Raw genomic sequence first — 72,089 nt, forward strand, 5'->3', positions numbered from 1 at the left:
CTGTTTTGATGTTACTTTGCCAGATTCTTCTGCTGGTAAAGGACAGTGCTGTTGTTGCAGAGGTCTTGGAACCTTACTGTTGGTTCAGAATCCCTGAAGGAGGATTTTGTTGTTCTATGTTTACAGAAATCCTGGAGGAGGGTCTTGCTGATGGTTTCAGGGGTCCTGAGACTGTTTTGCAGGCAGAGAGTGAATTGATGAGAATGCTGGCAATATATATTGTGGCTTTGTTAAAGTTTGTCTTCCCAGGAACAGAGATTGCTGAGATTGTGCCTTGTGTAAAGATGAAGAAAAAAACCTCTTCTTGGGTATTGAATGCTGTGATATCCTAACCTTTTTGTGGCTTAGGGGTAGATGGACTTTGTGCTCTGCACTACCCCTTTGAGAAGATACTTGGCGGTAATTGATGATTATTGTAATTCAGGTGTAATCCAGGGGTGGAGTTCTTTGATTTTTGTGCTTTGTGACTGACCAAATAGATGTACTTTGTTTATGATTAGAAACTAATCTCCAGTTGGATAGAGAGAAGACTTTGTGATTGACTAAATGAATGTATTGCCCAGGGTTGGAGTACTTGGACCTTCATACTTTGTGAATGAATTGAGGACTTACTAAATTATTGAGTTACACGTGGTGAATGCTGTATTTTGATTTTCTGTGAATGTCTTGCTTTAATCTGTCACTGAATAAATGGAGTTTGCTATGCTCATAATCCAAACCTGGAAATTGCTTGTGCTTGGAGTTACAATGAATAATAAAATACCTTATGGACTTGAAGATATTGTGGATGAAATCATGTTGCCCATAGATACATTTAACATCTGAAATATTTTTTCAATACAATTCATAAAGTCTGTTATATGGGTTTGTCTTTGGACTATAGGCAGCAGATTTTTGTAATGATAGTTTTTTTTTTGTATTTTTAAAGTTTATTTTTAGTTTTCCACATTCACTTCAATAAGTTTTAAATTTTCTCCCTGTCCCTCCACTCTTTCCTCCCCAAGACAGCATGCAGTCTGATATAGGCTCTACATATACATTCTTATTAAGCATATTTTCACATTATTCCTGTCATATAGAAGAATTAAAACAAATGGGAAGAACTGTGAGAAAGAAAAACAAAAACAAAACAAATGGAATGATAGTTTGCATTGTAATTTATAGGTACAAAGACTTTTATGCATATTACTTCAAGTTGATCCTCACAACAGGTAGATAGTAGAATTTTATTTACATCCCCATTTAGCAGATAAGGAAACCAAATTGCAGAGACATTAGATTGGCCAATGTCAACCTACAATTAAGCAGCAAAGTGAGTAGACTTACAAAATGAACTCAGACTTTTTAAGAGCTCTTTTGTTTTTGCCTTCATATATTGATCTGGATATTTGATTTAATTAGTGTAAGAAATTCCAAGTGAGGAAACTTTCTCTACCAATATAGATATGCAGTCTATTATTTTTTTTCTTTTTTAAAAATTTTATTTAGATACCAGAATAAAAATGCAGAATAGATAAAAGAAACAAAAAACATATCATAAACTTAAATATTAGAACTTAAATGCAAAGGCAGAAAAAGCATATTATGTACATAGCAGAACATGAGAGGATTCAAAATATGTAACAATAAATTTTCAATAAAGCTCATATGATAAATACTACATGTTGTATTGAGAACTGTCAATCTTTTCTTTGCTTCCTTGTAAGTTTTCTTTTGTTCTCTGCTGGGCACTTCTTTACTTTTTTCCCCTCCCCTCTTGCCAGAAGCCTACAATCAAGTGCAGATATATTTCTCTATGCTACACACACACACACACACACACACACACACACACACACACACACATACATACATATGCTTTCCCAAATGCATTCTACTCCTGGTCATTGTTTTTATATTTGTGCATATCTCTTGGTTCCTATAACTCCGACTTTTCCTACTTTACTGCTACCTACTACCTTGCCCTCCTATTAGTTGCCTACCCCCCTCCAAGGATCCCTCCTCTATTCTCCCATTCCCGTATATCTAAATACCCTTGTATAGGTCCATATAACCTATTCCCTCACCCTCCCCATAGAGATCTTTCACTTATCCTCACATTCCCATTGATGTAATTGACTCTCTCTATACCCACTTTTACCTATTCTCTCACACTCCTCCTCTAAATATCCCTCCCTTGTCCTCTCCTCCCTCCCTATCCCCTTATCATTTTATTTCTCCTGAATTTATAAGCCCTTTTTACTCACATATATATATATATATATATGTATGCATGTATGTATGTATTGTTCCCTCTTAAACTCATTCCTGATGAGAGTACTTTACCAGAACTGCCAGACTTCCTTCCCCATATAATTCTTCTGTATTGATTCTTCTTTTTCACCCAACTGGTATAAAACAATTATTCTTTTTAACTGTTCCTAAATGGTTTTACTTTTTAAATTCATATAATTCCCAGGTTTATTCCATTCTTTCTTATGAGCTACACAATTATTAATTAGAATCTTAAACAGAAGTTTTGCATTTTACATTTATAAAAACTAAACAATATGTCCTTATTAAATCCCTTGTATCAGTCTTTGGTATGTACCTTATGTTTCTCTTGGCTTTTGTATGTCAAATCTTGTATTAAGTTCAAGTTGTTTGTTTTTTTTTTTACAAAGACTCAAAAGTCTGACAGTTGATTAAATATGAATTTTTAAATTCAGGATTATTCTAAATTATGCTGGGTATGATATTTTCTGTTGGAGCACCAGTTCCTTCACTCTTCAATATGTAGTGTTCCAAGGCCTGAGATCCTTTAAGGTCGCTATTGCTAGGTCTTGTGTGATTCTAATTGAGGCACCATCATATTTAAATTGTTTTATTCTTGTTCTTTTAATATTTTGTCCTTGAACTGAGAGTTTCAGAATTTGACTATAATATTCTTACGTGTTTTCCTCATAGGATCTCTTTTGGGTGGTTATTAATTATTTTTTTTCTATCCCTGCTTTCCCCCTTGTTCTAATGCTTCAGAACAATTTTCTTTAATTATTTTTTGCATTACTGGATCAAGATTCCTCTTTTTTATCATAGTTTTCAATTGGTCTGATTACTTTTGTTTTCTCTTCTTGATCTATTCTCCAGGTCTGTTGTTTTTGTTATGTTTCACTTTCTCTCCTATTTTGTCATTATTCATATTTCATTTATTTCTTGATCTCTTATGTTGCTGACTTTGCCTTGTCCAATTCTAATTTTCAAGGCATAATTTTCTTCCTGAAGATTCTGGATTTCCTTTTTCTAGTTGGTTGACTTTTCTTTCATAATCTTCTAATTTTTCTCAGATTATTCTCTATCTTTGTGTCTTCCTGTCTCTCTCACACTGTCTCTCTCTGTGTCTCTCTTTCATTTTTACTCCATCTCTGTCATTTCATTTTTACAGTCTTTTTTAAGATCTTCTATGAATTTGTTTTGGCCAGGTGAACATTTGACATTACTCTTTGGGGGTTTCTTTACTTCAGTATCCTCCACTGAAGATGAATCCCTGTCTTCTCTATTCCAATAATAGCTTTCTATGGTTGGATTATTTCTCTTTTGTCTGTGCATTGTTTTGTGCTAATAGCTTATTTTTTGTAATCACCTCTAGCCCTAAGGTATAGGGCATGGTGCCTCTTGTATGAAATCTTCAGTTCTCCCCTATAGCTTGGAACTAAATTCAAACCTCCAACCTCCTGTAAGTGCCAACAGCTAGGGGCATTCTGCCTCACTGCCCCCCCCCCCCCAACTTTTTTCCAGCACAGCTAGGTCTGGCATTCCTTATCAGCAGAGGTTCCCTGAATCTTCCCAGGCTCAGCTGTCAAACTCCCCTCACTATCCTGGGAAGGTGGGGGTAAAAGTTTCTGTGGCTGGGACCCAAGAGAGTCTCTAAAACCAATTAACCCCAGGGCTTCTTGCTTGTTGTTAAAGCAGATCCTAAACTTCATAGGGTCCAAATCTAATTCTGGATTTTTTTTTCTGATCTTTTAAAATTGTCCCAGGAAGATCCCTGTTGGACCCCTATTCTTATTTATTTTTATTGGCACTTTGTTTGCCCTAATGTGTTGTTTTATCTCTTCTGTGGGTGAAAATCTGTGGAATTTTCTTACCTATTAAGCCATGTCCCAGAATCCTCTCTCCTGCAATCTGCTTCTTAAAGTTGTCCAGGGGCACTGAGAAATAATGCAACTCCCTGGAGCCATGCAGCTAGTATATATCAAAGGCAGAACTTGAACTCAGGTCTTTCTGACTCTGAAGCAACTTCTGTATTCACTATATTATTGGTATCAAGCTCAAATGGAAATGAGGCAACTAAATTATGACTGAGGAGTCACATATTAACTTAGAAACAAAAACTAACATCTATTTTTTATCATACTTTAAAATTTATTTTGTAAAAATTTCACAATTGCATTTTAATCTTGTTCCAGCTTGCACATGGGAGTCTTGTGGTCCTGTGTTTGACATCTCTGCACTATATGATAGCTACTTCTTTGCCAAACACTTAGCAGGCACTTAAGAAACCTTGTCAAATTGAATAGCATTCTGAATTCCAGTTCAGTGCTCTGACCACTATAACTTAGTGCCTATATTCTTAATCTTAGTGTCAAGGGAAAAAACAACTCCACACCTTGAATGAGATTTTGCATTGAAATTCATTTTCTTAAATCTAACAAAGCTACTTGGTACAGAACAAGAAAATAGTAATAATGTGAACTCCAATTTATATACCACCACCCAGGACAAAAATTAGTTGGGAAAGGAGTATGGAGAAATACTTTATTCGTGTTTTATTTTATTTCAGTGATTATTTTCTTATACATTTTCAGCTAAAACTGCCAGCTTAGCATCAGTAATTATGGCATGTATTAAAACCAATGAGGCTGTTAAGTACACAGTCAGATGTGTAGCTAATGCTCTAATATATCACTCTATCACTTTCCATTAGAACATGCAACATTAGTCACTGTTACTGCAGCATGCAGCCTTGATAAACACTTAATGCTAGAGAAGAAAATGTCAGAAATATTTCTTATTTAAAGAAAAATCTTGTGTATTGCTCATGCAGTTATTCTGGCTACACTTCATCTGATTTCGTTTGTTAAATTTGTATAAATCCTCTGCATAAAAGTATCCCTGCTGCAATTAGATTATAATTCTGTGCAACGGTTCTCCTAACATTAACCAGTACATTGAACAGCTGATGGCCTTAAGCCCCCCACCCTACTACTATAGAGAGATTGACCTATTAATTCCCCCAAATACTGGAGGCTCTTCTGTTGTCCATGGTTACATATGAAATTCAGTGGCAAGTATAACTTGTTGGTTGTGATCCTCTCAGTTGTGTCTCCATTCCATGGTTTTCTGGCTTGTAGGAGATCCACCAAAAGTCTGAGTTTAATTTCTTTTAGAATTTAACCAAAATTCATGATAGTGCTAAGTACATTTATCTCTATTAAATTAGTGAGGCAAAGTACAGCATCAAGTTGGAACCATTAATTTTTAACATGGAGTACTAACATCATTTGATCACATAAGTTTGCATCATTTACTCAGAGAAGAGAAGGAAGGGGACACTTTAAAACTCCTCTTAGACAATACATTTGTTTAATTAAGAAGAAATCAATGCCATTTCAAATAGTTCAGTGTTATAGGAAAATGTGTAGTTCTTTCAAGACGACAACAAAAAAGAGAGCATATGCTTTGTCATAAAAAATAGTAAAAATAAACATTGCATCATGGACAGGGTGACTTAAGACATGATTCCAAATTTTGTCTCTTACATAAACCAGCTAGGTGACTTTGGTCAAGCAATTCAACCTTTCAGTTGTCTAAGAAGCAGGGGGGAGTAGCAAGCATTTATTATTTAATATGTGCCAAACACTGTGCTAAGTGTCTTCCAGTTATAACCACCTTCAAAACTTAAAAAATGTTGTGAGGTAGGTGCTATTATTATTCCCATTTTACAATTTAGGAAATTGAGACAGATAGAGGTTAGTTAGTTACTTACCCAGGGTCATTGAGGTAGTAAGCATCTGAAGTTAAATTTGAACTCAGGCCTTGATGGACTTCAGACTCAATACTCTATACCATGCTTCACTTATATCAACTTAAAGTTATACATTAACTTAGAGCAACATTTGGAGGATATCAATTCAGAGAAATTATCAGTTTGAATTAGAGGTAATTTTTACATTGGGAGTTCACTATGCTAATGAAATCACAGGTCTACCCCCATCATAATGATGATGATAATTTTCTCAAAATTCAACGTCATCCGTATCATATTTGGAAGGCACGAGCAAAGAAATGGAATGATAGGAAGGGTGATTGAAATACTGTGAGGAGTTTATATGTATTGAGACCATGATAGTGGTTATAGAAGCCTGAAATGCTGACAAATTGGATTCTGTCAGTACCATAGATTGGGTTTCCATTTGAGTCAATATGATGCTACTGTGGCTAAAATTTCAAAGGAAAATCAGCTGAGCTTGTTGCACAGTTTCAGGCTGGCAGTATTCAAAACCTTTGTGATGATCAGCTTGACATGGAAGGCTAGCATATCAAGTGATGCTTCTTCCTGTTCTTGTGACACGGTAAGGAAAGATAAGTTGGAAAAAAATAGCAATGAATTGAAAACATGAAAACATTGACTATGTTCCAGTACTATATCAAATAACGACCAGAAATCTATCTAACCAGTTATAGGTAAAGGTTTCAAAGTGCTTATTAAAAATGATATCCTTAGCTCCAAGTCAAACAATAATGAATTGTTTAATATTGCAGAGTAATTACCAGAAATAACTCCATCCTTGAGCCAAGGCTGGATAAGATAATAGATAACACTGGAGGGTAGGTGAAATCTAGAAATCTAGATAGGTTGATGCTGAAAAAACAAAAGAAAAATCTTCTCTAAATGTATTTTCCAGAAAATACGATTCAAAAAAAGTGGATGACAGAACAATAACTATACCTAAAATAAAATAAAATTATAAAAATAATTTTGGGCACAGCTAGATTGCAATTATGCAATACACTTTTTTTTCCTTTTGATGAGGAACTGGAAGAGGAACTATACCCATATATATATATATATATATGTGTGTGTGTATATATATATATATATATATTTAAGTTAGGATTTGTCATAATATTACCAATCAGAAATTTTTCTTACAATATTTAAAAAAAATAATGTAGACACATCAGGTTTTGCTCTTGTATATAGTAGTTATTGCCATAATAAGTGCTGGAGACGATAAGTGGAACTATCAAATGATACTCTTAGGAAGAAGTGATAAATGCCCTCACACTAACAGTTGCTTGAGAGAGCTACATCTTTTAAGATTGTATTTTGCTTGACTGGATCAAGTACCTTTTTTGTAATTAAAAGAAAAACACTGAACCTTGTAGGACTCTATATTCTCTACATCTTTCAGGTAATTGTGAAATAATAAATATGTGTTCTATTGTTTTGTGTATCAGTCTCTAATAGATTTTTTTTAATAACTGAAAGAATAGATATGTAGGTTAGTAATTAATGTCCTCTGATTGTCTTGATGACCTTTGATCTAAGATTTGTTTCCATGCTTTTGGCAGATTCCACTCTTTCACCTCTTTTCAGATGTTGTCACCATTAGCACAGATTTCGGTTATATAAACTTGACTCCTTGTTCTTAGACAGCTGATTTTTCCTGTCTTTATTCTCTTTACTGATGTTTCTACTTCCTCTACAGTCACATCTAAGACATGGGTAGTAGTTTATGAATGTCATGGTTCCACTGTTCTTGATCAAGAAACAGTTTAATGTAATGAGTTCTAAAAATATCCTATTTTTAAATTTTGTTTGAGCTCCTTCCTTTCCATCCTCAAAAGAACTTGGAATGATGTTGCTTAGTTATTATCTTATTACATTTTCTTCAAAACATTTTTGCCTGTACTGATCCTTTCTTGAGAAACAACATTGATCAGAAATACTCCTATTAGTTCCCTGCTATAGGGAACTACAGCGTGAGGAAATTCCCTCTAACAAGGCAGGTAGTCAGACACCTTATGACAACTAAAATCTTAGAGAGTTTGCCTAGGGTATTGAGAGGTTCATTGACTCTCCTAGGGCCATTTAGACATAGCATGATTGTCTCAAATGAGAGGAGGAATTTCAGTTCACATCTTTGTGTTAGTTCTTTATCCACCACACTGTCTCTCATGAGATAATATTGGTTATAATTTCCCTCCTTCCTTCTTTACAAATGAGTCTATATTCTACTCTGCTCTTACTTTTGGCAATTATTTTCATGGTACTCTTTTTGAGAATACTTCCCTTTAGTACTGCATGAAAAAATTCTTCTTACTGCTTTTGAGTACATGATAAAACTATTTGAACCCATTCTTTTCTTTGCCTCTGCAAGAACTTGTGAGTCATTCTTCCATTCAACAGGAATGTTCTTCTTGTTTTGTCTATAACAAGTGCATCAAAATTGATAGGATTAATCTCCTCCAGTAATATCCCTACTTATTGAGAACAGATTAGAATCTCATATTTTGAGTAGCAATTGTAAGATTAAAGTTTATCAATGATCTAAAAATTGTGTGATTACTTGCATTCTCTATGCCTCCTTTCTCAACACTCTCACAATCCACACAAAAGCGGGAAGGATTCATTAGTATTTAGGAATCATCACTGTATATTATCTTGCTTTACATTCTCTTACTTTGATGTGCCCTATACTCTTACACCATGGACAACTGGTTGGCCTTCCAGGTATTTTTTTTTTAGTAATAATAACAATCATAATTAACATGATCGTTGCCATCATCACCATCTTTTTAGAGAAAGTTCATCAGAATAAGTCCTAGTGCAACTCTCTAGCTTGCTAAAAATGCTTTCCTGATAAAAAATATTTCAGTACAGCAGGCTATTGAACACACACACACACACACACACACACACACACACTTGCACAACTCAGACCTACCAACAAGATCTGAGAACTCAACACAACATCCTCTTCAGAATTTGTCATTTTCCAGTTTTGTCATCTTAGCCAATCTAACCAGTGAGATGTTGTACCTCAGAGTTGTTTTGATTTGCATTTCTCTAATCAATAGTGATTTAGAGCATTTTTTCATATGCTTATAGATAACTTTAATGTCTACCTCTGAAAACGGCCTGTTCATATCCTTTGACCATTTATCAATCAGGGAATGACTTGTATTCTTCTAGATTTTACTCATTTCTTTGTCTATTTTATAAATGAGGACTGAATCAGAGATATTGGTTGTAAGAAATCTTTCCCAATTTTTGAACTTCCCTCTTAATCCTGGTTATGTTGGCTTTGTTTGTACAGAAACTTTTCAATTTAATTTAATCAAAATTATCCATTTCCATTTCACACTGCTGTCTAACTCATGTTTTGTCATAAAATCTTCTCTTTTCCATAAATCTGACAGGTATATTATTCTTTGCTTTTCCAGATTGCTTACAGTACCACCCTTTATCCCTAGATCTTTCACCCATTTAGGCTTGATTTTGGTATAACGTGTTAGATAATGGTTTCAACCCAGTTTCTGTCATACTATATTCCAGTTTTCCCAGCAGTTTTTGTCAAATAGTGAGTTCTTATCACCAAAACCGGGGTGTTTGAGTTTATCAAACAGTAGATTATTATGGTCATTGACACATGTACCCAATCTATTCCATTAACCTACTACTCTATTCCTCAACCAGTACCAAGTAGTTTTGAAGACTGCTGCTTTATAATACATGTTAAAATCTGGTATGGCTAGGCCACCTTCCCTAGCACTTCTCGTTAATTCCCTTGATGTTCTGGACCTTTTGTTCTTCCAAATGAATTGTGCTGCTATATTTTCTAGCTCTACAAAGTAACTTTTTGGTAGATGAATTGATATAACACTAAATATGTAACTTAATTTAGGTAAAATTTTCATTTTTATTATATTAGCTTAACCCAGCTATGAGCAATTGATTTTTTTTTTCCAGTTAGTTAGATCTGACTTCATTTGTGTGAAAAGTGTTTTGTAGTTTCATTCATATAGGTCCTGGGTTTGTTCTGGCAGGTAGATTCCCAAATATTTCATCATGTGTACAGTAACTTTAAATGGAATTTCTATTTCTATCTCTTGCTGTTGGATTTCATTAGAAATATATAGTAATGCTGAGTATTTATGTGGGTTTATTTTGTATACTGCAACTTTGCCAAATTTATTTATTATAGCAAGTAGTTTTTTACTTGATTCTCTAGGATTCTCTAAGTATATCATCATATCACCTGCAAAGAGTGATAGCTTAGTCTCTTCTTTGCCTAATTTGATTCCTTCAATTTCTTTTTCTTCTCTAATTTCTACTGTTAACATTTCTAGTACCAGACTGAATAAGAGGGGTGATAGTGGCCAACTTTGTTTCACCCCTTATCTTATTGGCAAAATTTCTAGTTTATCCCCATTGCATATAATACTTGATGATGGCTGTAAATAAATACTATCTATTATTTTAAGTAAAACTCCACTTATTCCAATACTTTTTAATGGTTTTATTAGTAATGGATGTTGTGTTTTGTCAAAAGCCTTTTCTGCATCTATTGAGATAATAATATAGTTTCTGGTAGTTTTATTGTTGATATGATCAATTATACTGGTGGTTTTCCTAATATTGAACAATCCTTGCATTCCTGGAATAAATCTCACTTGATCTAAGTGTATTGTTCTTGTGATAAGTTGCTTTAGTCTTTTTGCTAATATTTTATTTAAAATTTTTGCATCTATAATCATGAGTTAAATTGGTCTATGATTTTCTTTCTCAGTTTTTTTTTTCTTTCTGATTTAGGTATCAGTGTTATATTTGTGTCATAAAAAGAATTTGGGAAGACTCCTTCACCAATTTTCCTAAAGGGTTAGTAGAGAATTGGAATCAATTGTTCTTTAAATGTTTCTTAGAACTCACTAGTAAATCCATCTGGCCCTGGAGATTTTTTTCTAGGGAGTTCATTGATATCTTGTTTAACTTCTTTTTGTGAAATGGGGTTATTTAAATAATCTACTTCCTCTTCAGTTAATCTGGGCAACATATATTTTTGTAAATATTCATCCATTTCATTAAGATTGTCAAATATATGTGCATGGTTAATTTTTGTGTATGTGCCATGTACCACTGAGAAGAAGGTAAGTTCCTTTTTATCCCCATTCTTTTTTCTCCAGAGATATATCATCTCTACCCTTTCTAAAATTCTATTTGCTTCCTTATCTTCTTTGTTGTTTATTCTGAGGTTAGATTTATTAAGTTCAGAGAAGGGGAGATTGAGGTCACCCACTAGTATAGTTTTGCTACGTATTTCTTTCTTTAATTCCCTTGACCTCTCCTCTAGGAATTTGGATGCTATACCACTTGATGCATATATGTTATGATATTGCTTCATTCTTCATGGTGTCTTTTATCAGGTTATAGTTTCCTTCCTTATCTCCTTTAATTAGATCCATTTTTGGTATGGCTTTATCTGAGATAAGGATTGCCACCCCTACTTTTTTAACTTTAGCTGAAGCACAATATATTCTACTCCAGCCTTTTACCTTTACTCTGTGTGTATACCCTTGTTTCAAATGTGTCTCTTGTAGACAGAATATTGTAGGATTTTAGTTTTTAATCCATTCTGTTATTCACCTCTGTTTTATGGGAGAGTTCATCCCATTTGCATTCACTGTCATGATTACTATTATTTATTTATTATTATTTATTACTACTCCTATTCCCTCCCCTGTTTATCTTTTGGTTTCTTCCTTCTCCTCCTTAAGAGTTTTCTTTAAAAACCACCTCCCTCAGTATTCCCTCCCATGTACCCCCCCTTTACCTACCCTTTCCCCTTACTACTATTTCCCTCCCTTCTAACCACCCCCCATCCCTTCTACTTCCTATAGGGCACTATGGATTTTTATGCTTAACAGAGTATGTTATTCCCTCCTTGAACCCAAACTGATGAGGGTAAATTTCATACAGTGCTCCTCTCCCTCCCTCCTTTCCCTCTATTATAATGATTTTTTCTGTCTTTTCACATTAGAATCCTAAACTTAACTGATTATGTTGATCCCTCTTTGAACCAGAACCAATGAGCATAAAGTTCACATAATGTTCATCTCCCTCCCTCCTTGCCCTCTACTACAGTATGGTTTTAGGCCTCTTTTTGTGGCATAATTTACCTTTTTCTACCTCATCCTTTCATTTTCTTCCATTATAATCCTTTGTACCCCTTAATAAGTATTTTTTTCATCAGATTAGTTCAATTATACCCACCCACTTTATCTCTATATATCCCTTTTAAGTGTTGTGAAAAATATATAAATTTCAATATTGACAGGTTTCAGATTCTCATATAGGGATATAAATAGTTTTCTCTTATTTGAATACCAAGTTATGTGTGTGTGTGTGTGTGTGTGTATGTGTGTGTGTGTGTGTGTGTGTGTGTGTGTATGTGTGTGTGTGTGTGTGTGTGTGTGTGTGTGTGTTTTCCTTGTTTACTTTTTTAGGTCTTTCTTGAGTCTTGCAATTGGAGATCAGATTTTACATTGGGCTCTGACTTTTTAATCAGGAAAGTGTGGAAGTCTTTTATTTCATTAAATGACCATCTCCTTGCCTGAAAGATTATGCTTAGTTTTGCCAGGTAGTTGATGCTTGGTTGAAGTCCTAGCTCTTTTGCCTCACAAAATATCAAATCCTAATCTTTCTGATCTTTTAATGTAGAAACTTATAGGTCCTGCATATTCCTGACTGTAGTTCCACAATATTTGAATTATTTCTTTTTGGCTACTTGGAGTATTTTCTCCTTGACCTTGTAATCCTGTAATTTGGCGACTATATTTCTTGGAGTTTACAATTTGGAATCTCTTTCAGGAGGAGTCTCGTGAATTCTTTCAATAACTATTTTACCATCTGATTCTAGGACCTCAGGACAGTTTTCATTCACCATCTTTTGGAGGATATTGTCCAGGCTTCTTTTTTCATCATGGCTTTCCAGTAGATCAATAATTCCTAGGTTATCTCTCCTGGATCTGTTCTCCAGATTAGTTGTTTTTCCAGTGAGATATTTTACACTTTCTTCTAATTTTTCAATCTTTATGTTTTGTTTGACTGACTGTTGATGCATCATAGAGTACTTAGCTTCAATTTGACTCATTCTAATTTTTAGTGAATTATTTTCCTCAGTTTTTGAAGCTCCTTTTCCATATGTTCAGTTTTCATTTTTATGGAGGTGTTTTCTCCAGTTAGATTTTTACCTCCTATCCCAGTTCACCAATTTTACTTTTTTAAGGATTTGTTTTCTTCAGTGAGATTTTTTTTTCCAATTTGGTCACTGTAGATTTAAATTTATCTATTCCCTCTCTAATTTGGCTTTTAAAATCTTTCTTGAGCTCCTCCAAGAATACTTTTTGGGCTTGTGACCAATTCATATTTCCTTCTGTGGTCTCAGGTGTAAATACAGAGTCCATGTCATCCTTTGGATTTTGTAGTTCTTACTCACTATGATAGAATTGTAATGTCCTTGATTGCACAGGTTCCTTCTTGCCCATTGTGATTGCCTATGTCCTGAATTTTTAGAATGGATATCTGCTTCTGTGGTACAGATACACCACCCTTCTCAGGCTGTGAGGTAGGGGTTTAGTTGTTAACTTTGTGTGCTGTAGCCTCTGGGTGTCTAGACTGAGGCCAAGTCCAGGACTCAAAGTATTTCCTCTGAGTTACTCTGAGGTTCACAGAGTAACCTGTGGGGGAGGGGTGGTCTGGCCACTTCAGCTTTCCTCCTTTGTGCCCCTGGGCTATAGCTCATGAAGGCTCAGCAGCTGACGGCCTGCTGGTGCCTGTAGTTTCCCCTAGTGGTGCTAAGGCACACCTGGGCTTGTGTTGTTAGCACTTGCTGGCTCCACCCCCTTGGGCTTAGTGAGCTCCTTCTGGTCAGCTGAGGTGAGCCTTGTTGGGACACCTCCTACCCTTCCCTTTAGACTCTGTACTGCTTCAATTATGCCCTTCCTCAATGTCTCCCAAGCCTGAGGCTGTTTCCACTAATTCAGGATTTTACTCTGGGTGGGGCATTTATCTCTGGGTTTTCTGGTTCAGGGAGAGGGAATCAGAGCAGCTAGGGTTTACTATGCCATCTTGGTTCCTGGAAAATCAAATAGGTGATTTTTAAGCATCCAGGCTGTGGGCTGGTAGTCCCAGGAAAAGCTGAGATTGTTACTGTGGACCCTGTGCTTTCTCCTACCCAGCTCCTACTGATCCTCCTTCCTGCAGTGAGACAGCTGCAAATCACCCTTGGTGAGTCTGGTGGCTGGGGCTCCTTCTTACTCTGCTGTAGTCTGCTCTCAAGTCCATGCTGGTGCAGCCCCTACGTTCTCCATGTTCCCCTTGCCCAGACTCACATGGGCACTTTCCTGGGCTGGGAATCTTCCATGCTCTATCTCCAAATGGGTTCTGTTCCTCTAAAATCTATCCAGATTCCCTTTTTAAAGTTTAGTGATGGAATTCCTCATGGAGGAGCTTAGAAAAGTTCTTGCTTCCTTTCTGCCATCTTGGTTCTGCCCCTCTTTGCTGGGTTTTGCAAGTGAAAAATGTATAATCTCCCAAGATAATCCACTCAATTTTTGGATTGGTCCAATTATTGGAATTTTTTTTCTTTTAATAAATATAAATCTGTTGCTCTGAAACTTCCACTATTTTCCAGAACTGTCAGCCACATCACCTCACCAATATGCTTCATATTGACTGTTCTTAGCTAAACGAATTTAGCTTTTAGAGGAGTTTATTCCTTAAGATGGTATGGCAAGGATAGAGTGTATAAGCCATTTGGTTCCCAAATTTGGAGAACATTCTCCCACAAGTAAACATGATCCCCATGAAAAATGGGTTTAAACTTAGGTTACTATGGTGAAGCACATGTATGAAGAACCCATGTAGCCAAATGATATTTCATAATTTGTCATTACTGAAAGTGCCTTTACAACCCAAAGCTTTTATTCTTCTCAGGCACAAGGACTCACACTACTTTAAATTTCTCCTTTCCTCAGGTTACTATTTTCTGTGTCCATTTTTCCTCCAGCTTTATTCTTGTTTTTTTTCTCTGTGCTCCTGGGTAAATTCCATGTTTTTGGATAACTAACTGTCTGTCTGTGGTGTGCCTTTCAGGTAGACACCTTTTCTGCTACTATTTCTTTCTTTACAGTTACATGATTAATGAAAGGCAAGGATGGATAGAGGGAGAAAATTCTCACTGCTCTTCTCCCCTGAAAGCTCCCCCCCCCAAATTCTGTCAGAAGCCTGAACCTTGAGAGCTTCATCACTAGGCTGATCTATCATTTCATTTTGCTCATCACAGGAATAGCTTATTTTTATACATATCTCAAGAGGTATGACCTGATCCTTACAGTCAGCAACAAAATGTTCCCTGTGTGTCATCTTCCCTCATCCAAGCCTCAAAGTCCTTTAGATTTTATTAACAGCTTGTCCACACATTGCAAATTGGTTACAGGAAAATTCCTTAAATCCTAGTTTACTATTGATTGATAGAGTCAGTTAAGGAGTCTGTGCCTGCTGTAATTTCATTAATGGAAAGGCTCTTATTCCTACTTTAATGCCTCCTAATTTCAACAATGTAGACACTACTTTCATCCATTCTCATCTTGTGTAATTCTTGTCCTTAATTTAACAAAAATCTCCCATAAAGATTCTACCCATATGCTAGAGGACTTCCATTTATTCTCTTCATGTCTCTAGGATACTAATGGGCAATTCAAGTTATTTCGTTGTTTCCTCTCATTCCAACTAAATGATTTGATTATTTATCTTTCTAGTCATTCAAGTCCTTGGAAATGTTTTATGCCATTTCTCACGTACAAATCAATTTTGGTTGTTTAATTACAGCCAGTAAGCATTTTTTCCCACTGTTCTTACTTCATTTTAAATCTTCCAAGATGGTGATGCTCCATGATTCCTAGCCATACAACATCTCTAGGAGAATACATTTATTAGGGAGATGGGCTTTTATGGAAGTAAGCAGCCTGAGAGCATTGAATAAATGCATGCTAACCTAACATGTTATTATAACTATTATAGTAATTGAAATGCACAATTTCATTCATGAATTAACCAAGTTTATTTTTGTTCTGCTAAAATAAATTTTAAAAACTATTAATTTATTTTTGTCATGAAATTTGCCATCTATATGTACATGTGTGTGTATGTGGACTCACACATATTTTCCTATAGTAATTATTGCTCATGAAGAGGTTTAGCAAATTCTAGGTGGTACAATGTTTAGAGCACTGGACCTGGAATCCACAAAGACCTGGCTTCAGACATTTTCTAGCTATGTTACCACAAGCAATTCACTTAAGAATTATCTGCCTTACTTTACTCAACTGTAAAATGGAAATGTAGTACTTACCTCACAGGGTGGTTTTGAGACTCAAATGATAAAAATATTTGTAAAGTGCTTAGCACAGTGACTAGCAAATAGTAGAAACTCAATAAAAGTTTGTTTCCTTCCTTCTTTTCTTATTCATCGATGCTGTAATGTAAGAAGTCATGGTAGTTAGGCCAGATGTGGCATTTCACATCATTAATTCCTGCCACCAAGAGGCTAAGGCTAGTAATCAGTTAAAATAGGGGGTTCTGAGCTGCAGTAGGATTAAACCTTATCTGGTATTTTCACTATGTCTGGGATAATAGTGAACCCCTTGGGAGTGAGAAGAGAACCAATATGTCTAGAAAAGGGAAAACTGACCCTGGTCAATGAAGTAGATCAAAGCTTCAGTAGTTGAATGGAGCCCATGAGTGAGTAATGAACTTCCACCTGGGAGGGATAGAACAACCAGTTTTGACTTCTCTTACTCCTGCAAAAAAAGACAAAAAACAATAATCAGAAAAGGGAAATGAAGGTAGCAATAAGAAACATATCTTTATAAGTGTATCTACTTAGATTGTAATGTGTACTTCATTTCCTTCATCGCTTTGATTTTGTGAAACAATCTTTGTATGTGTTGATTGCTTATTATTGGCAACAGTAAAAATGTCAATAAAATATTTTTTTTTCTAAAAAGTAAAACAGTATTATGACTTCTGTTACATAATTCTAAGGAATGTTCAAAGAATAAAAAATAAAAACTTAACAATTTAGATCTCCCATTTGGGAATGCATGATATTTTGGTCAGGGATAAACTAAAATTTACTTTTTTTTAGTTTTTTGGAGGGGAAAAAGTAAAGCTTTCCTAAAATAAAATTTAAAAATTGCAAACTAGACTGAAGGAAAAACATTTAATCTGCTTACAAGACAATTGTTTTTAATTACATAATCAACCCCCTTTCTTTTATATACAGATCTCTATATTAAAATTAATCTGACAATTTCTACTTGCCAACACTCCCTTGGCAGTATAGACACTGTATTTCAGAAAGACACTACATTTCAGAAAAATAAAACTACAGGGTGGTAGAAATGTTCTGTATTTCAGTAGACTTCACTTCACTAATTCAGATTGACTTTCCATTCAGTCAAATTTACTGCCCTTAAAGCAATGGTATTAAGAAATGGAAATTCTGCAAACATCGTTACAAAGGAGACTCAGAACATTAAGTGTTCTAATTAGTATTCTGATAGAGTATCCCTTTCTCAATCATGAATTCAATAGTGAACTCTCATCAGTGCTTTAGAAAATTTCTTGCTATTATTTCAGTTACCATTCTGGCAGTCCATTTTAACTACTTTCAAATATTTGCTGGCACCACAAATGACTATCTTAATTTGAGAATATAGAATGTCAACAACAAAGATCCAGAACAGGTAGCAGAGGAGTGAGAGCAAAGTAAAAATAGCAAAGAGGGCATAGGCAGAAAGTGAGTTGGATTCTGGCTTAGAAGGTTATATGTAAAGTGTTTGGGGTGGAATCCATTTTCACTCCTGGAAAAATAGCAGTACATTATGTACTGATGGTGGTTCAATAGTAGCAGAGTGACCCATTTCAAAAGAAAGCTTTTTAAAAGGATTGCTGACTTTAATTTATTTAAATATAGTGATTTTAAAAAGTAAAGTAAAAAAAAAACTATACAAGCAAATATTTTATATAAATGAAAACATGCATATTTCTACCCTATAGTAAAGCAGCATAGAAACTAAAATCTCAGTAAAATATCTTTAAAATTATATTGCAGATCAAGATAACTTTAAGTTAACTTATTAAAATGAACTGGGGACAAAAGTGATGACGTGGAAATGGTAATGGCAAATAACGATCATTATTTTACTTGTCTTTTATTTCAACCTACCCCTGAGTTTCCAAAATGCCACCTAGCATAACACATTGTAATAATTTCATTTCTACAATCTAATATACATTCCATACATACACATCTATAGGAATATTTATCTCAAAATAAGAATTCTCTCTCTCTCTCTCTAACACACACACACACACACACACACACACAGCATGGAATCTATTATCTTAATCAGGGAAAGGGGAATTCTGTAGTCTTAACTTTTCCCACCACCATTGACAAGCAAATATAAATACTACATACAGAAGAAAAAAAAAAACAACATAAGATAGTGACAGACAAAAGACAAAAAAAGAATGAATCAATAAATAGTCTTGGTTTCAAGTAAAAATTTCTTGTTTCTGCTATACCCAAACCCTATTGTGATATCAGGTGTGAAATTTTAGTGCTGTGGTATTTCCAAAAACTGGATCCTAAGATTTGTTACTATCCACTATGACCAGTCTCTAAACAAATAGTAAAGGATGTGAGGCAAAGAACAAACAAAAGGGCATTGAAAAAAAATGTCATTAAATGCTTCAAAATGTTGAAAACATCCCTGGCTTCCATATCCAAATTGTCTTCCAAAGTGTAAAGATTCGTGCAATGTCCTACCCTCTATCCTTTGCCTACTAGTCTACCTTTGAATAACTAACCATAATGCTATATGCAAACAATAAGTTTTCACCATCCATTTTGACTGTTAGCAAATGAACATCTTGACTTAGAGGCATTAGAGCAAAGTTCCTTCCTGCTTTCTTTAGCATTTGTTTTTACTTAAAACAAAAATAAATGCTTACATAGGAAACCTTAGTTCACTGGGCAGCTAGGTGGCACAATGGATAGAGTACTGAGCATAGAATCAGGAAGACCTGAGTTCAAATTTGTCTTCCGACACTTAGTAGTTGTGTGACCCTGGGCAAGTCACTTAACCCTGTTTTCCTTAGTTCATATGTAAAATGAAGAAGAGAAAGAAATGGCAAATCACTGCAAAATCTTTGCCAAGGAAATGCCAAATGGGGTAGTAACAGTCAGACACAACTGAACAACAGGAAACCTTAGTTCTCCGAAATCTGAATCAAATAATTTGACAGGTTACTAATAGCTATGAAATATTTAAATATTCCTTATTTCCAACAAAAATATTAACTGATAATAGTATAGTTTATATCTACTGGAAATAATAGTATTGTCTATATCTAATGGCAACACTACCAACAGATTATAAATAATCGATTTGTTATAAATAAATTCTTATACTCCATTGAATTTAACCTAAAAGCCTGAGATCTGGGTAGGAACCAAAAAGTACTTAATGATTGCAAGACAATAAGGTCTATTCCCCTTACTTGAACTTCTAGCTTTCCTTGGTCAATTTGTAAGGGAAAAGAAGAGTTTGGGCCCTCCTCCTGTCCCCTAACTATGTTTCCACTTAATTGTATATCTTTGAGCAACCCCTATGTGTCTTGTGTCCCATGTCTAGATTCATATTCTTCTATTACAGAACTGAGGTTGAAGAGTCAACAGGTAGGAGAAGTTGGGGGTGAAAAAAAGGCACAAGTCATGAAACTATAAGCCAGAAATTATTTTAAAATTTATATATGCAGCAAACATAACCAAAATATTTTCTTGTGTTATATAACTTGTATTTTAATTATAGGCAGTCAGATATTCATTTAGACTGTATGAAGACCTAATTCATGTACACTTCCTAAGTAAGATACACTCAATTGTAACTGAGTATTGCTGTCCTATAACAATTTTTTAATTTCATTGGTAGTTTTAACATTTGTACGTCTGTACAAAAGAGGGCATATTTTGTCTTGTTTCCAATTATAGGCATACCTTAGAGATATTGCAAGTTTGGTTCCAGACGACTGCAATAAAATGAATACCTCAATAAAGCAAGTTACATGAAAGTTTTAGTCTCTAGTGCGTATAAAAATTGTTTACACTATACTGTAGTTTATTAAGGGTGCAATAGTATTATATCTAAAAATGCACACTTAATTAAAAATACTTCATCACTAAAAATGCTAACCATCTTCTGAGCTTTCAGTGAGTCGTAATCTTCTCGCTGGTGGAGTCTTTTCTCAGGGTTGATGACTGCTAAGTAATCAGGGTGATGGTTGGTGATGGCTAGGGTAGCTGTGTCAATTTCTTAAAGTAAGACAACAATGAAGTTTGCCTCATTGATGAACTTTTCTTTTCACTTGAACACTTAGAGGCCAATGTAGGGTTATTAATTGTCCTAATTTCAATATTGTTGTGTCTCAGGCAAAAAGGAGGTCAAAAAGAGGGGGAGAGACTGGGATGGCAGATCAGTCAAAGCAATCAGAACATACACAACATTTAAATTCACTGTCATATGAGCATTGTCTCTCACATCCCCAAAAAGGACAATAGTAACATCAAAGATAACTGATCACAGATCACCATAGCAGATATGGTGATGATGATGACAATGCTATTCAAAATGTAAGAATTATCAAAATGCAACACAGAGTCATGATGTGAGCACATGCAGTTGTTAAAAATGCTGTTGGAAGACTTGCTTGATGCAGGGTTGCCATAAACCTTCAATTTGCAAAAACAAACAAATGAAAACACTAGCTGAAGAGCACATTAGAGTGAAGCATAATAAAACAAGATGAAATTGTATATAAAAATACAAACTGTGATTTAAACACAGTCATATAAAATCATTGGGGGAAATCCCCACATCAAGGAGGGTTTTGGTATTCTCATTTTATGCTTCTGTAATTCTGCTTAGATTAAAACAAAACAAAACAAAACAAAACACCTCAATTCTGCTTCATAACACAATAGTTTTGTTTCCCCCTAACCCATCCTACTCATATCCATTTCTATTATTTCTTTTTTTTAATTTTTTAAATTAATTTGATTATTTCCTTTTAGTTTACAGGATTCAATTCCACAATTCCTTGAGTTTCACATTTTGTCCCCCTTCCTCTCCTCCCCGCCAGGGTGGCATATAGTCAAGTATGGATCTGTAAATACTTTCACATTATACATTAGTCAGGTTATAAAGATGGATTGTATCAGCTGGAATGAAAAATGTTAAAGAGGACATGAAACCAAATAAGAGAAGGAAAAAGGTCAGGTATTTTGCTTCCACCTGGATATAAACTCAGTTCTTTCTAGTTCTTTCTCTGGATGCACATATTTCTCTCTATCATGAGTCTTTTGGGATTGACTTATATTACTGCATTGCTGAGAAGAGTCCAGTCTATCAAAGCTGGTCATCACACATACGTTGTGTCTGTGATTGTGTACAAATTTCTCCTGGTTCTACTCTTCTCACTCAGCATCAGTTTTATAAGCCTCTCCAGGTAAATATGAAGACCGTCTGCTCCTTGTTTCTTATAGCACAATAGTATTCCATAACATGCATATACCACAACTTGTTCAGCCATTCCCCAATTGATGGGCACCTCCTTAATTTCCAATTCTTTGCCACCACAAAAAGAGCTGCTATAAACCTTTTTGTACATATGGGTCTTTCTCCCACTTATATGATCTCTTTGGGATATAACCCTAGGAGTCGTATTATTGGATCAAAGGGTATGAAAGTATATATAGCCCTTTGGGCATAATTCCAGATTGCTCTCCAGAAGGGCTGGATCAGTTCACAACTCCACCAGCAATGCATTAGTGTTCCAATTTGCCCACATCCTCTCTAGCATTTGTCATTTTCCTGTTTTGTCATCTTAGCCAATCTGACTGGTGAGATGTGGTAGCTCAGAGTTGTTTTGATTTGCATTTCTCTAATCAATAGTGAATTAGAGCATTTCTTCATGTGCTTATAGATATCTTTAATTTCTTTCTCTGAAAACTTCCTGTTCATATCCTTTGACCATTTATCAATTGGGGAATGACTTGTATTCTTATAAATTTGACTCAATTCTCTGTATATTTTTAAAATATACAGAGAAATATATTATATATTAATATACAGACACAATTATTATATTATATTATATTAATATACAAACACAATTAATATATTATAATATATAATAAATATACAGAGAAATATATAATATATTAAAAATATATCTTTGTCAGAGACATAGGTTGTAAAGATTCTTTCCCAATTTCCCACCTCCCTCTTAATCTTGGTTACATTGGCTTTGTTTGTGCAGAAGCTTTTCAATTTCATGTAGTGAAAATTATCCATTTTACATTTTATAATGTTCTCTACTGGCTGAGGAATAGAGGAGTGGATCAATGGAATAGATTAGGCACATGAGATTCAGAAGTCAACGACTATAGTAATATATTGTTTGATTAAACCCCCAGACCCTGGTTTTTGGGATAAGAATTCACTATTTGACAAAAACTTCTGGGAAAACTGGAATATAGTATGGCAGAAACTGGGCATAGACCAGTATCTCTAAATGGGTGCATGATCTAGGTACAAAGGTTGATACTGTAAGCAGTCTCCTAAAACAAGGAATAGTTTACCTATCAGACTTGTGGAGAGGGAAAGACTTTATGACTAAACAATATTTCTATTATTTCTTAAAAAAAACATTCATTTTAAAATCCACTGAATGAGTTATGTCCAAAGAAAGATGGATTTTCCTTATAAACTCAGTACTCAAACCTCCAATTTCATGTAGTCATTACACCTACACATGAGGTTCTTCTGTCTGGTACATAACCATTTACTTTCTCAAATTCAAAATAGAAGTAAAATTGTAATTTTGCCTTTTATCAATAAGGTAAAGAACTCCAATATGTATATGATTGCTACATGTGCACAGAGCATTGGTTTTACTACAAACTTAAGTTCTGTACACAGTAGGTATTTAATAAATATTTCACGAATTAAACATAATAGAAGCCATTATGGTACAATGGAGAAAATGCTGGAGCCTTGGGTTTTACTCCCATCTTTGTTTTAAACTAGCCACAGTAAGCTTCTCTAAGCCCCTCCTCCTTTGGAACAAAGGGACTCAGACTGATCATATAGAATGTTCTCTCTCCCTCTATGCCTAAGTCTGTCTCCACTGGCCTATCAGGTCAGGAAGACTACAATCTTCATTCCTACCTGACCAATAATTTGAAGAGACTATAATGTATTTTTGGGATGCTGTATTTCCCCAAAAGGACTGAAGAAAAATGTCCATACTAGTGACTACCAAAGACGTATAACACTTTAACACTCAATCTTTCAACAACTAAGACACCCCCACAACTGTTCAGGTTTTTCATCTGTGACAGTAACCACAAAAAAAACAAAACAAACCAACCACTCTTAGTTATTCACTCTACAGAACAAAATAAAACTTTTAAAAGAGATTATTCCCAAAATAAAGAACAATCCTGTTCCATCTCTTAGATTCACTCTCAAACTCCTCACTGATCACTAATCCCCCAGTACTCTCTTTTGTGGTGTGTTTCTTGTTACCATTCTGCTGCCTCCACATGTTCACCTATCAAAGAGATGGATGTAGGATCTTCTAATACTAGTCATCACAGTCACTCCCAGATTAATTCAATTATAAGTCACTTTGAAGGGTCTTCATCTGATGGCTGTTTCCTGGGTTAGGCTGATGCCACTGGCCACACAGTTTCCGTGAGTGAAGTGCTGGTAAGAAGGTTATGGGGGTGAGGCCCAAGCAGCCAGCTCCTCTCCTTTGCTACTTGAAATCCTGAGCTGCTCCTGCTGCTACTTATCTGTTCAATTACTTTAATCTCTGCTTTCAGCTCTCTTTTACGATTATGCAGATGAAGTTTGGGGGAGGAATTATCTTTCACAGGGAAGGTTTTCTGTCCAACTGGTGACTTTTTTGGGACTCTGAATGGTACAGGAGATGGTGGTGTCCAAACAGGGAACTGGTTCTTCTATTTGGGTCTGGATTTTGCTGCTTCCATCATCTCTTGTTTTCTTGACCTGAATGCTGTTACTGACTTTTTCCAGCACACATACATCACTGTCATTAATGATGCAAACACAATCTTTCAGATATGATCTTTTGTTTCCTTTGAATATAGTCATTGGAGGTATGGATTCAGAAGGTTGTGGTATTTTAATTGTGATTTCATCTTCCTTTCCTAACCTGTAGTTCTTCGCATGAAGTTTCTATAACTTCTGGTTTAAAATCACAATGGATGGTGTGGAGGGAGGATTTGGTCTCTCTCTCTCTTTTTTTTTTTTTTTTGGTTTTTGGAGGGCAATTGGGGTTAAGAAACTTGCCCAAGGTTACACGGCTAGTATTTTTGTGTGGGTGTTAAGTGTCTGAGGCCAGAACCGAACTTGGGTCCTCCTGACTCCAGGGCCAATGCTCTACTCACTGTGCCACCTAGCTGCCCCTGATTTGGTCTCTTCTTGAAGCTCTCTGTGAGTTTATGGCCATGCTCCTTAAGGTGCAGAAGCAGTCGGTTCACAGTACAGTTTGTGACCCTCTCTCTGAAAGAGGAAGTGGCCTCCCCCGATCACCCAGACTGAAACCTGAAACACTAAACACAGGTTTTTAAACAGAAGGAAGTAATATTGAATAGTGGAGAGAGTATTACATTTGGAGCCAGGGGACCAGGGTTCAAATCCTCCCCCTGCCATTTGGGTAAGTCACAACTTCCGTGGACTTCAAATCCCTTGTGTATGAATTGAAATATATAGATAAAGGTATTTTCTTGTACAACAATTCTGTTTTATGTATATGTAGGTGATAAAGTGAAAGAAATCATGGTTTAGAAGTTAGAAGACAGTAGTTTAATTCTATCAAGTTTGTGGTGTAAGTGTACACATTCAGCCAATTTAGTAATGACTCCTGTATTGTTAATCACTGTTTTCTGCCTCTTAGTTTATTCTGTCAGACACAATTGAAAGATTTCTTAGTTTTGCTGAATTCTCTACACAAAGGGTGTATTTCTGGTTACTGAAGAAGGAAGAGACATCAGATGTAAAGGTAATATTAAATGAAATGCAATATTTTAAATATATATATTTTAATTTAATTAATAAATATATAAATTTAAATTTATAATTATATATATATATATATATATATATATATATATATAAAACCAATTCCATTCATTTGTGATGGAATTTGGATCTTCTCATATTCATCACCTCCCAATTCCCCTCTACAAAAACATTGCCAACAAATAGGCATTGAAGCTTCTGGTCAGTTTTTAATCATTTCACCACTCTTGTGTCATTCTTGAGTCATGTTTTCAAACATGCTTTTGACTATTCTCCCCATCTTTCCCGATTTGCATCAAAGCCATGCTTATTAATTTACCTTTAAATTTACCTTTATTGGTACTAATGAAGTGCTCATAAACTTTTTTAAAATCTCTTTACCTTTTCAACAAATTTTGGAGTATAAGCTTCCAATAATATTTATTTTTATTTTATTTTATTGGTGGGGGAGGTAGGATGATTGGGGTTAAATGACTTGCCAAAGGTCAGATGGCTAGTTTTGTGTTAAGTGTCTAAGGTCGGATTTGAACAAAGTGCCTCCTGATTTCATGTCCGGTGCTCAATTCACTGTGCCACCTAGACACCCCCAGCTTCCAATAATATTATACACACATATACATATACGTATAATACACATACACATGTACACACATATATCCATCTTTAGTACTGCAATATAAGGTAGAACAGTAGACAGTGAAATTATGATATTAATTGCCTTTGGACAAATAAAAAATACCAATTCTATTTCCCTCTTTAAGAAGTCTCTTCTATTTTGCTGCAAGACTGTTTAGCTCAGTTTTTGGCATATAGTAGGTATTAAACAAATGTTTTTTTTTTTACTTGACTTTTCCCTTTTTAATTATATTTATTGGGGGAATATATATTGATATGATGGATTTCCTATTATAGCATGTCCATTGCGTCATGGAGTTAGGATTTAATAGAGTAATAACAATTAATTTTATTAACCATTTATGCTTATAGACAGTCTTCTCTTACTGTTACCCTGCCACCATTTCTAGCTAAGTGGGTCATACAGGATCGAAGGGTATTGTTTTATTTGACTTTGTTTCAAAGATTGAAGCAATCAAGTAATTCATAACTCAGTGGCCAGCACAATCAGCTGATGACACCATAGTCATATGTTTACTAAATCTTTGTTTACTTACTAGTCTTATAAACCTTACAAAGCAAATAATGTCAATATTTTAATGATGATTTGTCCTAGTCTTTCTAATTAATCTAAAAATGTAAAATCATAGAATCCTCTCAACATTTAGACAACATTTTTTTGCCTAAAATATAATAAATAGGACATAATTTGAATTTATGTGTAAATCATTTAGAAGACTATAGTAGTCTTTACCATGAAGTATGAATAAAAAGGGCAATAAAGAAAAATAAAGACATTCCAGTATTTTTTAAAAAAGTATTTTTGGAGCCTGAATGAAGGTGTTTAAAGAGGAAGATACCATCAAAAAACGCCTTCACATAATATACTATCCAAAATATTCTTTCCACAGTTTATAGAACAAATGGCAAAGAAAGAAATTTTAAGCCTTGTATTATTTTCTTTCTGTTTGTTCTTTTCTTTTTCTGAAAGCACAGATTTATTTGAAACATTTCTGAGACTATCAAAGCACATTATATTCCCATTCTTTTGTCCAATATTTGTGCTTTTTATAGCTTGCTTTCTATTCTAATCTTCCAACACATTCTTACACTGTCTTTTGTGAAAACCTAATGGCAAAGCAGTTTTCTCTTGATAATTACTTATCTGGAGACTGTATTATTTCCTTCTGCTGTTTGCCATTTCACATAAACCTGCATATATGTTTCTTTCTTTTATTCATATCCGTGACATTTGGGCTTTTCCAAATGCTAACTTACCTGCACTGGGTCTTGTCTCTATCTGACTGCAGAACAATCACACTAAAAAAAATTCACTTCATTGATTTATTCTGGGCCATTAAGAACTCCTTGTAAGCATTTTTTGGGTCCCATCACTAAAGTGAGAAAATACCAGGAATTTCAAGATAAATTTTAAGTTGAGTACAAACTAATCTTTAATATATAAACTTGCTTTACTTGCTTAAAACATAGAATTTTCTCCTTTGATTAAAGCTTTTGATTTTTACATCTCTAGCAAAAGTGGTAGGTAGGTCCATTTTGCAATGTGGTTAATTACCAACCCATCTGTGTTCAAGCTGAATCTCTTTCTACTTTCTGCACTGGCCGCTTTCCAATCTGCTACTGCTCTGTCTTTTAAACTAGAACCTAAGAAACAATGCCTAGAAAGAGAAAAGAAACTCATCAGAGGGCTTGACACACATCAGGTGATTAATAAATGATTTTTCCTTCATTAATTCTTACTGGGACATTATAACTGCTTATGTAGTAATTTTACAATAATGTGTCATAGAAAATGAATTTCCTGCTTCCCTTGAATTTCATAGTTTCTCCTCACTTCTCATTATGGTACAAACTCATGTTCTTATCATAAAACATTTGATCTTATATCTCAGCTAATTATTTGCTTGGAGAAGTAGAAGTATATATGGCATACTACAGTTTTCTAAGTTGGTAAACAGCAAAATCCTGATGGATATCATTGGCCTTCATCAACAAGAATGGCATGATAATGATGATGATGATTAATAACTATTTTTATATAGTACTTTAAGGTTTGCTAAGCACTTTACAAATATTATTTTATTTTATCCTTGCAAAATTATGAGCTAGATATTATCATTATTCCCATTTTTAGATGAGGAAACTGAGGCACAAAGCTAAGTTATCTCTTTTGATAAATTTGGTGTGACAAATTATGAGAATCTGGTATATGCTTACTGACCACTGTTATGACATTCCATCTACATACAAATCAAGTCATTATGGTATAATAGAAAAAAAAAACACATTGTAGTATCAAAATCTTAGAGCTGAAATGGAATTTAGAGTTCATCTCGTCCAAAGTTTCACTTTATAGATGAAGGAACTAAAGTCCAAAGAAGTAACTTGTCCAATGTAGCCCAGGTAGTGTGTAGCAATTGAATAAGTAGATATGAGATGATTATGCTTCTGCCTAGCTCTGTGCAAATTATTTAACTGTTTTTTTTTTCAGTTTCAATAAGACTAAATACCTACAAGATCCAGTCTGTGGTTCTAGGAAGGAAATATAGATATCCATATTGGCATAGACACAGCTAAGTTAGACTGAACCACTACCAATAAAACACTGAGTTTCATGGAGATCTTTCATCAGATGAACTATGATTCTCTAAAATCTTAGCACTGTTACCTCTACAATATTTTCTGACCTCAATGCTCCCCTTTTCCTAAATTTAGATTATTGCCTTGACCTTTGTTTTTGTGATATTATTATTATTATTTTTTACCTTGAGGAATTCTTATTCTTAATCATAATGCGGGATTTTGTTTGATCTTTTGGTTCATGTCTTGGATCATGATATTTTTTCCCTTCTTGTATATTTTCTCCACTCAATGACTAATAATCTTACCTCATTATTGGTAATGATTCCCTCTTCATAAAGGTAGAGACTCAATAAGGGTCATATCTTTCATTTATGATATTATTGATATGGAACAAATAGCTCTTTGTGATGTTTCTTGTAGTCATATTTTGTTAAAACCATGTATGGCATTTTATAGGGGGGAACAGAAATAATGAATGTAAAATTCTTTGACATTTTTAATATAAATATTAATTATCATCATCATTATTTTTAATAACAATAGCAATAGTATTTTTAGATTGACACCCTGTTTTTTAATACTAACAAATCACAGAACTACCCATTCCTGTTTGAGCTCATGGGGCCAAAACTAATATGTCTAATGACAATGTTATACAATGGGCAGCTAGGTGGCATAGGTGACAGAGTGCTAGGTCAGGAATATTTATGTTCCCGAGTTCAAATCTGACCTCAGGCACTTATTAGCTCTATGAGTCTGGGCAAGTCACTTAACTTTGTGTCAGTTTTGTCATCTGTAAAATGAGCTTAAAAAAGACATTATAAACCACTTCAGTTTCTTTGAGAAGAAAATCCCAAATGGGGTCATGAGGAGTCAGATAAGACTGAAACAACTCGACTACTACAACAACAATATTTGAACACACTACCTCAAATACTTGGAAACAATTATCATTTCCCACTAAGTCCTCTCTTCTCCAAGCTATACAACCCTCATTCCTTAAATTGGTTGTTATATGACACAGCCTCAAGGTTTTTCATCCTGGTTTCATTCACCTGGATTCACTGCAGAATAGTAATGTCCTATATAAAATTTGACATTCAGAAGTAGTTTCAGAATTAAGTATTGGATACAATAATTTGGAGATGTGTAAGGCCGGTGAGGTCCGGAGCTAACAGGAGTGCACGTGGTCGCCTGGGGAGGGCAAGTGAGGGACCAAAGGTCACATAAGCGCTGCTGAGGATGCACCACGGGACGGGATGCTGGCATCCCGTCACAGGGTCTCCAAAAGTGCTAAGTTGGCATCATGGGATGAGGCCCTAGTGTTTCACCATGGGATGGTCACGTGGTAAGATGTGGCTTGGCTTTCCTCCTCCTCTTTGGAACGGCGCATGATTGGCTCGCTGTGGCCTGGATGAGTGTAGGGGAGGAGCGGCTAGCAAGAGGATATAAGGGACAACACGGAGGGAGGAATCAGTCAGCCGGGAGAGAGTTTCGGATAGAAGATGTAACCTGTAGTCCTCAATAAAGAAAAGTGTACCTTCCTTGGATTCTGTGGAGTCATTCTCTAGCAATAGCTGGAGCCAGAGACGTCCGAAGCCTGTTGAGGTGATTATACCTACCCACACAACGTAGCGGAATGCTACAGAGGTGGTTTGAGCAGGGCAGAGTAGAGAAGAACTAAGACATACTTATTCCTGGGAGCTGTCTTTTAATTCATCTGAACATTATGATTATTTTCTCAACCATAGCATATGCTAAAATATTGAACTTCCAATATTAAAACTCCAAGATCTGTGTTCAAACAAACCACTATCTGAACAAGTCTCCCAAATCTTGCATTTGTGAAGGTGATTTTTTAAACGTGAAGTTGATTTTTTAAACAAAAGTGAAAGACTTTAAATTTGTCCCTACTGAACTTCAAATTATTAGTTTCAGCACAATCCTTTAGGCATTCTTGTTCTCTGATTTGATTCAATTCAATTTAAAACTTCTATTAAGCATTTCCATATGCCAGGTATTGTGGTAAATGCTGGGGATACAAGTAAGAACAATAAAGCCAGTTTCTATCCTTGAGGAGCTTATAATTTGATGGAAGAACACAAAAGGAAGTTGGAGGAAGGGAAATAATACAAGAAGGTATTCTGAGGGAGAGGAGGATGAAAGAATTGGGAAATCCTGAGAATCCAAGTTTGAGTTGAACATGATGAGATTTCTAGTGATCATTTTATCCTGGGTGATTAGTGCATCTTGGAAGGGTCATTTTGCTCCCTGGAGTTCTGACAAAGAAGTGCAGAGGGAAAATGGAGTGATTCCGTCTTCCAGTATTTTTGCTCTTCTTGCCAGATTTGTCATTTGTAAATTGAATTGACAACCCATCTATTTATAAATTTAAAAGGTATGACATCTATACCTTTTACACAAGTCATTGATAAAAATATCAAAGGGCATGAAGCCGAGAATATATTTCTGACAAAATCTAAATTGATAATGAATGGATCAGTCAAGCAATCAACAAACATTTATTAAGCACTTACTATGTTACAGGTACTGTATTAAGTATAGCAGATTGGAAGAAAGAGAAAGAGGAGGGAGCTCACATTCTGATAAGGGAAAGGAATAGGAGTAAATTTACAATATATACCGGTTAAGTGGAAGGTTATGTGAGAAGAAATGATGTTACAGTTGCTAGAACCAGAAAAGGTCTCCAATAAAAGGTGAGGTTTAATCTGATTCTCAGAAAAAGGACAGGAGATCTAAAAGGCAAGACAGTTTACAACAAATACTGCAATGAGTAGGACAGGAAGTCAATTAAGGCGAGACAATAGAAATGCTTTCTTACCAAGAGGATCTGGTTGAGTTTTGAGAGCATAAATCTGTAATAGACCGAATTAGCATGGTTATAGGATTTCCTGCAGTTCCTTTTAGTAGAAGGTAAATAGGATCGAATGAGGTAGGTGGTGAGTGTAATCCATAGCAGGGAGTTTTCAAAATATTAGCAGAGATTTCAGGGGCATCTAGGTGGTGAAATGGATAGAGCACTGAAGTTAGGAGTACCTGAGTTCAAATCCAACTTCAGGCATTTACTAGCTATGTGATTCTGGGCAAGTCACTTAACCTCCGAAGAAAAAGTTGTAAAGAAGATAAATTGTACAAGGTAGCAAGGGATTTTAGAGTACAGGATAATGGGAGATTGAATTGGTTCATCCAGAGGTTAAGATTTCTTAGGAAGGAAAAGTAGGGTTAGAGTAGGGCTTGTCACCTGGGATAGTAGGAGAGATAAAGGCATTATAGGTCATAGAGAGGACGAAAAGTAGGTTAATGAGGAGATTCAGGTCTAGATAGACAAGGAAAGATAAAAAATTATTCTTGTGTAGGAGAATTTTGGAGATTCGAACATGAACATGAAATGCCTATGGTTAATGGCAAGATCAAGGATATGAATATCCCTACATGTAACAAGTAGATCGAAGGAGTAGGACATCAACGTCAAATAGATCGAGGAAGTGGGAAAATAACATCTTTGGGGCAACATCAACAGATACTGAAATCCCTTAGTATGAAATCCAGAGTCAGAGAGGAGACCAAGGACCAAATATTCAACTCAGTGAGAAAGAAAGGAGAATGTCCTAGGTTTCTAATGGCTACTAGAATCTGGACTGACTGATAACTTTGGATTGTGTGAACCTCAAGGGAGAAGTTGCTGTGCAAGGGCCATACAAAGAGAGTCTGAAAGTGTCAATGGGATGAAAGAGTTATTTGGTTTCTCCCACCATCACTATTAAGTCAGGGGATATGCATGAAATTACAATCAATACTATAAACAGTGTAACCATGGTTGCACTATCATTTAAAAGAATCCACATCTAAGTACCAAAAATGGAAGGATCATTAGAGGAAATGGAATAATGTGAGAGGAAGTTTGTTAATTTGTAATAGAATTTCCAGACAGTATAATCCAGACTGAGTATCACTGAGGTCTGTTTATCAAAAAAAAGATGAAAATGTTCAAGGTTAATGCCTGAGGTTTATAAACAATGTTGAACTGTCAAATTTGCATTTTTGCTTTGTCTTAGCTAGTGTCAGGGGTATGCTGAAGGCAACTTGAAACAGTTCATGAAAACCAACTGTTAAATTTTAGGTGTGAGCATATATACCTCAGCAAATTTTACAAATAAGGCTTTGATTCATTCTTTCATTGATTGTCTGTACTTAAAGTGATAGAGAAAATGTCAATAATGCAGATTAAACCTGAAAGTGTATCATGTGTACATTTATCTTTGAGAGATGGATGTTAAACATTTAATAGCATACCTATAACCTCAAAGCAGATAGGAACAAGTGATTTTCACCCTCCCAGGAGTCTACTATGTCCCAGAACCAACTCATGGCAAAGGCTGGTATTGTTGCTATCAGGACCTCTGGAAATCAAGTGATGAGTCAATTTCACAGAGCAGATCTACACAGGATATTAACCAAACTATATGCACTGTTATTTTTTTAAATCAGCTGTCAGATCAGGCCAGTAGTTAAATAATAAAACCTGAAGTCTTGAGGAATTGACAAAAAAGAAATATTTTAAGAAAACTGAAGCAATAATGTTTTATCAGTATGTATACTATATTAGTAAAACAGCTCAAGTCAAAAAGGCTTTTGTGGCTCCTGGCTAAGAAGTTAGTTTCAGTTTTATGTGGGAATGTTACAGGGGAATAAGAACAAAAAGGTGATAACTTTTCAGCAGTTCACCAAATCATTTAGCAAAGCAGCTAGGGCAAGGGAATAAGGATTTTTGTCCCAGTGTTTTGAAGGTTCTTGGGAACAAATCCATCTCTCCCTTGCTTCATATTATTGGTCAAATAGCCTAGGGTTTTTTAGCTGCTTTTAATCAGTGCAGTAATCTCTAAAATGTAGCATTTCCCCTGCCCATTTTTAGCATTTTAGTTGGCAACAGAATAGAAAACAGAAAAGAGAACTTTTCCATTCTCTTGAAGTTTTTTTTTTGGGGGGGGCTTATAGTATTGTCACTGCAACTCAAGTATCTTACTATATGCATTAAATTATTATTTTTTTAAATCAGCTGTCAGATCAGGCCATTAGGTAAATAATAAAACATAAAGTCTGGAGGAATTGACAAAAAAAACCATAAATCTTTTAAGAAATCTGATCCACAATGTAGAAATTTTCTGAAAAAATGTCTTCAGAATTAGAAGAATGAAAAAAGAATAGAATAGGGAAGGAGAGACAACCAGTTGAAATTAGTTAGTATAATGTAAATAGTAGAGATAAGCTCCTTGAGGCCAGGGACCATTTCATATTTGTATTTGTATCCCTAGTACCTAGATTACTTGTCTCACCATAGTAAGTATTTTATAAATTTTTGTGATTTGAACTGAGTATGATTATTTATCTGGGGGATACTTCTATGCCAGTGTAAACCCTACTGTCAACTTTGTTAATAATAGTGTATTTATTTTGTCTTTAGCATCCCTGTGTTTGAGGCTAGGTTCTAGTTCTAATAGCTTCACTTATACCAAATAGAGGTGTATCAGCAATGCCATATTCACAATGCCTATAGAGATTACAAATATGCTGATATAATTATCCATTACAAAATACGTCATGTTTGCCATATGAGGAAATAAACTAGAAAATTTATTAAGATACCAAAAGACTGAGTCCCAAAACCAGAAAGTGAAAGCCATCAGAGTAGTTATGATATTGGCACAGGTAGATAAAGTAGAAAGCACCCACATTTTCAAGCCTTTAAAACAGAACAGACTACCTCAGGCAAAGGTCCTCCTCTCCCCACACACAGCAACCACCCAGCGTCCTGGAAGCGCGCTCCCAGCAGCTCCGGCCCCTGGCAGTCCTCAGCAGGAGTCCTTAGCAGAAAGTCCTTAGCAGTCCTAACTCAAAAAGGGCTTCGCGCTGCCACTGCCTCTGCTGCTGCCGCCGTCACCACCACCGCCAGCCAACGCAGGAACGCTAGCTTGGCTTCTGCTTCCTCTTGCTCCACCCCTTCCTGCTACATCAGCAAGTCCAACGGGGCATGGAAGATCTTTAAATCCCATAACCCTTACAAGAGGTTTTCTACTATATGATATGGAAATGAACTAATGCCACTTCATATTATAGCAGAAAGGGATCTGGACTTGGATCCAGATCTTGGTTGAAATTTCAAATCTGTAATTTATTACATGTGATTATGAGCGTCACTTCCCCCTGTTTGAGAAGGTTTTCTCATTTCTCTAATGAAAGGTTTGGAAAAATCCAGCCTGAAGCAACCTCCCAAATTCTGTGATTCATGAAATTGGTATATTCTTTTCCAATACACTGGAGTGTTTGCATGGCACCTCTGCAAGTCCAAAAATGGCCCAGGGTTTCTGCCTACAATGCAAAGTAGTTTCCTTTGTCAAAAAACATCTCTCTTATTTTTATGTATTTATAATAAAAAACATTTTTTTAAATTCACAAGCCAGTTATTTTCCCTCATAAGACAGGATTCTTTACCTTTCAGGCATAGATTTAGCCTCTGTCACCTATAGACAATAGCCTAAAATTATCCTTATCTTGACCTTGATGCTGCTAGAAATTTCAGGCATTTTATAACCTTGTCTCATCACAGTGGCAATTTCTTCTTTTTATCCTGTTTAACTGCATTCTGTTTTATGGAAATGGCTAGATTTACAGCCTGAGGAAAGAAAGGTGTCTTTTCCTGAAAAGCTGAATAAATATTGAATGGGTAGTGGAAGTGTTAGTTCAATTTTATGTATGAAACCGTCTACTTCTATGATCTGCCCACCATGTAGATTCTTGTTAATCCTTGTTGTGTTTTGGGGTTATTTTTATTAGCAAGAGCTGAAAAGACAAAAAACTTCAGAGTACTTTGTGGCTAAATGCAAGAAGATAATAAGTTGAAAAAAAAAAGCCCAAGAAAATGCTTTATCTTGGTTAATGAAAGAGCAATGATACCAACATTGGAAAATAACAGAAAACCCACAAATCATTTTTATTTCACATTGGGAGGTCTTTTGGTGCTTTAATTTGAATACACATGCATCTGATTAATTTTCTCTGCTTAGCAACACTAATTTATTGAATATAGCACTATGCTGCGAGGGCGCAAAGTAAAAGATGAAGGCTATTTCCCTTTATAGCCTTCCAAAGTAACTAATTGAGGGGTGGAACAGTTATGATATATGCAAAAGTTGATCACATACTTATATTACTATATAAGTATAAACAACTAGGGAATATAGCTTATGGATTTGGAAAGCACTTCAGGGATACTACTAAGGACTGAAGTAAATATAAAAGTCTTCTTGATAGATGGAAATAGACCTTTGACTAAAAATCAAGGAAATTTTGATTGCTTTAGAGGAATTTTATATGGAGGGATGTACCAATAACTGGAGGTTGTAATATAGCAAGTCTACTCAAAGGGAATTTGAACTTATAATTTCTATTGTACAAAGGAGAGATTTTTTTTTAATTTACTTGAAAAGATCTTTTATCTTCCAAGCCCTGTGAAGTTATTAGAATGGCAAGGAGAAGGCCAATAGAAGACCACTACATTAACATAGTACATCCATAAACATGTTTGGCATGGTAGATGTGCATTCTGTTGAGACAAGAATTAAATAAGGAAACAACAGGCTAGATTGAATTTGGAAATCATTCTATACTATTAATTATCCCAAATTGCCCCTTGGTTCAAGGACTCCTTTTTAACAAACTTTAAAAAGATAATTTAGTTCAACAAACAAATATCATCTACCTGTGAAACTTGGAATGCCACTTGCAGATGAATCACAAGCAATAGCAAAACATGCATGTAGGTTGCAGCATATTTTCTATGATAACTTAAATATAAAAGTAGCATAAAATATATCACTGGAAAAATGAAGTGAGATGGAAACTTACTATTTTAACTTTAAACCCATTTGCTTTTTCTCCCTGTCTTTCATAGATGACCCTGACAGACTTTAAAAATCATTCAGTGTCTGAAGTATCACTATAGGTTACCCTAAAGTAGAGATCCTAACAAAACAAGGCTGTTTCAAATATCAGGTAATACATGTATTTACAATTACTTTATCTTAAGAAAATTGAAAAAGTATCTTCACCCGGTGCTGTGTGCTCAGAAAGAATTCTGGGTGTTCATGCAAAGAGTTCTTAGGAGCTAAGGCAAAAAATATCACATAAATAGGATTTTGTTGATTTCATGTGTTCTAAATATAGCCATAACAGGATAAAGTGTGCTTTACTTATTAAGGAGCATCATATTATTGTGAATGTGTTGAAGGCACAAGTACAGAAGCAAAAAAAAGTAAAGAGCCCTTCTTTTTAACAATAAAGAAAAGTAAAATGTTAAAATCATGTGTGTTTAACCTGATCAGTTGAACTCAATAACATCTAAGTGCTTAAAGGTATGTCTCATTAAAGGTAAATGTCTCACTGGAAATATATAGGAATGCTGAGGATTTATGTGGGTTTATTTTGTATCCTGCAACTCTACCAAATTTATTTATTGTCTCAAGTGGTTTTTTACTTTATTCTCTAGATTCTCTAAGTATATCATCTGCAAAGAGTGATATCTTAGTATCTTCTTTTCCTAATTTGATTCCTTCAATTTCTTTTCCTTTTCTTATTGCTACTACTAACATTTCTAGTACCAAAATTGAATAAGAAGGGTCATAATGGACATCCTTGTTTCACCCCTGATCTTATTGGAAATGCTTCTAGCTTATCTCCATTGCATGTAATACTTGCTGATGGTTTCAGATAGACATTACTTATTATTTTAAGGAAGACTCCATTTTTTCCCTATACTTTTAGTGTTTTTAATAGGAATGGGTGTTGTATTTTGTCAAAAGCCTTTTCTGCATCTATTGTGATAATCATATGGTTTCTGCTGGCTTTGTTGTTAATATGATCGATTATACTGGTAATTTTCCTAATATTGAACCGCCCCCCCCGGAATAATTCCTACCTGATCAAAGTCTATTATTTTTGTGATAAGTTGCTGTAGTCCTTTTGCTAATATTTTATTTAAAATTTTTGCATCTATATTCATTAAGGAAATTGGTCTATAATTGTCTTCCTCCATTTTGTCTCTTCTCAATTTAGGTATCAGTACCATATTTGTGTCATAAAAAGTATTTGGTGGGACTCCTCCAATTTTGCTGAATAGTTTGTAAAGTATTGAAAGCAATTGTTCTTTAAATTTTTGATAGAATTCACTAATAAATCAATCTGGCCCTGGAGATTTTTTCCTAGGGAGTTTGTTGAGAGCTTGTTCATTTTCATTTTCTGAGTTGGGGTTATTTAAGTAATTTACTTCCTCTTCAATTAATCTAGGCAATTTATATTTTTGTAAATATTCATCCATTTCACTAAGATTGACAAATATATGGCATACCATAGGGCAAAATAATTCCTAATTATTGTTTTAATTTCCTCTTCATTGGAGGTAGATACTTGTAATTTGGTTTTCTTCTTTCTTTTTTTTTGTCATATTGACTAAAGGTCTATCAATTTTATTGTTTTGTTTTCATAAAACCAGATATTAGTTTAATTTTTAACTGTAATTTAATAGTTTGCTGTTTTAAACAATATTCTTATGTTTTTGTTTTTTGGAGGAGGGAAGGTGGGGCAATTGGGGTTAAGAGACTTGCCCAAGTTACATGGCTAGTTTTGTGTTAAGTGTCTGAGGCTAGATTTGAACTCAGGTCCTCCTGACTCCAGGGTCAGTGCTCTATTCACTGCACCACCTAGATGCCCCCAATAGTTTTCTTAATTTCAGTTTTATCAATCTCCCCCTTGGTTTTCAGTATTTCTAATTCAGTATTTAATTGGGGATTTTCAATTTGTTCTTTTTCTAGCTTTTTCAGTTGCATGCCTAATTTATTGACCTCCATTTTCTCTACTTTATTCATGTATGCATTCAGGGATATAAAACTTCCCCTAAGAACTGCTTTTGCTGCATCCCACAAGTTTTGCTATGTCTTCACATTATTGTCATTTTCTTGAATGAAGTTACTAAGTATTTCTCTAGTTCTTTGGGATTAAATTATTTAGTTTCCAATAAGTTTTTAGTTTATCTTTCTATGGTCCTTTATTACATATAATTTTTATTGCATCATGATCTGAGGACATATTTAATATTTCTGCCTTTATGCGCTGAATTGTGAGGTTTTTTATGCCCTATTACATTATCAATTTTTCTGTATGTGTCATGCACCCCTGAGAAAAAGGTATATTCATTTTTATCTCCATTCAGTTTTCTCCAGAGGTCTATCATATCTAGCCTCTCTAAAATTCTATTTGCTTCCTTAACTTTTTTCTCATTTATTCTGAGGTTAGATTTATCAAGTTCAGAGAGGGATTGATTGAGGTCCCCCACTAGTAAAGTTTTGCTATCTATTTCTTCCTCTAATTCCCTTAACTTCTCCAGGAATTTGGATTCTATACCACTTGGTGAATATATGTTTAAGTAATACATGTGGTTTTTTTTCCTTGTTTACCTTTTTATGACTCTTGAGTCTTGCATTTGGAAATAAAATTTCCATTGAGATCTGGGTTTTTCATCAGAAAAGTCTGGAAGTCCCTTATTTCATTGAATGACCATCTCCTTGTCTGATAGATTATGTTGAGTTTTGCTGGTTAGTTGATTCTTGGTTTCATTCTAAGCTCTTTTGCCTTACAAAATATCATATTCCAATCCCTCTGATCTTTTAATATAGAAGCTGTTAGTTCTTGTGTGAACCTGACTGTAGTTCCATTATATTTGAATTGTTTCTTACTGGCTATTTCCACTATTTTCTTCTTGACCTTATAATTATGGAATTTGGCTATTATATTTCTTGTTTTTTTTTTTCAATTTGGGATCTCTTTCAGGAGGAGTACAGTGAATTCTTTCAATAACTTTTATCTTCTTCTTCTAGGACCTCTGGACAGTTTTCTTTGATAATTTCTTGAAGGATGTTTTCCAGGCTGCTTTTTTTCATAATGGTTTTCCAGTAGACCAATAATTCTTATATTATCTTTCCTGGATATATTCTCCAGGTCAGTTGTTTTTCCAATGAGATATTTTACATTTTCTTCTAATTTTTCAATCTATATATTTGGTTTGATTGATTCTTGATACCTCATAGAGTCATTAGCTTTGACTTGAATGATTCTAATTTTTAGAGAATTATTTTCCTCAGTTTTTGAAGCTCTTTTTCTATATGTTCAGATTTCATTTTTAGGGAGGTCTTTTCTTCAGATAGATTTTGAACCTACCATCCTAGTTCAGAAATTTGACTTTTTAAGGATTTGTTTTCATCAGTGAGATTTTTTTTTTCCATTTTGGTCAATGTAATTTTAAAAGAATTGGTCATTTTATCTTCTTCCTCTCTAATTTTGCTTTTGAAATCTTTCTTGAGCTCTTCCAAGAATGCTTTTTGGGATGGAAACCAGTTCATATTTTCTTCTCTGGTCTCAGGTGTGGATATAGTTTCTATGATGTCTCTTGAAAGTGATTCTTCTTATTCACAATAATAGGATTCAATCATCTTTGGTTGCTTCTGGATGATTGTGATTGCTTATTTCTTGGCTTTTAAAATGGATTTCTGCTTCTGAGGTACACAGGACTCTGACCCATTCTTCTTAAGCTGGGAGCTAGGGGCCTGGTAGTTGTCTTTGTAGTCTCTGGGTATCTGGACTGAGGCCAAGGCCAGGACTCTCTGTGTTTTCCTGGGTTGCCCTGAGGCTCATAGAGTAAAGTGTGGGGGAGGGGTTATCTGGCCTCTTCAGGTTTCCATCTCTGTACCCCTGGGCTAGAGCTTGGGCAGGTTCAACAGCTGGCAGTCTGCCATGCTGGTGTCTGTGGATTTCCTTGATTGTTCTAAGACACACCTCGGCTTCTGGTATGAGTGCTTGCTGGTTCTACTCCCCCTGGGATTTGGGATCTCCCACTAGTCTGCTTATATGGGGCTTGTTGGGACACCTCCCACCTTTCACTTCATGCTTGGCATAGCTTCAGTCACACCCTTCCTCTAGGACTTCCAAGTCTTCAGCTGGTTCCACTATTTCAGGATTTTACACTGGAACAATAATCTCTTGGTTTTGAGGGTCAGGGAAGGGGAATACAGAAGTTAGGATTTACCTCCACTATCTTGGCTCCCAGTAGTTCAGGTAGATGATTTAAAAAAATCCAGGCTGTGGGTTGAAAGCCCTAGGAGAAGATGCTTTCTCTACCCCATACCCAGCTACAACCATTTCTCCATCCCACAGTGAGAGGTCTGTGAAGCTGGGGCTTGCTCTTGCTCCTCTGTGGTCTGGTCTCAGTACCATGTTGGTACTGCCTGCATGCTCTGGGCTCACACTGCCTAGTCCTATGAGTGCACTTTCTTGGACTGAGAATCTGCCACACTCTGTCTCCCAATGGACTCTGTCACTCTAAAATCCATTCAGATTCATGTTTTTGAAGTTACTGATGAAATTCACAGAATTCATATAAGTTCTTGCTTGCACTACATCATCTTGGCTCTGCCCTACTATGGTATTTTAGCTCATGATTATACTACTTGTGCCCCACCCTCATTATGTCATTTTCCATTTTGAAAATTCTCTCAAAAATTCAAAATCACTGATCTGCAGCACAAATGGAAACAATGGATGAAGAATATGCAGTTCATTTATTATTACATTATCGATCAAGTTATTTATTTATTCTGAAATTTTTCTATCCTAAAGATTTCTGATAAGAGAACACTGAATCAAAGGAGGTTAAAATCAAGGTTTTATGAATATTTGGTTTCCTTTATTTCATTTCAAATAGTACCAATTATAATTTCCATGGAGAAGCAATGGGAGTAGAGCTTTACTTCTTAATAGTCTCTAAAGACATTTGGTGCCCACTTTTTCTCTTCATTATAGACTTTCAACCAAATACCCTTTAGTTTTTTCAAGGAGAATAGTGAAAGAAAATTAAAGGTTGTTCCATAATCTGGTCTCTGAATGAAGTGCTGATGGACAACAGCTCATGGTGAATGATGGATTATAAGGTTTTTTTTCAGAGGAGAAGTATCAAGCCTGTGTTTTTATGTTTAGCATGCAGCAAATCTAAGCCTATAGTACCTCTCATTTTCTACCTAACTCACAACCACCCACTCCCATCCCCCTTCATTATATTTTTTCACTGTCATCTTTTTGTCATTTGAAAAAATCTGCAGAGCAAGACCTTATGTATCCTCCTTCAGTGGGAAGAAGAAATTCTGGAAGTAGAGGGATGCAGAAAGATCTATAAAAGCTATCCCACACACAAAACAGTTGAATATAGTCCAGCATCAGCAGCCTAGAAATTCACTCAGAAGCCTGGGTGAATCTTCCCCTTCTGCTGCCACCCCTGCATACTAATAATGAGGCTAAGTAGAAATCACTTGAGCAGCAAAACTACAAACCCACTTTGAGATTAAATCAGAATAATTGAAAACAAGAGAGAACTGAAGATTTCCTGAGGCAATGCAATACCACAGGGTTCCATGCAATTGAAAAATGAAGAAAAGATGCCAAAAAATAAATAAAAAGCATCTGAAGAAAACAAGTGAAGAATGTATAATCTCAAATGAATCATTGTAGAAAATCACATTCACTAAGTATAACATCAAAGAGGCCCTACCCCACCCCCAAATATTGTATAGTCTGTCCCATGGGGCTACATAGAAGCAAAGGCAAGCATTTTTAAGATGAGAGGAAGCAATGTTGGAGAATCGAAAGTAAAATTTAATAATCTGCCTGACGCAGACCTATGGAAAGTGTTTAAGTGTTCCAAGGGGAAAATAAAATCAATGAAAGGATGAACATCTTGAATTTATACACAATGTGCTATTAATGCTGTTCCAAGTGTCTGATTCTAACACTTTATTTTTCTTATGCCAAATGATGAAGGACCCACTGCATCCCATTAGTTAGTCAGGTGGATGGTGAAACTACAGAATATCAGTTGAATGCTTTACTTCAGTTTTATAGTTGTACATTGATTTGCTTGGAAAATAACTTATTTTATACTTCAGAGAAAATACATCTTCAGAGTTTCTTAAAATAAGCTTTTTTCATTTTTATTTTAGGTGGTATATCTTTTGTATCAAAGACAGTGTGTGGATGAATAAAGGAAGTAAGTTGGTCATGCAGTGGAAATGGTGCTTATACTAAGTGTCAGAACTACACCTGAGGAACATTCAGTTCTAGGGTATAGAAAGGGCTATGTAAGGCAGACAACACTCCAAAAAGAAGGGACTGTTACTACAAAAGTACCACTATATGAGTATTGTTAGAATTTGCAGAGTGGTTAGAAAGACACACAGATGCTCAATGTGCAGAATGAGGCATGCATTTTTTCATGTGCTCATTTCTAAGATTTTTTTCTTGCTTAGGCATACTTTTTAGAAGGGCTTTACTTTTGAATTTTTATTTAACTATTCTGGGGAAGATAAAATACATGCTTATTAATTGGGAAAAAATGCCCAGAGGAATAGTTATACTTTCATACAAGAGAACCATGAGGAGAAAGGTATATGACTGCATTCACCATAAAATCTGGAATCCTGATCAGTTTTATTTGATTAATGTTGATGACTTTCAGCTTAAATAAATGATAAGAACTGAGGAAGTGTTTTAATGATGTATGCACAAAATAAGAATAATGAGAGGAGGATCTTCAGTGCATTAGTTGGACCCTCCAGGAGAATTTTTGGAGAGATATGGACAAGAACCATGTAGGATGTAGAGAGGTTATCTGGATTGTCATCTACATGCCTAAATTCATTGAGGTCTAGAAGATGTCTTCATTATTTGTTTACTAAAAAATAAAAATCAAATATATGACTGATGTTCATGTTTCAATTGTACAATCTGAATTCACAGAATAACAGAATTTGAGAGCCAGAAAAATCCTTTGAGACTTACCTAGATTAAGCTATACCTGACCAAGAATCTTTGTATAACACTTCCAAGAAATGATCAGCATCAGCCAGTTCTCTTTTTGAAAAACTCTGGAAAATACAAACCTTTAAGGCTTACCTAGACTAATCTATACCTGACCAAGAATCCTTCTATATAACACTTCCAAGAAGTGATCACCCAGTTCTCTTTGTGAAAAACTCTGGTGAATACAAACCATTTTCTTCTTACCCAGGCTAATCTACATTTTTATACCTTTAAATGTTAGGAAGCGCCACCCCCCTTCTTTATACTGAGATGAAAACTGCAAGCTAAGTATTTCTAATCTCTCTTCTATGTTGACTGGTTGTTGTCCTTTGTTCTCAAAGAGGATCAAAATGACATCACAATGAAAGCCATGATCAAAAGAAACAAAAACCTAGAAATCATCCTTAAAGAAATTTTCAAGGAAATTTTCCCTGATATTTTAGAACCAGAAGGCAAAATAGAGGTTGAAAGAATCCACCAATCACCTCCTGAAAAAGATACCCAAAAGAAAACTGCTAGGAATATTCTAGCCAGGTTCCAGAATTTCCAGATCAAGGAGAAAATATTACAAGCAGCCAGGAAGAAACAATTTGAATATTGTGAAAACACAATCAGGATAACGTAAAATCTGGCAGCTTCTACACTGAGGAATTGAAGGGCTTGCAATGTGATATTCTGGAAGTCAAAGGAGCTGGGATTAAAACCAAGAATCACCTACCCAGCAAAACTGAGTATCATGTTTCAGGGGAAAATTTGGTCATTCGGTGGAATAGAGGACTTTCAAGCATTCTTGCTGAAAAAAAAAACAGTCGATCAGAAAATTTGACATTCAGATACAAGAAGCAATAGAAGGATGAGAAGGTAAACAGGGAAAAGAAATCATAAGGAACTTATCAAAGTTGAACTATTTACATCCTTACAAGGAAAAATGATAATTGTAACTGATGAAACTTTTCTCAGTATGAGAATAGTTGAAGGGAATAGAAATGTATATATATATATATATATATATATGTCTATATATGAGGGTATATGGGCTTATGAATACATATGTGAATGTGTGTATATATGTGTACAGGTATACATGGATAGAGGACATAGGACCAATTGAATAGGAAGGGATGATACTTAAAATGTGATATTAAGAGGTGAGAATGGAATATAATGAGAGGAGATGGGGAGAGACAGAATGGGGTAAACTATCTCATATAGAAGAGGCAAGAGAAAATGGTTACAATGGAGGAGAAGAACATGAAGGCAAAAGGGAATGGGTCAACCTTATTCTCATTGAATTTGTCTTAGGAAGGGAATGACGTACACACTAAATAGGGTATCTCACCGTACAGGAGAGTAGGGGGTAAGGGGATGAGAGGGGGGATGATGTAAAGGAGGGCAGGCTGGGGGGAGGGAAGTTGGAAGCACCAACTTTTGAAAAAGGACAGGATCAAAGTAGAGAATAGAACAAGTGGGAGGTGGGATAGGAAGGAGGGAAATATAGTCAGTCTTTTGCAATATATTCACTATGGAAATGTTTTGCATAGCTACACATGTACAACCTATACTGAATTGCTTATCTAACTAGTAAAAGTAGGTGACAAGGGAGGAAGGGAATGAATCTGAAATTCAAAGTTTTAAAATTAAATGTTTAAAATATTTATATATATATAAATATATACATATATATGGTATGTATATATATATATATATATATATATACTATTATTCATATTATTTTACATGTAACTGGGGAAGATTACATACAGGCACTGGGGCATAGAGATCCACTGTGCCCTACTGGAAAGTTGGAGGGGGTATGGGGAAAGATATGGGAGAGAGCAGATTGGAGGAGGAGATATCCAGGGATTGCTATTTTGGGGCGGTGGGCAGGGGAAAAACAGGGAGAAATTTTGTAACTCAAAATCTTGTGGAAATGAGTATGTAAAGTAGAAGTTAATAAAGCATTTGATTAAAAAATAGAAACAACTTCTTTCTGGTATCTTATCTTGCCAGAATCTACTTGAAACTATTCAAATGGAAGCAACTCAGTTTTCTGGCAGGGCACTGGTAGACTGCCCAGGTTTCTCAGGTATACAACAATGAAGTGCACAATGGATCTGTAGACCTTTTGTTTGGTAGGAAGCCTAATACCTCTTCCCTCCCACATTTTCTTTTGAAGCCTCCAAAACACAGAACTAGCTCTGGCAATAAATTATGTGCAATAATCTCATCATCCATGTGTGCATCCCTAGAAAGTATGCTGCCAAGGTAAATGAACATATCCACAGTATTCAAAACTTCCCCATTTGCTATAACTAATCATTCCATGGATGGATGGTACCTTGCTGGCTCATGGAGCACCTGTGTTGTCTTAGTGTTATTAGCCAAAATTAGCACCTGTAGCAGAGAACAGATATTTACTTTGTTGCATCTGAGCCTCAGAGACTGCATTGAGTCTGCAATAATTAATGAACAAAAAGTCATTTACCAACTCTTCCTCAGCTTTAGTGTTGGCTTATAATTTTCAAGGTCAAATAATTTATCATCAGTGTGGTGGCTGACTGATGCTGTATTCATCCTCTCTGAAGGCAGTCAGCAACATCCCTGAAAGCATCATGCTCCAAAGCATGGGATCTAGCACACATTCCTGTTTCACTCCTTTGGTTACTGGGAAAGCACAACAGCATCATCCATTATGTAGGACCCACGCAAGTATGCTATCATAAAATTCATCTGAGAGTCAATTAGGCTTCAGAAAGGCCTGAGGGACAGTTGATGTGGTATTTGCTTCCAATAACTCCAGGAGAAATGTCAGGAGGGGAGGAGAGGTCTGTACACAATATTCATCTATCTGAGCAAGGCTTTTGATACTGTCAGTCATGAGGGTTAGTGGGGAAAATGTGGCAAGATTTTGGTTGCCCAGAGAGGTTGTATTATCTCTTCCATATGTTACACCCCTTCAGCTACTTGAAGACATTTATCATCTCTTCTTTCTCCTTCCCTTTCCACCCCTTGCCACCCCCCCAAAAAAAAACAAGGTCTTTGCTTGTTCAAACTAATTGCTATATCTTTCCATTTGTAACAGAATGGGAAAACATTTCATTCTTTCCCTTGATGTTAGTTTTTGTTTTTTTTTTCCATTTGGGAAGAAAACGAGGTAGTACAGATGAACATATCCTTCATTCTTTCTCTCAAAAAAGGATTTAAATCATTCAACACAAAGTAATAAATGAAAAAAATCTATATGTTTATAATATTTTAGAAGATGTAAGCATTTTCCTCAGGGGTTTTGTCTTTCTTTGCATTTCATATTCTCAAGTACATTGTGTATTTTTCTTCAGCTTTCCCAGTAAATATGCTTTTCTATTTACTAAGAGAAATAACTGAATTCTTTGTTGGTTTACTTTCTAAATAAAATGCATTTTTAAAATTTCTTTTCAAAGTATTTCTTTAAATAAACAAAAAGAACATGCAAATTATCTTACCTTTCTAGAATATGTGTGTGTGTGTGTGTGTGTGTGTGTATAGATTTTGTTTCAACCTGGATCAAATAAGTCCATTGGTGTATTTCTTTTTATTACAAGACAATCTAAAAGTCTTATACTAGACTTGATACTAGAATATTAACTCAAAGGTAAATAAATGGCTAAAGTAGAAACTGGTAAATATAAGTTCATTTATATAGGTCATGAAGTATAAGACCTCTATGCTTCAGAACTCGCCTTGTGTCTTTTTTTCAGCTACTTCTGGGCAGCTATATAGTGCATTGGATAGAGCATTAGGCCTAGAATCAGAAAGGCCAGAGTTTATATCTGGGCTCCGATACATTCTAGCTGTATGACTCGGGGCATGTTGTTTAAACTGTTTGCCTCATGAGGCTAATAATAGCACCTACCACCCTAGGTTGTTGTGAAGATCAAAGGAGATATTAATTGTGAAACAGTATAGTATCTGGCACATATTAGAGTGCACTATATGTTATCTATTATTATTATTATTATTCATTATATGAGTCAATATTTGTACATTTCTAAATACTTGGCACACGATCTGATACATCATAGATGCTATAAAATACTTCTTTCCTTTTCCTTACCTCTCACTTCTGGGCTTGGGCGGCAATTCTCAAGAGCTCAATGCTGAACAAGGACTCTACTCCTGGACATCACTAGGGATCATTCTCTTCTTCTTTGGAACTCACAAGGTAGTAACCATCTCTAATCTCCTTCACTTAAAGTCAGGAACAATAAACTCAATAATAACTGAAGCAACAATTAGGCCTTGCACTCATTGGCCACTTTGTGGAAGACCAAACAGGGTGATAAAGACCTGAGACTTCTAACACCAAGGGCTTAGTCCGAAACTCTCCCCTTTAACATATCAGTTAAAAAGCGAGTTGGATCAAGGAAGAGGCCGATTCTGACTATTGCATTTTGAATGCATACTAGTTCTGACTTCATAGCCAAAGAGGTTCTCCTTCACCACATGGTTAATGGAGCAGAACCAACATGGAAGGTCTGCACATGCTCCAAAGTTTACATGGAGATTGCATTAGCTTAGCACTGTGCTTACAATCATTGGGCTCAGCTCATTGGCATCCTATTTGTATGATAAACAGAAACTTAAGTAGGAAAACACAACTTAAAACTATCTCTGGGAAGAAGGGGAAGGGAAGCAGTGTAGAAGCAGGATGCCAGGACAAATATCATTGCTCCACACTAGTGACTTGCAGTGAATCATAATTCTGTCCTTCAAAAATTTGTGATGAGAACGTCTCTTGGCTTCATTAAATAAAGGCTCTAATGGTCACCTTCTGCTTCATTCTCCAGTATGATTAAATTGAAACCAACCAATTTTCAATTTAATAGTATCAGAGAAGATGGCAATCACCTGGCTCTGCTAAATACCTCCAGGATAATTAGGACGAAAAGAAAACCTAGCTTTAACAGATGATTAAAATTAAATTTGATACCAATTGTGCCATCAAAAATGAATATAATTGAATTCTATATGGAATTCCTTTCTGAACGCCTGAACTTTATTATTTACATGAAGTCATTTAAAACCCAGTTAAATCAATTTTGCTATGCCCAGGTGTAAATAATATAGCTTGAGTTGACCTGATGGAGGAATCTCAAGTGAAAAGGAATCATATCCTCTTTGGACACTTAGGATAATTAAGCATGTGCTCAGTGGTGTGACTTTCTTCCATTGCTCCTTTAAATGCAAATGTCTCCTTCTAAGATATATCCTAATTGGCATCTTTCCAATCATTCTTTTCTCTTGTTCTATTATGTTTTCATGCAGCTGACATTCAAGGAAACTACTAATTGAGGATGTGAAGGTTTAAGCTGGCTTACTTACTGAAGATTCATTTAAGGTAAAAAGTGAACTCTTCCAGGGCACTAAATGACCTATCTGTCCTTCTCTTAGTAATGGTTATATCTAAACTCTACAAGAATATACTTTTCTCTGCAGTGTCATTCAAACAAAAAACATCCCCTGCAAGGACTCTAGTTTAATTAATGAACCACATTGATGTGGGTGCTCCTGGGGTCAAAGGGTCAAAGATTTAGAGTTGGGAGGTATAGTAGAAATCACCTAGTCTAACCCTATCCTTTGTCAGATGAATAAACTGAGGACCAGAGAGGTTCACTTGATTTGTCCCAGATCACATGGCTAGTGCCAATGAAGAGATTTTAATTTAGGTATTCTGGCCTTATCCATTAGGACAGATTATAACCCATTCATGCCTTTGCATACTATATGATTCTAATCTATGCTCTCCTACAAATCCTCCACAGATAATTTTTTTGCCTTAGGGGTTCCTCTCATGTTTTCAGAAGAGCAAGGTATCAGTCAACGTGTCTATTTTTGCCTCACTCTCATTGCCTGATACCTATAACTGATATTTAGATATTATTCTTCATATTTACAAGTTACTTTATAATGATGGAGTCTCAAAATGATTCTGTAGATACTTGCAGGTGTTATTATATCAATTTTTCAAAAAGCAGATAAAAGTTCAGCACTTAGGTTGACTGTTGTTACACAGTTGGCAAGTTTTGGAAGTAGAATGTGAACTCATCTTCCTGACTCTAGATCCAGGACTCTATTTATTTTGCTGCCCCATATCTCTGCATGACCCTCTTCAAGGTTTTCCACATTTAAATATCATTGAGTAATGTCTTTTTAGGCCATTTCCTGTGTACAAATATCATTATTGCCAATGTGTTGAAATCTGCATATGCCCTAAATGAGAAAAAGTGATTTTTATTGTCCATTTTAAACTATGCATTTGGATTGGAACAAATGTTAAGAAAAGTGCTTGCTATATTCTGCATGCAAACAAACGCTATTTCCAAAATAAAATGCTTACATATGGTTGTTCTTAAAATGTGTCTGGTTATGTGTTTCTGATAGAGTTAGCACAATTGTCTTCTGAGATGGCTGGTGCTTATTAACATCTTAAAGAGAAAGGGAAAAAAAAGGAGATATTCCTCAGTGTGAAAACAGAATAAGCATTAGCACAATGCCTGCTTTTCTTCTAAATGAATGAGCTACTTTGAAAACTGAGAAAGTCTTTTCTAAAATTGCAAAAATGTCACTTTTTACTAATAGTACAATAAACAATAGAATGGCATAAAGCCCCAACAACTATTTTATCACCTACCTGATTAGGCAAGTGAATGAGTGACAGTAGATAGCTTTGTGGGAAATGTGTTCAGTCCCAGGGAGTCAAAACATGATATTTCTGAGACAAAGGTTAAGATTTGAAACTCAATATGAATCATTTTGCATCTCATAGATAAAAAACTTATGTCAGAAGAAGATGTAAATAAGAAAAAATCAAAACATGCTTTTTAGAAAAAAAGGAAAGGAGTAGGGGTAAGAAAATGTTTCATTCAGACAATAAGCATTTCTTATGTTCTTATTGTATGCCAAGCACTGAGCTGAGAGCTTGGGATACAGAGAAAGACAAAAACATGTTCTCTTCTTCAGGACCTTACACTGTAATGTGGGAGGCAATGTGCATATCTATCTGTCTGTCTGTCTATCATCTATCTATCTATCTATCTATCTATCTATCTATCTATCTATCTATCTATCTATCTATCTATCTATCTAAGCTTCATACTGTAAATGAAAGTTAATCTCAGAGGGGAAACACTGAAGGTTGGGAAAAGACTGAGAAAGGACCCTTGAAGAAGATAGGATTTGAGCTGATTCTTGAAGGAAAATTGGGAAGCCAGGAAGCAGAGGTAAAAAGAAAGAGAATTCCATGCATGGGACACCACCAGTTAACAGGAGATGAGTGTTCTGTCCCAAGAAGGGCAAGAAGGTCAGTGTCAATGGATCATAGAGTGTATAGAGGGTAGTAAAGTATAAAAATCAAACAAACAAAAAAAAACTGGAAAAATAGAAGGGGCCAAATCATGAAGGATTTTAACATCAAACAGCTCATGCTATGTTATATTACATTATGTTATATAATATTACATTATATCATATTTTATCACATTATATCATATTGTATTATAGTTCTGTGTTGTCATATCACGTATTGTATTGTATCATGTCATATTATGTTATATCCTAGAAGTAGTGATCCACTGAGGTTTCTGGAATGGTTGTGGTAGTGGCATGAAATAGTCAGGTTTTTGACTTAGGAAGATTATTTTGACAGCAAAGTGGGTTATGGAGAAAACAGGCAGGGACACTAACCAGTAAGCTATAATAATAGTGTAGTGATGAGATCAAGAAGGCCTCCTCCAGCATGGTTTTTGTGTGAGTAGAAAAAAAGGAAACATAATTGGAGAGAGATGATTTAGTTAGAAATTACTAGAGTTGGCAACTGGGTGGATATGTGTGGTGAATGTGAATGCAGAGTTTGATAATGACACTGAGGTTGTAAAACCTTTAACAGTAATGAAGGTCAGAAGAGACAAAGGTTTTGGGGAAAATGTAACAAATTCTGTTTTGGATATGTAGAGTTTATTATAATTTTCCAATTTTGAGATCTCTCAGGATAAATCCTAGAGATATGGCTCTGTTATAGAAAGGCTAAAGTGACTTGCTCAGTGTTGCATAATTAGTAAGGCTGGGAGGCAAATTAGTCTTCTTGATTACAAATTACATTGGTGGAGGGGATTTTCTCACTGGAAGATGACAGGTCTGTCCCCATTCCCAAATAAAGAGAAATTGCCCCCCCCCAATATTAACTTAAAATTAAACATCTAAAATCTTTGGAAGGGAGGGAATAAACATTTATATAGCCCCTACTATGTGCCAGGTACTATGCTAAATATTTACCAAATATGTCATTTGATTCTCACAACCCTGGGAGGTAGATGCTATTACTACCCTCATTTTCCAGTTGAAGAAACTGAGACAGGCAATGGCTAAACAATTTTCACTGATTCACACATCTAGTAAGTGTCAAATTCTGTATTTGAATTCAGACCTTCCTGACTCCAGGCTCAGGGCCACCTAAATGACTTTAAAGAGCTACCTGCTAATTCTATTTAAAATTATATTTGAATTTGGTCACTCTTAAGTCAAAAAAGTCAAAGGCTAAGAAGATAATACCATTCCCCCCTTTAGATTTCCTTTAAAAAAAAAGTCCTGGGATTCTGTTTGGAAATTCAGGAAGTGATAGATGCAATTTCTTCTTGCACACTCAAACTAGCTGTACATGCTTTAAAAATTTTTCCTTCCTTTGATCTTTGCCTCATTTCCCACTTTAGGAACAGAAAGAAAACTTTTGCAAGTCTCAGCAATGGATCAATAAAAAAGAAAAACCAAACCTAAGTGTAGGACATGGACAACCTTTTACTCCTTTTTTTTTTTTTATAAAGGTGTTACCTACATAGGGAGCTTTTTTATAGTCAAGGAACAAGGTGACAATCACTTCAAATGTGCTCAAAATGTTACAGAATTTTGTTGGAAAATACTTCATCCAAGTTACTTTAATCTCATCTTGTCCCCAGTGTAAAAAAATAGCCATGATGAAAAGATATAATGGGGAAAAAATGAAAGCAACAGCTTCTAAGACTAGAAGACTGCCCATACAAATTTCATTTTTAAATATTTTCAACATCCCTGTATATTTTAATACTTGATTTACTTCCTGGTTTTAACTGAATTAGGAATTTACAACACTATGTTATTCTCTTAAGGGCTAGTTCAGACTAAATACAATGATCATGCAGCTTCTACTTTCCATTCCATTTAGTTGTGAGGAGTTTGTAGAGGACAGGAAGGCAGCATGATGTAGAGGAAACAGAGACCATGGGCTCTAGAGAACTGGGAATCAAATTCCAATTCAGTTACTTATGGCACCACATGGATGAAAGTCATATAGAATGGACATGCATGGTATGATGTACAGAAGCGGAAAGGATGAACACATTTATGTAGTGACTAGTCCATCAGAAGATTTGAGTATCTAATAAACTTCCACTGTTACTCTTATGAAGAAAAACAAATGCATAAAAACTCAAATAACTCTTATTTCTCTTCCATTCCACCTTTTTAATATTGGCATTTAATTTTATCCCCATGTTTTATATTAGGTCCTTTTACTTATTCTTCAATTTAGTCAAACAGACCAGCTAGCAATTCCCACTGCATAAAATACAGGCAGGCGCCTCTTCTCCCCCATTTCTTTTTTTTTTTTTAGTATATATATATTTATTTTTGTTTTCTTTTTATATTTTTTGGGGGTAGGAGGCTTTGCATTTTTTAATTTTTTAGAATTAAATTTCTTGTTTATTTTTGGTTTACATCATTCATTTCCACAAACTTTTGAGTTACAAATTTTCTCCCCATATTTCTCCTACCCAATACCCCAAAACAGCAATTCCCGATGAATACCCCCCCAATCAAAACTTTGAATTCCAGATTTTTTCCCTTCCTCCCTCCTCATCCACAATTACTGGGAAGATAACCAATTCAATATAGGTTGTACATGTGTAGCTATGCAAAACCTTTCCATAGTAGATATATTGTGAAAGACAGATTATATTTCCCTCCATCCTATCCCGCCCCCCACTTGTTCTATTTTCTACTTTGACCCCTCCCTTTTCATAAGTGTGTGCTTCCAACATCCCTTCCCCCAAACCTGCCCTCCTTTTCATCATCCCCCCTCTTATCCCCTTCCCTCCTGCTCTACTGTAGGGTGAATACCCTATTTAATGTGTATATCATTACCTCCCTAAGCCAAATTCAATGAGAGTAAGGTTGACTCATTCTCTTTTGCTTTCCTATTCTTCCTCTCCATTGTAACAGTTTTCCCTTGCCTCTTTTTTATGAGATAATTGACCCCATTCTGTCTCTCCCCATCTCCTCTCATTATATATACTCTTCTCTCACCTCTCAATTTCACCTTTTAAGTATCATCCCTTCCTATTCAATTGGTCCTGTGCCCTCTGTCTATGTATACCTGTACACATATATACACATATTCATAGATATATTCATACGCCCATATATCCTCATACACACACACATTTATATTCCCACTGGCTCTGGCACACTGGTCACACACCCAAGGACCTCAACCCAGGACAGGGATCCAGATCCAAGCAGGTTAAAGCAAGTGTGATTACCCCTCAAACTAGTTTCTTGGACCCCCTACAATCTGCAGGGTAGGAGCTTTGAAGCAGCCACCTGGCTGCTGCCTCCATGCCTCAGCTACTTCTTGCCTTGGGGGCAGAGGCCGGATGGCACTCCCAAACACCCTGTTCCCAAAGTCCACTGACCTCTCATTTTGTCTTTGGCATTTATGGATTGATAATTCTGGCAACCTCCTCAGCTGCTGGTGGTCCACTCTCCCAATGTTCCTCTAGCTGGGGCTGGTCAGGCTGCCCTGAGGCTGAATCCGATGACTCAGGCAGGGCTGGGCTAGGCTCTCAGTGAGCTGTGCTGGACCCTTCCTGCTGGCCTGCTGGGCTGTCTTCAGGAGGAGGTTAATTTCTCTTGGTCACTTTGTGGGTTTTGTAGCTCTAAAGTTTTTTTAGAGCCATTTTTTACATGTTTTGGAGGAGATGGAAGCAGGAGCCCCAAGGAAGTCCTGTTTCTACTCTGACATCTTCTCCTCCATTTCTTGAATGCATTCTTTTAACCCATATCCTCCATTTTTGAGAATTCATAGCTTCCTTCAAACCAGATCTCATATGCAGCCTCCTATATCCTTCCCTGATTCCCAAGTTGATAAAGTTCCCTCCCTTTTTTATTTTTATTCTCAATGCCTTGCATTGTGAGAACAACTCACAGAGTTTTTCTGAGGATGACCATGTACTCCTGTTTTGGTGTGTAATACAACTTCTGGAGAAAAAAAAAGATTGTTTGAATGGATGTTATTTGTTCTTAGCATTTGTTGAAGCTTTCCTTTTGTTCAATTCAGGAAAGTCAAATCAAGTCTAAACTATGTCAATCTGCTATTCATTGTACCATATATAATTAATCATGTAACTAATTTCACTTCTTAAGGTAATGGCCAGTATAAATCAGAAGTAGGATAGAAACCCAAGCTTTTCTGGCTCTGTTGTTAGCTCACTATCAATTATGCAACAGGGCTATCTCCAGTCATCCCGATCTATATCTTGCCACTGTATCCAGATGGCTCTGGAGGAGAAAGAGAGGCTGGTGTCTTTGCTCAGCCTTCTGTCACTTACATCTGATTAATTTGCAAGTCATGGCATTATATTCTTGATGTCATGGTCCTCTTTGAGAAAGAAGGACAAATAACAACAACAATAAATTTTGTGATGCTACCTGTCTCATTTGCCATTTCTTTTACATTTTTAATGGCGATTTGTTGACTTTATCTATAATGACAATATTGTTGAATTAGCATGAGGCAATTGGGTAGAGTAGTACAGTAGGAGCCAAGATGACCAATGACCTGAGTTCCAATGCTGCCTCAGATATTTACTACCTTTGTGACCAAGGGCAGGTCACTTAACTTCTCTGAATCTCAGGCTTTTCATCAGTAAAATGGGGGCAATGATTATATTATGAATAATAATAACACCTATCCCTCCATGTCTTTAGAAGGATAAAATGATATCATATCTATAAAGGGCTTCAAGAATCTTAAAATACTATATAAATGATAATTGTTATCAATAAAATAAGCTTTTAAAAGTTTATTTTTCAAAAGTAGAGAATCAAAAAATGCAGTGAATTTGGAAGCTATCAGAGACCTCTAGAGATCATTCAGCTCTATCCCTTTATTTTATAGATGATAAAACTGAGATTAGGTGACTTTCCCAAGGTCATAGATTATTTCGTGTCAAATAAATCTGATTTTCAGGCAAATATTCTTACCCCTATATCATAGATTCATACTGAGCCATACTCTTACTCAATACCTCTTGGATCAGCTACATATTTGTTGGGTGGCTGACTGGAGATTGTACTATTTCTCTAAAGGAATGTCTGTCTGCCTTTTTCCTCCCAGTAGAATGCACGTAAGTTTTCTTTTTGATTTCTCCCTTAGGTCTGTCAGCTGGAAAAATGAGAGAATAGAAAGGACCAGGCATTGCATCGACCCCATCATGAAGCTCTTTCATCATCAACAACAAATGTTTATTGAGCACTCACTGTACTCACAGCACACTTTATCATTTTCTTTTCCCTTCACTCCACTGGTGTTCTCCATCTTTATTTGTTTCTCCCTTCTTAAATCTGTTCCCAACATTCTGGTCTTTTGCCTCAAATAACCTTATACATAGGCAATTGTTTAGTGAATGCAAATTGTAAATTTCTCAGGCTAACATAGTGACAATATTCATTAACTGAATGCTTCCTCCTGTGATTGCAGTGAAAAGAACACTAACTGAACAGTCAGAGAAGCTCAGTTCAAATCCTGCCTCTGATAATCATTACTTGTGTAATGTTGGACATACCTTTTAACTTCCCTAGATCTGTTGTGTATCTTTATCTGGAAAATGAGAGGGATGGACTAATTGACTTCCAAGGTCCCTACCTGTGCTTGACATATAATGCTATGATCATCATCATTAGGTAGGAGTTTCTGTGATCTGGAAAAGTGCTAACTTTGCCTGGGCTAAAAGCACAAAACCTACAATTCATTGATAGGGTAGGTAGAAAAGACCTTCTGGGACACTGCTATGAAGCTGCTTCTTGCGAAGTTCTTACATATTGAAATAATAGAGAAGAGTCATATAGGAACCAATTACATACCGCTATCTTAGAAATCTCTCTGTATTAACTAACTCTTCTTGATGATGAGGTGCTAAGCTCTTGCCTCTACATTGTTGAATTACTGCAAGTTATGTTCCTATAAATTCTGAATTCTGGGACAAAAACCAGGCCTCCGCATACCAGCTCTGGTTCTGTCCCCCACCGAAGATAAGAGTGAATAATTCTTCAATAGACCCTTCCATCATAGCTACAGCTTTCTACTTTGACTTTTTACAAGATTTACAGTACTAATGAGAGTTAACATTAAATAACACCATAACCAGGACAGCTAGGTGGTGTAAGGGCAGTTAGGTGGTACAGTAGGTAGAGTGCTGGGCCTGAAGTCAGGAAGGCACATTTTTTTTTTTTACTTTAAATCTTGTCTCACACACTTACTGATCCTGTATGACCCTAGACAAGTCACTTAACTGTTTGCCTCAGATCCTCATCTGCAACAGGAGCTGGAAAAGGAAATGGCAAATCATGAAGATTTGGACTTGACTGAAAAATAACTAAATAACAAAATACTAACTTTTGTAAAGCACTTTTTCTATGTTATCTTTAGATTGTGATCCTTACACCAACCCAGTGAGATAGGTGTTATCATTATCTTCATTTTAAAGACTAGGATTGTGATGTTTGATAAGGCTAAAGACTTGCCAAAGATTCCATATCTATAATGGGACAGATATAGTATTTTACCCCAGGTCTTATTGAATGCAAAGTCTGTACTTTAAAAAAAAATTAAAAAAAACTTGAAATGCCATTTTTCTTCATCAATATATATCCTATGACTCTCTTGAAACCCAGTTTAAACTTCTCAATGCGCTTTCCTTAGATCATCTCACTTCTTTCTGATTATTATTTAGTCTGTGGATTCTCTAATTAAATCTGCATTCAGATAGTGTTGCATTGTTTTCCAGTTGCTAATATGTGGCTTTGAATTTTTCCAAGTTTATTTCTTTATATTTCTGCCTGCAGAATTTAGTATTATTGATATTCTTTAGCTATGCAGAAAATGCTATGTCCCCTTTACCCTTGTCATTTAACCCCATTTATTGTTATTCACTTTTTTCTTTTGCTTTTTGGAGGGGGGAAAGCAGGTCAATGGGGTTAAGTGACTTGTCTAGGGTCATACAGGATCAGTAAGTGTCACAAGGTTAATGTGTTAAATGTCTGAGGTCAAATTTGAACTCAGGTACTCCTCAATCCAGTGCTGGTGCTATTCACTGTGGCACCTAGCTGCCCCTTATTGTTATTCATTCTTATTTTTTCAGGGAGGAAATACTTATTTCATCAAATATGCTTTACAACTATAAAAATATAGAATGCAAAAATATTACTTGATTTTCCCATTTTTTAAGGTAAATCATAGAAACAAGGTATTCAGAACTAAAATTGACCTAAAATGTGATTAAGCAAGATATAGTATGATTTTTTATGAGTTGGAGTACACATTCAATGTCTCAAACCATATATTCAGAGAGATTTTTATCATCTAGTTCCCTCATTTTATACAGGAGGAAACAAAGACCTATTGAAGTTAATAACTCTGGTGGTAGAAATGGTATTCGAACCTAGGTCTCCTAATTCTTAATTCCTAACAACAAATGTACTTTCTCTCCCACTATATTGCAAGACAAATTTAGGTTTTCTTGGCTTACATAATGCTTGAGTCACTCTGCTGAATGTGGTTTATTTAAACTTCAGTGAAAGAGACCAAAGAGACTGGAGCTCTCTTCTCATCCACTCTTGCTAACTACTCAACCAAGCAGGATAATATCCTATATCAATGGACTATGATATTTGGGTTACATTAGTATAATATGTATAATAACTTGAACTATGAAAAGTGCTTTCCTCTTAAAATAGTTCCTTAATGAAGAGAGAAAAATACTTGTCATTAGGATGTGAATTGTATGCCTGAACATTGCCTTTTTATTATTTCTTTATTGATTATACACACATGTATATATATATATATATATATACATGGATAGATGTAGATATATAATTAAATTATATAATATAATGTAAACATATTATACAAACAAATTATATATAGCTTATATTTGTATATATTAATACAAAGTAAGGGATTGACTATAATTATTTGAGATTAATGATTTAGGAGTCAATCAACTTATGAAAAATCCAAAATCTATTCACATGAAGACATAAAATCTTAGATTGTGTAAGTGGATCACGTTCATGAATTTGGCTCTATGTTTTACCTTGATTTTATCCCACTGTGCTAAATATATGAAGGGGATTGAAAAATGAAAAGGAATTAATGAAAAGAATCACTGTTTGTATATATCTGCTATCTAATTTTTAAACTGAGGGACTGCTCTTGGCATTGATTTATGTTGCCATATGCTGGGGAAAATATTTAAGCAACAAAAGATTCTCCATTCCCTAATGTACTGCTTCTGACATTATGACTTTCTCTGCATTAAAACTCCTTTGGAAACCAAGACAAAACGTCCAATTATAGACTGCAAATGTGCTCCTTCAGCTATAGCTAGAGGTTGACCTGTCCTCCAAAAATATTTTACCAAGGACTTCACTAGGAGTCAAGTGATGAAAGGAGACAAGAAGAAATCCTCGCTGCCTCTCAGAAGACAAAATCTTGGCAGTAGCCCATCGTATGTTTCATAATAAGCCGTGAAGAGAAATAGGGATTGAAGCTACATGAGAATGCAAACTAAGATGAACTTGCCATGGTGGGTAGAAAGGATCAAGATTATGGGATCCATGCAGTATCAAAGATCAATGGCATGGGAAAGTGCATTGATACTCAAATGTGTCATATCTTTACATGAGTAACATGACTTTTGTGTGCTGAATGAAATATAGTTCCCTCATTTAGCATAGTGCCTGGCACACTGAAAGATGCCTATTGATTGATGGATTTTCACATGTGTCAAGTGGTGGGATGAGATAATGATCCCAAACTGTATGCAAGGTTTATTTATTTAGGATTTTTATCATCATATTGAGAGACAGTGTTGGATTATGGAAATTGTATTGTCTCCAGTACTTGGAGTCAGGAAATATGGATTCTATTCCCATTTTTATTACTATCTAAACTATAAAATTTCACATTGGCCCTATGAAGAAGGTGCTACTATCATCTTCATGTTATAATGAAGAAACTGAGTCAAACAAGGTTTAAATAACTTGCCAAGATCATACAGTTAATAGGTGGCTGAGACTGGATTTGAAATCTGGTCTTTCTGACTCTATGTCTGGTATTCTATCCATTGTCATACCTAGATGCTTCTTGTTGTTGTGGAAAGGGGTTAAAAAAAGCAACAAATTTTGAGAACCACCTTCCTAAATGCAATAAGGAGTCATTGGTTTGGGTAAGTGTTATAGCACAGTGAGATCTGTTTTGGGGATATGAATACAACAGCTATCTGGAAGATGGATTTTGCAAAGGGAAGAGATTTGAGACAAAGCATTAGAAGGATATTACAAAGGAAAAATGAACTTCATGACTTCCTATGAACACTTTTCATGCATGTGAAAACTGAGAGCAGAGTCCCATAGAAATATAAGTGGTCCCTGAAGAACATACTCAAGAATCTTAAAGCTATTTGAAATAGGTTTCCTTTATACCTGCTACTCTGGATTCTAACACATGCTGCATAAGGTAGTAGAAATGGCTCTAAAGAAAACAAAGTCATGAAAAGCAATGGTAATAGACAAAACTTACACCAACCAAGTATATAGTGGAAGAATTGAAGTTCTGAGGCCATTGAGAGATTCTCAAGATATCAGAAAGAGCAGAGGACACCAAGTGCTTTTTAAAAATAACCCATTTAATATTACTACTATAGAAAAGCCAACCTAGAAAATATTGATAACTATTGAGCTGCATATTTTCTTTCCCATCTCTATAAAATCTTTGTAAGTATGATTCCCATATATATTGAGAAGATCTTTGATGAAAAAAAAGAGTAGATAACTAGTAGGCTTTCAAGAACAATATACAGAAGGGCACAGTCTTAAAATTGCCTGAAAGGAGAAGAGAATATTCTATAGCTATGAAAGGGGAGAAGTAAAGTAAGTAGTTTTTATAGAATATCAGTAATAAGCAGCTTAAGGTTAAAATTATTTCATTTTTGTCTTGACCTGTGGTTCCTGGCATAGGTGTATATTGAATGAATAAGAATATAAAAATGTTATCAGAAAGGTGTATGACTCAAAAAGAGGCTGTAACTCTTTGGGATTGGTTTATAGAATAATAAAGACAAATCTCATAGAATAAGAAAGTATAAGCACCTTGGACTTGGCAAGATTAGAGAGAATATGCACATTATTCTCAGAGATAGTTTTGAGTATCTTAATTAGTAGAATGTTGAAATCCCCTGTTGTTTGTTTATTTATTCCCTTGTTTATTAATTAACTTATGAACTCGTTCACTTTTACTTGATGAATTGTTTGTATATAGATGTTCCACAAGAAGAAACTTTTATTGGGGGGGAGGGGATTTCCAGTTGTTCTGATGTGTATCTGTTCACTGGACCCAGATGACTTCAGAGTAGAAAGTGGAGCTGGTGACTTTGCACAGCCCTCCCTCACTTAAATCCAATTTGCTTGTATGTCATGACATGACCTCCATGATATTGTGGCTTTCTTCAAGAATGAAGGACAAATAACAACAAAAAGTTTTTATTAACAGGAGTACTTCTAAGTATGATTGAACTTCCAGGTTATCTCTTTTCTTCAAATGGGTCCTGGAATAGTGGAAGAATTGAATTGAATGAAGAAGTGAAAAGAAAGACAATGAGGTGAAAGAGTGGGAGAAAGAAATGAAAAGTCCAGTTGATGACCTGTATAGCTGCATTAAAAGAGTCTGAAATTGCATGATGTTCCATCTTTGTACTTGCCCTAGCTTTGATATTTTTCTTCAAAATTATTTAGATATCTCTAGGGTTTAGTCTTTTCTGTGGTCTCCTCAGTTAGTTGGAGAGGAAACGACATTAAAATCCAATGTTTATGTAATACCACGCTTTCAAGCTTTTTTGCCCTCAATGGCACTAATCCTCAAATAAAAGTAAGAGAACTAAGTTCATATCACTGGAGCATTCAGCACCTACTTCAATACCATTTTACTTTCATCACCAAGTTGGCTGACTTTCTCATGCTTCCACCTTAATGGAATTTGTTTAAAAATAAAACAGTGACTTCAGATTTTACTGCCTATCCTTATGTCAAAGACACACTAAGGATTTTCTAATTATATTATACTCCCTGGGAAATGCACATTCATTTCACACTCCTACTCTTGCAGAGGGACATGATCTAAACTTAAAATGTCTACCATAATGACAATACCTAATTAGATAGACACTTTAATAAAAAAAAGTTGGACACTGCTTGCATATTAATGAAAACAACATATTTTATCCTTCATCACTATCCCATCCACCCTTCTTTCCTGTTAAGTTGGAAAAATTCAAATAGCAATTCCATTGCAGCATTTCTTCCTCCTTCAAGAGCATATGATTGCAAAGACTTTCACTTTTGGGAATTGTATGAAAGTAAACCCTAGGGATTAACAAACAAATATTTTTTTTAAAGTTCTTTTTAATTAAGAAAATCCTGTGAGAAGACCTACTAGACAGAATTATGTATTGAGAGCTGGGAGAGAACATTTCAGATAAACTAATCCAAATTCCCTTCCTGTCACTTTACAATTGGTGAAACTGAAGCCATGGGAGCGTATGTAACTTTCACATAGGTAATAAGTGACAGACTTTTGAACCAAGAGCTTTTGAGACCAGAGTTGCTGCTTTTTCCAGTACAGCTTCTCCTTACACATCCCAGGAATATTAACTCACATCTCACATTCTATTGGATTAGTTATTTCAGTAATATATATATATATATATATATATATATATGATAAGTCATCCTTAAGCTTTGGGGAAGCAGAAGAGAATAAGAATTTATTAAGCACTTACTATGTACCCAGAATTATGCTAAACAATCTCATTTGGTCCTCACAACAACACCCCCAGCTCAGTTTTATTATTATCCAAATTTTACAGATAAGGAAACTGGGACAGATAGAGGTTAAGGGACTAGGATGTTTCTCAGACTGGAGAAGAACTCATGTCTTCCTAACTATTGACCTAGTGCTTTATCCACTGAGCAATCTACCTTGCACATCCTTTCACCTGATCTATGACATTGTAATGAGCTCTTCTGTGTGGAATGAATAACTTGCCTTATTTTTAAATTAATTTTTTTGTTTATTTTTAGTTTACATCATTCATTTCCACAAGATTTTGAGTTACAAATTTTCTTCCCATCTTTCCCCTACATACCACCCAAAAACAGTAATCCTACTGTATGCCCCCTCCCCCAATTTGCTCTCTCCTATATCCTCCCCCATCCCCCCCTTCAACTTTCTAGTAGGGCAAGATGGATCTGTATATCCCTGTGACTGTATATCTTTTTTCCCAGTTGCATTAAAAAAAAAATATATATATATATATATATATATATGTGTGTGTGTGTGTGTGTGTGTATACATGTATATATACTTATATATTAAACATGTGATTTTAAAACTTTGGATTCCAAATTATTTCTCTTCCCCCCTCATCACCCACTGTTACAGGAAAGATAAGCAATTCAATATAGGTTGTACATGTGTAGGTATGCAAAACCTTTCCATAGTGGATATATTGTGAAAGACTGACTATATTTCCCTCTGTCCTATCCTGACCCCCACTTGTTCTGTTCTCTACTTTGACCCTTTCCCTTTTCAAAAGTGTGTGCTTCTGTCAGAGGCCCAGAACATGACTCAATGGCATGCAGAGGCCCAGATGCCACGGCGTGCAGAGGCCTGATCAATGTGGTGGCAAGTGGACCCACCACTCACAAGGGACACTCCTAAGCCAAACACTGCAGGGCCGGGACTGAACAGAGTAGGGTAAGAGTCAAATGTAGGGCCCCTGGCAAGGGCAGCAGCTACTCTTGGGACTACAAATCCACAAGCCAGAGATTTTAAAAGCCCCTATATGGACTTACAGGGACTAGGATGGCAGAATGAACCCTGGCTGCTCCAATGCCCCTGAAAACATAATAATTATTGCCCCAGGGCAAAACTAAAAATGCTAAAGGCTTGGGAAACCTAAAAGAAGGGTGTGGATAGGGCCCTGCCTCAAAATGGGTAAAAAGCAGACTGAAAAGACAAAGACTCTGGCATCCTACTATCCTGAGAGGGAGGAACTAAATTCAGAGGGAGACAGTGATGACTCCACTCCTACAGGTGATGTGTCAACATGGAACTGGTATCCAGCATAGAAAGCATTCCTAGATGAGCTCAAAAGGAACTTTGAAATCCAAATTAAAGAGAAAGAAGATAAAATAGAATAATTCTTTTAAAATCAAAATTGAAAAATTAGAAAAACATTACAATGAAGAAAATGCCTCCTTAAAAAGCAAAATGTGTAATATGTAAAAGGAACTCCAAAATCTAACTGAGAAAAATAATTCACTAAAAACTAGAATCAACCAAATTGAAGCAAATAATTCTGAGGAACCAGGAATTAGTAAAAAAAAAACATCAAGAATGAAAAATTAGAAAAAGGTAAAATATCTCAATGGAAAAAATAAATGACCTGGAAAACAGATCCAGGAGAGATAATTTGAGAATCATAGGCCTACAGGAAAATCATGATGAAAAAATGAGCCTGGGCAATATCTTCCAAGAACACATCAAAGAAAACTGCCCTGAGATACTAGAATGAGAGGGTGAAATAGAAATCGAGAGAATTGACTGGTCACCTCCTGAAAGAGATCCTAAATTGAAAAGTCCTCAAAATGTTGTGGTGAAACTCCAGAAACACCAGGTAAAGGAAAAAATACTTCAAGTGGCCAGAAAGAAATAATTCAAATATGGCGGAACAACAGTGAGGATCACATAGGATCTGGCAGCTTTTACACTGAAAGATCGGATGAAGTGAAATACAATTTTTTTGCAAGGCAAAAGAGCTTGGTTACAAGCAAGGATCACATAATCAGCGAAACTGAACATATTCTTCCAGACAAGGAGATGGTCATTCAATGATATAATGGATTTCCAGACCTTCCTGATGGAAAAGCCAGAGCTCAATGAAAAATTAAACCTCCAATTATGAGATTCAAGAGAGACATAGAAAGGTAAACAAGGAAAACACACACACACACACACATGCCCTGTTATTTAATAAAAGCATATTGTTTATAGACAAGTAGAGCGTATGGGTATAAATTACACAAAATGACAATAAAAAAAACTTATTAAGGGCTACAAAGGGACTGCAAAGGGAAGAAGAGGAAAGAATGAAGCAGAAAAGGGTAAATTATGCCACACAAAGAGGCATAAAAACAATATAGTAGAAAGAAAGAAGGGAGGGAGATGAACATTATATGAGCTTTTCCCTCATTGGTTCTGGTGCAAGGAGGGAATAACACAAACTGGTAAGCATGGGACTCTATTGAGAAGAGACACAAAATGTACCATAACAGAGGGAAAGAGGGAAGGGAGACGAGCTTTGCATGAGACGTGTTTCTGTCAGTCTTGGTTCAAAGAAGAAATAACATATTACATTAAGTATAAAAATCTATTATATCCTACATGCAGTAGGAGGGGGGTGAATGAAAGAGGAGTGGTTAGAAGGGAGGGAAGAGGTAAGGGGGAAGGGGAGGAAAAGGGAGGGGTGCTAATAAGAAGGGAATACTGAGGGAGTCAGTGGTTGAAAGGAAAACTCTTAAGGAGGGGAAGGAAGAAGGGAAGAAAAATAAAAGCATAAACAGGGGAGGGGATAGGATATAGGGAAAGAGATGGATACTAATCATAACTATGAGTGTGAATGGGATGAACTATCCCATAAAACGGAGGTGGATACCAGAATGGATTAAAAGCCATAATTCTACAATATGCTATTTACAAGTTACATATCTGATACAGAGGGATACAGACAGGGTTAAGGTAAAAGGAGTAAAATATATCATGCCTCAGGTAAAGTAAAAAAGCATGGGTAGAAACCCTTATCTCAGATCAAGCAAGAGCAAAAATTGACCTAATTAAAAGAGATAAGGAAGGAAACTACATCTTGCTAAAAGGCACCATCCAGAATGAAGCAACATCATTACTTAACATATATGAACCAAGTGGTATAGCATCCAAATTCCTAGAGAAGAGGGTAAGGGAAGTAGAGGAAAAAATAGATAGCAAAACTACACTTGTGGGGGACCTTAATCTCCCCCTCTCTGAACTGATAAATCCAACCTCAAAGTAAACAAGAAAGTAGTTAAGGAGATGAATAGAATTTTATAGAGGGTAGGTATGATAGATCTCTGGAGAAAACTGAATGGGGATAAAGAGGGATATACCTTCTCAGCAGTATAAGGCACATACACAGAAATAGACCATATACTAGGACATAAAAACCTCACAAATCAGTGTAGAAAGGCAGAAATATTAAATGCATGATTCTCAGATCACGATGCAATAAAAATCACATGCAATAAAGGGCCATGGAAAGATAGACTAAAAACTAATTGGAAACTAAAAATTTAATTGTAAAGAAGGAATGGGTCAAACAAGAAATTATAGAAACAATCGGCAACTTCATTCAGGAGAATGACAATAATGAGACAACATACCACAATTTGTGGGAAGCAGCAAAGTCAGTTCTTAGGGGAAGTTTTATATCCCTGAATGCATACATGAATAAATTAGAGAAAAAGGAGTTCAATGAATTGTGCATGCTTTGAAAAAGCTAGAAAAAGAACAAATTGAAAATCCCCAATTAAATACTAAATTAGAAATAATGAAAACTGAAGGAGAGATTAAGAAAATTGAAAAGAAAAGTATTGAATTTAGAAATAAAACTAAGAGCTTGTTTTGTGATATAATCAATAAAATTGATAGACCCTTACCCAATATGAAAAAAAAAGAAAGAAGAAAACCAAGTTATGAGTATCAAAAATGAAAAGGGTGAATCTAACTCCAATGAAGAGGAAATCAAAACAATATTTAGGAATTATTTTGCCAAATTATATGCCCATAAATTTGACAATCTTAGTGAAATGGATGAATATTTACAAAAATATAAGCTGCCCAGATTAACTGAAGAGGAAATAAATTACTTAAATAACCCCATCTTAGAAAAAGAAATTGAACAAGCCATCAGTGAATGCCCTAGGAAAAAATCTCCAGGGCCAGAAGGATTTACTTGCAACTTCTATCAAACATTTAAAGAACAATTGATTCCAATACTCTACAAACTATTTGAGAAAATTAGTGAAGAAGGAGTCATACCAAGTTCTTTTTATGACACAAACATGGTACTGATATCTAAATCAGGAAGGGATAAAATGGAAAAATAAAATTATAGACCAATTTCCCTCATGAATATAGACGCAAAAATTTTAAATAAAGTATTAGCAAAATGACTACAGCAACTTAACACAAGAATAATACACTTTGATCAGGTAGGATTTATTCCAGGAATGCAAGGATGGTTTAATATTAGGAAAACCATCACTATAATTGATCATATCAACAATAAAACTAGCAGAAACCACATGATTATCTTGATGCAGAAAAAGGCTTTTGACAAAGTACAACATCAATTCCCATTAAAAAGACTAAGAAGTATAGGAATGAATGGTATCTTTCTTAAAATAATAAGTAGCATCTATTTAAAGTCATTGGCAAGTATTATATATAATGGGTATAAGCTAGAGCATTTCCAAAAAGATCTGGGGTGAAACAAGCATGTCCACTATCACCCCTCCTATTCAATCTGGAGCTAGAAAGGTTAGCTGTAGTAATTAGAGAAGAAAAAGAAATCAAAGGAATCAAATTAGGCAAAGAAGGGACCAAAGTATCACTCTTTGCAGATGACATGATGATATACTTAGAGAATCCTAAAGAATCAAGTAAAAAACTACTTGAGACAATAAATAAATTTGACAAAGTTGCAGGATATAAAATAAAGCCTCGCAAGTCCTCAGCATTCCTGTATATGTCTAATGAAATCCAACAGCAAGAGATAGAAAGAGAAAAACCATTTAAATTTACTGTAGACATTATAAAATATTTGGGAATCTACCTACCAAAAAAACCCCAGGACCTACATGTACACAACTACAAAACATTTTTCACACAAATAAAGTGATATCTAACTAATTGGAAAAACATCAATTGCTAATGGCTGGATTGAGCTAATATAAACAAAATGACAATTTTATCTGAATTAAATTACATATTTCATGCCATACCAATCAATTTACCAAAAAAAAACTACTTTATTGAACTAAAAAATAGTAATAAAATTTATTTGGAAGAACAAAAGGTCCAGAATATCAAGGGAATTAATGAAAAGGAATGCTAGGGAAGGTGGTCTAGCTACACTAGATTTTAATCTGTATTATAAAGCAGCAGTAATCAAAACTACTTGGTACTGGCTGAGGAATAGAGCAGTAGATCAATGGGATAGATTGGGGACATGTAACTCAACAGTCAATGACAATAATAATCTACTTTTTTATAAAACCAAAGACCCCAGTTTTGGGGATAAGATCTCATTATTTGACAAAAACTACTGGGAAAACTGGAATACAGTATGGCAGAAACTGGGCATAGACCATTATCTAACACTGTATACCAAAATTAAGTCTAAATGGATGCATGACCTAGGTATAAAGATGATACTGTAAGCAATCTGGGAAAGCAAGGAATAGTTTAACCTTTAGATTGTTGGAGAGAGGAAGACTTCATGACCAAAGAAGAATTAGTGAGCATTGTAAAATGCAAAATGGATATCTTTGATTACATGAAATTGAAAAGCTTTTTACACACAAAGCCAATGTAAGCAAGATTAAGATGGAAGTGGGAAATTGGGAGAGAATTTTGAAATCCAGTGCCTCTGATAAAGGCCTCATTTCTAAAATATACAGAGAATTGAGTCAAATCTATAAAAATACAAGCCATTCCCCAATTGACAAATGATCAAAGGATATGAACAGGAAGTTCTCAGAGGAAGAAATTAAAGATATCTATAAGCATATGAAAAAAAATTCTCTAAATCACTATTGATTAGAAAAAGGCAAATCAGAACAACTCTGAGGGAACATTTGCCAGTCAGATTGGCTAAGATGACAAAACAGGAAAATGATAAATGCTAGAGAGGATGTGGAAAAATTGGAACACTAATACATTGCTAGTGGAGTTGTGAACTTATCCAACCATTCTGGAGAGCAATCTGGAACTATGCCCAATGGGCTATAAGTAATTTAATATCCTTTGATCCAGCAATATCACTTTTAGGGTTGTATTCCAAAGAGATCATAGAAGCGGGATGAAGACCCATATGCACAAAAATATTTATAGCAGCTCATTTTGTGGTGGCAAAGGAATTGGAAATTAAGGGGATGCCCCTCAATTGGGGAATGGCTAAGCAAGTTATGATATATGAAAGTAATGCAATACTATTGTGCCATAAAAAATGAAGAGCAGATGGACTTCATATTTACCTGGAGAGGCTTATACGAACTGATGCTGAGTGAGAAGAGCAGAACCAGGAAAAATTTGTACACAATTACAGATACAGTGTATGTGTGATGACCAACATTGATAGACCAGACTCTTCTCAGAAATGCAGGGCTACAAGTAAACTCCAAGAACTCATGATGGAGAGAGATGTATGCATTCAGAGAAAGAACTAGAAAAAACAGAGTTTGAATGCAGATTGAAGCAAATTACCTGCCCTCTTTCTTTTTCTTGTTTGGTTTTGTTTCCTATTTCCCATTGTTCATTCCATCTGATACAATACTTATTTATAACCTGACTAATATCTAATGTGAAAGTATTTGCAGATCCTATACTTGATTGTATGTCTCCATGGGCAGGGGAAGGGACAGGGAGGGGGAGAAAATTTGAAAGTCAAGAATAGACAAACTGAATCTCCTAAACTCAAAGTACATGAAACAAATTAATAAAGACCAAAAAAAGTGTGTGCTTCCTATTTCCCTCCCTCCCTCCCCCACAGCCTGCCCTCCCTTTCATCATCCCCATTTTCATCCCCTTTCCCCCTACTCTCTTGTAGGGTGAAATACCCTATTTAATATGTATATAATTTCCTCCCTAAGTAAAATTCAATGAGAGTAAGGTTGACACTTTCCCTTTTGCCTTTCTGTTTCCCCCCTCCATTGTAAAAGTTTTCCCTTGCCTCTTTTTTTTTTGAGATAATTTACCCCATTCTGTCTCTTTGCATCTCCTCTCATTATGTTCCTCTATCACCTCTCAATTTCACCTTTTAAGTATCATTCCTTCTTATTCAACTGGTCCTGTGCTCTCTGTCTATGTATACCTGCACCCACATATATACTCACACACTCACATATGTATTCATATGCCCATAAACTCTCCTATATAGACATATATAGTATGTATGTATACATACATATATACCTGTATATATGCATGTGTGTATGTATATATATGTGTATTCCCTTCGACTATTCTCATACTGATAAATATTTCATAAGTTACAAATATTGTTTTTCCATGAAGGTATGTAAATAGTTCAAATTTGATAAGTTCCTTACGATTTCTTTTCCCTGTTTACCTTTGCATACTTCTCTTGCTTCTTGTATTTGAATGAAAATTTTTCTGTTCAACTCTGTTTTTTTTCATCAAGAATGCTTGAAAGTCCTCTATTTCATTGAATGACCATATTTCCCCCTGAAATATGATACTCAGTTTTTCTGGGTAGGTGATTCTTGGCTTTAATCCCAGCTCCTTTGACCTCTGGAATATAATTTTACAAGCCCTTTGATCCCTTAATGTAGATGCTGCCAGATCCTATGTTATAATTACTGTGTCTCCACAATATTAAAATTGTTTCTTCCTGACTGCTTGTAAAATTTTCTCCTTGATTTGGGAACTCTTCAAATTAGCTATAATATTTCTAGGAGTTTTCTTTTGGGGATCTTTTTCAGGAGGTGATTGGTGGATTTTTTTCAACCTCTGTTTTTCCCTCTGTTTCTAAAACATCAGGGCAATTTTCTTTGAGAATTTCTTGAAGGATTATTTCTACGTTGTTTTTTTGATCATGGATTTCAGGTAGTCCATTAATTTTTAAGTTATCTCTCCTGGATCTATTTGCAGGTCAGTAGTTTTTCCAATCAGATATTTGTCTTCTGTTTTTTCATTTGTTGGATCTGTTGTATAGTATCTTGATTTCTCATAAAGTCACTAGCTTCCATTTGCTCCAATCTAATTCTGGAGGAATGATTCTCTTCAATGAGCTTTTGAGATTTTATTTCCATCTGGCAAATTCAGCTTTTTAATGCATTCTTCTCATTGGCTTTTGGGGCCACTTTTGCCATTTAAGTTAGTCTGTTTTTTAAAGTGTTTTTTCTTCAGTCAGGTTGTTCACTCTCTTTTCATGATTTCCTTGCATTATTCTCATTTCTCTTCCTATTTTTTCCTCCACTTCTCTGGTTTTCAAAACCCTTCTTAAGCTCCTCTATGGCCTGTAACCAATTCATATTTTTCTTGCAAGCTTATGGTGCAGTGGTACAGGAGTTCTGACTTTGTTATCTTCCTCCGGTTCCATGCTTTTATCCTTTCTGTCTCCAAAAAAGGAGACCAAAGTCAGATGGCTTTGCTTCCTTTGGGTGCTCACGTTGCCACTCAGTTACTTTACTTTTGAGCTTTTTGCCACAGTAGAACTCTGCTTTCAGAGAGGAGAGCTTTGTCCAAAATTGCTGAGGTTTTCTCAGCTGCTTGAGCTAATAGTTTGCTGCCCTCTCTGAAGCCTCCCCATGTTGTGGCAACCTGGTCATGCACCCCAGCACCTCTACCCTAGACAGTGATTCATATCCAAGCAGGTTAAAGCAATAGTGTTTATCTCTCAGACTGGTCTCTTGGTCCCCCTGCAATCTGCAGGCCAGCAGCTCTGTAGCAGCCAGGCAGCAGTGGCTGCATGGCCATGGCACCTCAGCCACTTCTAGCTCTGGGGGAAGAGAGCAGACAACACTCCTAGATTCCCTGTTCCCAAAGTCCACTGACCTCCCACTTTGTCTTTGTCATTTATGGGTTGATAATTCTGGAAACTAACACAGCTCCTGGTGATCTACTCTCCCAATGTCCCTCTAGCTGGGGCTGGTCAGGCTGCCCTGAGGCTAAAACTGTGGGCTCAGGCAGGGGCCTGATCTTTGCTCCCAGTGCTCTGATAGACCCTTCCTGCAGGTCTACCGGGCTGTCTTCAGCAGGAGGTTTGTTTCTCTCTGTCCCTTTGTGGGTTCTGTAGACCTAAAGTTTGTTTAGCGTTATTTTTATATGTATTTGAGGTGGTTATGGGGGGAGCATTAGGAGTCGTCCT

General features: G+C 35.6%; 1 pseudogene; it reads right to left on the minus strand.

Moving 5' to 3' along the window:
* Nucleotides 1–23,821: 23,821 nt before the first annotated feature.
* LOC138148995 (ELL-associated factor 1 pseudogene) lies at nucleotides 23,822–40,842 on the minus strand (annotated as a pseudogene).
* Nucleotides 40,843–72,089: the final 31,247 nt, after the last annotated feature.

Source organism: Petaurus breviceps, unplaced genomic scaffold, assembly GCF_028583685.1.
Source record: "Petaurus breviceps papuanus isolate PSGF00001 unplaced genomic scaffold, PetGlider_PUasm1.0 90845, whole genome shotgun sequence".
Lineage (NCBI taxonomy): Eukaryota > Metazoa > Chordata > Mammalia > Diprotodontia > Petauridae > Petaurus > Petaurus breviceps.